The sequence below is a fragment of the Anomaloglossus baeobatrachus genome, chromosome 9 (assembly GCF_048569485.1).
Source record: "Anomaloglossus baeobatrachus isolate aAnoBae1 chromosome 9, aAnoBae1.hap1, whole genome shotgun sequence".
Classification (NCBI taxonomy): domain Eukaryota; kingdom Metazoa; phylum Chordata; class Amphibia; order Anura; family Aromobatidae; genus Anomaloglossus; species Anomaloglossus baeobatrachus.
In genome coordinates, this window is record NC_134361.1 from 166,410,323 (window position 1) to 166,469,799 (window position 59,477).

Consider the following 59,477-nt stretch of genomic DNA (forward strand, 5'->3'; position numbering starts at 1 on the left):
AGTCTGTCAGGGTGGGGAGCAGTTTTTCTCCACCACAGGGCTCAAGGGACGTGGACTCAGCAGGAGTCCACCCTTCAGATCAATGTTCTGGAAATCAGGGCAGTGTATCTTGCCCTATTAGCCTTCCAGCAGTGGCTGGAAGGAAAGCAGATCCGAATTCAGTCGGACAACTCCACAGCGGTGGCATACATCAACCACCAAGGAGGGACACGCAGTCGGCAAGCCTTCCAGGAAGTCAGGCGGATTCTGATGTGGGTGGAGGAAAGAGCATCCACCATATCCGCAGTTCACATCCCGGGCGTAGAAAACTGGGAAGCAGACTTCCTCAGTCACCAGGGCATGGACGCAGGGGAATGGTCCCTTCACCCGGACGTGTTTCAGGAAATCTGCCGCCGCTGGGGGGTGCCGGACGTCGACCTAATGGCGTCTCGGCACAACAACAAGGTCCCGACCTTCATAGCGCGGTCTCGCGATCAAAGAGCTCTAGCGGCAGACGCCTTAGTGCAAGATTGGTCGCAGTTCCGGCTCCCTTATGTGTTTCCACCTCTGGCACTCTTGCCCAGAGTGTTACGCAAGATCAGATCCGATTGCGGCCGCGTCATACTCGTCGCCCCAGACTGGCCGAGGAGGTCGTGGTACCCGGATCTGTGGCATCTCACGGTCGGCCAACCGTGGGCACTACCAGACCGACCAGACTTACTGTCCCAAGGGCCGTTTTTCCATCGGAATTCTGCGGCCCTGAACCTGACTGTGTGGCCATTGAGTCCTGGATCCTAGCGTCTTCAGGATTATCCCAAGGGGTCGTTGCCACCATGAGACAGGCTAGGAAGCCCACGTCTGCTAAGATCTACCACAGAACGTGGAAGATATTCTTATCCTGGTGCTCTGCACAAGGAGTATCCCCCTGGCCATTCGCGTTGCCTGTCTTTCTTTCCTTCCTGCAATCTGGGTTGGAAAAGGGCTTGTCGCTCGGCTCCCTTAAAGGGCAAGTCTCGGCACTAGCCGTGTTTTTTCAGAAGCGTCTAGCGCGACTTTCTAAGGTGCGCACGTTCCTGCAGGGGGTGTGTCATATCGTACCTCCGTACAGGAGGCCGTTAGATCCGTGGGATCTAAACAAGGTCATTGTTGCTCTCCAGAAGCCGCCTTTCGAGCCCCTGAGGGATGTGTCACTTTCTCGACTCTCACAGAAAGTGGCATTTCTGGTAGCGGTCACGTCTCTTCGGAGAGTGTCTGAACTAGCAGCGCTGTCATCCAAGGCTCCTTTCCTGGTGTTCCACCAGGACAAGGTAGTGCTGCGCCCCATTCAGGAGTTTCTCCCTAAGGTGGTATCCTCTTTTCACCTTAATCAGGATATCTCCTTGCCTTCCTTTTATCCGCATGCAGTTCATCGGTATGAAAAGGATCTACATTTGTTGGATCTGGTGAGAGCACTCAGAATCTACATTTCCCGCACGGCGCCCCTGCGCCGCTCGGATGCACTCTTTGTCCTTGTCGCTGGTAAGCGCAAGGGGTCGCAGGCTTCAAAAGCCACCCTGGCTCGATGGATCAAAGAACCAATTCTTGAAGCCTACCGTTCTGCTGGGCTTCCGGTTCCATCAGGGCTGAAGGCCCATTCTGCCAGAGCCGTGGGTGCGTCCTGGGCATTATGACACCAGGCTACGGCTCAACAGGTGTGCCAGGCAGCTACCTGGTCGAGTCTGCACACTTTCACCAAACATTATCAGGTGCATACCTATGCTTCGGCGGACGCCAGCCTAGGTAGAAAAGTCCTGCAGGCGGCAGTTGCCTCCCCGTAGGGGAGGGCTGTCTTTGCAGCTCTAACATGAGGTATTTCTTTACCCACCCAGGGACAGCTTTTGGACGTCCCAATCGTCTGGGTCTCCCAATGGAGCGCCGAAGAAGAAGGGAATTTTGTTACTTACCGTAAATTCCTTTTCTTCTAGCTCCTATTGGGAGACCCAGCACCCGCCCTGTTGTCCTTCGGGATTTTTGGTTGTTTTTCGGGTACACATGTTGTTCATGTTGAACGGTTTTCAGTTCTCCGACGTTACTTCGGAGTGAATTTGTTTAAACCAGTTATTGGCTTTCCTCCTTCTTGCTTTTGCACTAAAACTGGTGAGCCAGTGATCCCACTGGGGGTGTATAGCCAGAAGGGGAGGGGCCTTACACTTTTTAGTGTAATGCTTTGTGTGGCCTCCGGAGGCAGTGCTATACACCCAATCGTCTGGGTCTCCCAATAGGAGCTAGAAGAAAAGGAATTTACGGTAAGTAACAAAATTCCCTTCTTTGTCATCTGGAATATTTTTTCTCGCTACACCTTGTACTAATCAGATTAATTGCTTTTATATTTTTATAGCCCAGGCATTTCTGAACTCAGTAATACCAAATATGTGTATTGTCGCACCCCGGGGCAGCCGAGCTGCTCGGATCCGGGCAATCCGTGGCTCGAGGGGTCCCAGATCCAGGGGCACGTCGATCAGTTTTTAAATAAAATGGGAAAAATAATAAAAATAGTCCGACTACGCCACACGCGGTGCGCGGCCAGGGATGTCATCTGCCGGTCTTCCCTGGGGGTGATGGATGGGGCAGCGTGGATGGTGAAGCCCTACGTGAGCAGGGCTTTTCCCCAGGGGTAGGTAGGGGTTAATGTGGAAGTGCAGTGAAATACCTCAGTCCAGACAGGGGAGTGCAGTTTGGTCGCTTTACTTACAGCTGGGTTCGGAATCTGGGGACGTGCTGGATCCCAGGTGCGCCCGAGTCCTGTGTCCCTGTGCCAGCTGACCTGGTGCCACTCGCCCACCGATGCACTTGTGTGTGTGTGTGTGGGTCCTCCCTGGCATGGAGCACTTGGAGGTCCTCCTGGTGTCTGGGTCCTGCCGCAGGCAGTTTGGACTATTTAAGGGAATATGTCCCGGTCCTCCCTTTGCTGCTTATGCCTCGGATGTTAATGGTGGCAGATGAGTCCTGGAAACCCACCCACCTGGCAGAGTTAATAGACGGCTTGAAGTCCCGGTCTGTTCTCGGATCTGCACCCCGTGCGTGCAAAGTACTAGGAGCCCTGGATTTCCACTCCCACAGCATTCCACTGTCCCTGGAGCTTGACCTCTCGTTCTCCAGATACTTTCTCCCCTGAGTGGCTGCTGTTTCTACTCAGGTCTTGGCGGGGTCTTTGCTACTTTCACTGTGTTTCAAGATTCCTTTGTCTGTCTTGACACCTTTACTGACAACTCATTCTCCTCCTTGCGACTGCTCACTTTCAGTCTCTCCAGCCCGCTAACTGACTTCTCCCACACTCCCCAGGCCATCCACTCCTCCCCCAGGTCTGATCTCTCCCTACCCAGTTGGCTGCCTGTTAGCTCACAGTGCCCAGCCCTGTCACCTGGTTCTATGGGAGTCTCCCGCCCTGGTTTTGGAGTGTATGTGTCCTGGTGTGCTGGTGTGTGTGTACTGACTGGCACAGTTATGTAGGACCCGAGCTGTTGCAGTGATGTTACCTTGTTTTGTGACACCTGGTTACCTCAGGGACGTCTCAATTTTTTGTTTTGTTTTTTAGTTTTTCAATTGTTTTGCTTTCAATGAGGCAAAAGGGGGGTGATTTGAGCTTTAGCTTTTATTTTTTCATATTTTACAAAATTATTTATTTCTTTAATTTTTTTTACTGATTTTATTAGTTGCCCTAGAGGACTTTATGACTGTACACTGCGATGGCTTTTCCTGTTCAGAGCGATGCTGCAGCATCGCTCTGATCAGGAGAAATGCTGGTCTCCTGAGAGTGCTGGCGCTCTGTTGACTCTCACAGGAAGTGATTCATGACAGCATCAGGAGTAATAATCTGACCTCGAGCTGTCATGGAAATACAACGGCGCCCCGTGATCGCATCACGGGGCCACCGACGGTGGCGGGAGCAGAGTTTGACAGTGTGATCTAAAGAGTTAACACACGCACGTCTGCTGATCAGATCCGCCGGAGCCCATGGTAACCGCAGGGACACGACCAATGGCGTACTAGTGACGGAGTTAAATAAATAAATAAATAAATAAATTACCGTCGTTAATTAAAAAACTTGCATGGGTTCCCTGCTATGTTTGGTAACCAGCCAAGGAAAAGCAGACAGATAGGGCCTGATAGGCTGGGAAGGTCCATGGTTATTGGCTCGTCCAAGCCTAAAACTAGCAGCCTGCAGCTGCGGGAGAAGTGGAGCATCACACTAGATGCTCTAATTCTGACGCTTTGTCTGCCTCTTCCTGATTGCCATGGTGCAGTGGCAATCGGAGTAATGGTAGCTGGGGTTGACGTCAGCTGTGTAATGTCAGCTGGCAGCAAGCCCTTGGGATAGTAATGGAGAGGCGTCTATCAGGTACCCCTATTAATAACCCAGTAAATAAAAAAGACAACATACACAATTTAACAAAATGATTTATTAAAATGAACACTTTCCATCATTCACTACTTTATTAAAACAAACAAAAAAAAAGCAGGACCGCCGTAGTCCAAGGAATCCGCCATAGTCCACAAATGGGAACCTGAGAAAGATAAACAGAGAGAAAATAAAAACAAGAGACTGTCCCCTGTGAGCCACTGTATAGTATTAGTAGCCCCATGTACAAAAGTAATGCTTATCAATGAGCCCCTCTACAGTAGTAATGACCTGATGTACAGTAGTAATGCCCCCTGTGTTCCCCAGTACATGAGTAATGCCTCCTGTACAGTAATAATGCCCTCTGTAAGCCCCTGTACAATTATAATGCCCCTGTACAGCAGTAATGTCCCATTGTACAGTAGTAATGCTCTCTGTGAGCTCCTGTACACTAGTAATGCCCCCATGTACAGCAGTAATGCCCTCATTCACAATAGTAATGCCCCCTGTACAATAGTAGTGCCCCCTTGTGCAGTAGTAATGCCCCATGATCAGTAGTAATGCCCACTTGTGACCCCATGTACAGTAGTAATGCCCCCTGTACAGTAGTAATGCCCCCTGCACAGTAGTAATGCCCCCTGTACAGTAGTTATGCCCCCTGCACAGTAGTAATGCCCCCTGTACAGTAGTAATGCCCCCTGTACAGTAGCAATGCCCCCTGTACAGTAGTAATGCCCCCTGTACTGTAGTTATGCCCCCTGGACAGTAGTAATGCCCCCTGTAGAATAGCAATGCCCCCAAGATCAGTAGTAATGCCCACCTTTGACCCCATGTACAGTAGTAATGCTCCGTTGTGCAGTAGTAATTTCCCCTGTGAGCCCCACTACAGTAATAATGCCCCCCTGTACAGTAGTATTGCCCAACTGTCACCCCCATGTACAAAAATAATGCCCCCTCGTACAGTAGTATTGCCCCCTGTGAGGAGCCTCTGTACAATACTAATACCTCCTTTACAGTAGTAATGCCTCTTGTGAGCCCCTGTAAAATTGGAATGCCCCCTGTGCGTGCAGTAGTAATGCCCCATGTACCTTAGTAATTCCCCCGTGTGGCCCTGTACAATAGTAATGCCCGTTGTACAGTAGGAAATAGGCCCCATGTTCTCCCAGGATCTTGTGCGGCGGCGCGGATCTCATTAGCATATTAATTAGTGACAAATTATTACCTATTTTTTCCCTGATTACATTTATTACACTTTAACTGAAACATTCATAGAGTGCTACCTAAAACCTTTCAGAATTAACTGATTTTAAAAATAATCTCCCTAAGTTAAAATATTTACTTTTATAGGACTATATATAGCAGGCACGTCGGATGGCAGTTTGTGCTAGCTTCGGCAGCACATATGCTGAAATTGGAACGATACAGAGAAGATTAGCATGGCCCCTGCGCAAGGATGACACGTATAATCGTGAAGCGTTCCACATTTTCACGCATTTCTCAACCCCAAGTTTTTGTTACCCTCATCTCCCAACATTTCTGGCCTTGTTAACCCCTTACGTTTTTTCGCTTTTCCTCTCCTTCTTATTCCAAAAGCCATAACGTTTTTTTATTTTTTCGACAATATAGCTATGTTTGGCCTTGTTTTTTGATAGAAAAGTTGACCTTAATACTATTAATTTATAATTTTATTCTTTATATAGCGCTATTAATTCCACAGTACTTCACATACACCAGGAACACTGTCCCCATTGGGGCTCACAATCTAGAGTCCCTATCTGTATGTCTTTGGAGTGTGGGAGGAAACTGGAGTACCCAGAGGAAACCCACGCAAACACAGGGAGAACATACAAACACCTTGCAGATAGAGTCCTTGGTGGGTTTTGAACCCAGGACCCCAGTGCTGCAAGACTGCAGTGCTAACCACTGAGCCACCGTGCTGCCCGTGACTGACATCTTTGATTTTATTTTTTTTTTTTATTTTATAAAGTAGTGGAAAATGGTAAAAAAAAATTCCAAGTTCGGTGAAATTGCTAACAAAGTGAAAGTCCGCATTGTTTTGGGGTTTTTTACTTTCCATGTTCACCATATGGTAAATCAGACTTCGCAGCATGATTGCCCAGGTCAGTACGAGTTCTTAGATACCAAATATGTATAATTTTTTTTTTTTTATTTAAATGGTCAAAAAAAATTCAGAAATATGTAAACAACAAATAAATTTACCTTTTCGCGATATTTTACAGGACCGTAATGTTTTTATTTTTTGGGGATCTGGGACTATGGGAAGGCTTATTTTTTGTGCCCTGAGCTGACTTTTTACTGATAAAACTGGGGGTAGATATGTGTTTTATTACAATTTAGGCTATGTGCACACGTAAAGTATTTTGTGCAGCTCCACTTCTGCATCTTTTTGCAGGAAAACACGTTTTTGTACAAGGTTGTGCACTTGCACTACATCGGATTCCCTGGACTATGTCAGATTCCCTGGACTACGTCAGACCTGCCTGGGTTTTTATTTTAAATATATTGGTCAACCAGGGAAAGAGTTGGAGAGTGGGGTTTTTTCAAATAAACTATTTGTGTGTGTTTTTTCTTTTTACTTATCGGGTTAATAATGGGGGTGATTGATTGACGTCTCTTCATTAATAACTCCTAGACTTGATGACAGCTGACATTACAAAGCTGACATCAACCCCAAAAATATATTACCCTGATAGCCACCGCACCAGGGCAATCGAGAAGAGTCAAGCAAAGCTCCAGAATTGGCGCATCTAATGTGGTGCAGAAATTCTGGAGTGGCTGCGGGCTGCTATTTTTAGGTTGGGAAGGGCCAAATAACTATGGGCCTTCGCAGCCTGATAATATCAGCCCCCTGCTTTCTGCTTTACCTTGACTGATTATCAAAAATAGGGGGAATCCCACGTAATATTTTAAAATTATTTATTTATTTATTAGGTTAAACAAGACTAAAAACATTGTTTAGTGCCACGTGAAAGGCTCTAAATGGTGCAAATGTATAATATGTAGGGGGGTTGTGACATTATATATCTGTAGGATAGCAATCTATTTTGTCTAAAATATTTCTATCATCTATCTAGCTTTATCTTTTATATTTTTATTTTATATTTGTACATGTGTTTTTGTGTATTTTTAGATGTTGAATTCTTTGCTTTTGACAAAATTCTGTTTTCTCTGCTGTCTTTATTTCAACAAACTGTATTATTAAGACAAAAACACGTCAAAACTGCATCAAAACACATGTAATAAAAATGCAAGGCAAAAGCGCAAATAAACTAAGGTACTGAATTGGTGCAGAAATTCTGCAGTGTCAAAAACTCAACAAACACTAGTCATGGGAACCCTGGGGTATGTGCACACATTAGTATTTGGTGCAGTCATTTCTGCACCATTTCTGCATCTCTTGGCAGGAAAAACGCAGCAGAAAAAACCCCGTTTCCGATACGTTTTTCTGGTGTTTTTGGACAGCAATTGCTATAGAGATAGATAATAGATATAGAAAAGACAGTACACGGACAAATAAACATATAATTGCACAACCTCCAGACATCTAATATATAAAGCTGAATGTGTGTATGTATGTGTGTGTGTATGTCCGTGATTGGCATCTGCACCGTCGCAGCTACAGTCATAAAATTTTGAACACTCACACGTCTGGACCCCGAGAGCGTCATAGGCTATGTTGTGAGGCGAAATTTTAACCCCGCGCGTTCCAATTTACCAATCAATTTTGCCCTTATCTACATAATGGGGAAAAAGTGAAACGAAAAGTGTATCCGCACCGTCGCATTTACAATCACAACATTTTGCACAGACACCTCATGTGACCCAGGGAACGTCGTAGACTATGTTTTGACAGGAAAATCTAACCCCGCGCTTTACAGTTACTCTCTGAAAAACATGCCTTCATTAAAGTAAATGGAGCCTGGAACTTCAGGTTATTAGTAGCAGGTTTGAGTGGTTGCTACAGGAACAAAAGACATTCATAGTATAAGAAGCGTATATGTGAGATAATAAGATGTCAGTGGGGAGATGGATAGAGAGAGACAGACAGAGAGAGAATCAGACAGATACAGACAGGGAAAGAGACAGAGAGATAGAGACAGACAGGGAAAGAGACAGACAGAGACAAACGGTGAAAGAGACAGACAGAGACAGACGGGGAAAAGGAGAGACAGACCTGGAAAGAGACAGACCTGGAAAGAGACAGACCTGGAAAGAGACAGGCAGATATGCAGACAGGTACAGAGACAGGAAGACAGGGAAGGAGAAGACAGCCAGAGAGACAGACAAAGATAGATGGAGAAAGACACAGACCTTGATAGAGACAGATGGGGAAAGAGACAGAGAAATAGAGACAGACAAAGACAGGCAGACAGGGAAAGAGACAGACAGGAAAAGACACAGACAAAGAGACGGGGAGACAGACGGGGTAAGAAACAGACCTGGAAAGAGACAGATGGGGAAAGAAGCAGAGAGATAGAGACAGACAAAGAAAGAGACAGAGACAGGCAGCGAGGAAAGAGGCAGACCTGGAAAGAGGCAGACCTGGAAAGAGACAGACCTGGAAAGAGACAGACCAGGAAAGAGACAGACCTGGAAAGAGACAGACCTGGAAAGAGACAGACAGAGACAGACGGGAAAGAGACAGACGGGGAAAGAGACAGATCTGGAAAGAGACAGACGGAGCACATTACTTAGCTAATTTAGTTAAATCTGTGTGGAATATCTGTGGTGTTGAAATATATGTTCTGAAATGCTTCTATTAGCTTAGTTTTTGCCTTTTAATAATTATATTTCTATCTATTTGTTTTGTTGTTTGTGTTTGCAGAATACATTTTTGTTAATGCATTCTATTTTGTTAACAGCAGTTATTAACACGGGCGAAGCCGGGTAGTACAGCTAGTATAATAATAAAATTGTAACCTGTGGAGCTTATTGGACAACTTTTTATGATTAAATAAATAAATGGGGGAAAAAAACAGCGTGGGGTGCCCCTTATTTTTGATAACCAGCAAGGGCAAAGCAGACAGCTGGAGGCTGTTATTATGAGGCTGGAAAGGCCCATGATTATTGGCTCCTTCTTAGACTAAAAGTAACAGCCCGCAGCCACCCCAGAAGCGGCACATCACATTAGATGCACTAGTTCTCACTCTTTGCCTCAGCTCTTCCTGATTACCCTGGTGCGGTACAGGCCAATAACCATGGGCCTTCCCAGACGAAAAATAGCAGCACTCAACCACCCCAGAAGAGGCGCATCACATTAGATGCGCCAATTCTAGCGCTTTGCATGGTTCTTCCCTGGTGTGGTGGCAATCAGGGTAATGGTAGTTAGGGTTAATGGCACCTGTGTAGTGTTAGCTGGCATCAAACCCAGGGATTCGTAATGGAAAAGTATCTATCAGACATCGCCATTACGAACCCAGTAATAAAAAATGATACACACGTAAAAAATACTTTATTAAAATAAACACTTTCCATCATTCAATACTTTACTAAAGAAAAAAAAACAGCAGGACCACCGTAGTCCAAGGAATCTGCAATATTCCACAAATGGAAGCCTGAAAACATAAACATAGAGAAATAAAAACAAGACACAGTCCTTTGTTCACCAATTTATTAAAATGCAAAGTTCCCACCAAAGTCTGACATAGTCCAGTGCTTCCCAGGACGTTTCTCCACAATAAAAGACTATGAAGGCTCAGAATAAGGCTCAGAATGAGGCTCAGAACGAGACTCCATAGAATTTGAGAAGCAGCCGCTCTCGCCTCTTGCCGCGCACAGCGAAACCCGGCAATTCTGATGAATGGTAATGTCAGGAACGTCACTTATATGCAGTTGTATACCTTCTATGTCCCCCAAAATGTACTCGTGCCCCTTTTCATGTTCCTACACAATAGCAATGTCCCTTTTTGAACACAGTCAACTTGGAATTGTTTCGCTTTTGTGTTCCTACACAGTAAAAATGCCCTGTGTGTGCCCTACACAATAATAGTTCTTCTCTTAGGGCTGTACAATTATACTACACCCTATGTGCCCCCTTTAGTCCCCAATACTGTTGTAATGTCCCCGAATGTTTACCCACACAATAATAATGGCCCTTTTTTCAGCCACATTAATTGGTATTGTTTGTCCTTTGTGCTCCTACAAAGTAAAAATTACCTCTCTGTGCCCCTATACAAATGTAATATCCCCTTCCATCCCCCAACACAGTAGTAATGTCCCTCTTTGTTTCCCACTTATACTACAACATCTATCACAGGCAAAAGCTGCCCCCTCACTTCCTCCCAGCATGCTCTGCAGTGTGGATCTAATTTGCATATTGAATTATTGCACCTTATCTCTTATTTTTTCCCTAATTAGCTTTTTTACAGTTTGATTTCTTCATTAATAGGATATTACCTAAAATCTTTCAGAATTTACTGTAAAAAAATAAATAAATTAAAAAAATAAATAAAATGATGTCCATAAGTTAAAATTTCCCATTTTTTAGGCCTATATATAGCGGTCAGGTCCAATATCAGTTTGAACTTGCTTTGGCAGCACATATACTTTGCTTTTGGCAGCACATTTACTAAACTTGGTACGATACAAAGAATATCAGCATGGCCCCTGCGCAAGGATGACACGCAAATTCGTGAAGCGTTCCATATTTTGACGCATTTATTAACCCAAATGTACTTTTTTTCGTCAGTTTTTGAGATAAGATCATTTCTGGCCTTGTTAACCCCTTCAAGCCATGGCCATTTTGCTTTATTTCCTTTTCGTTTTTCGTCCTCTTCTTCCAAAAGCCCTAACGTATTGATTTTTCCACGTGAGGGCCGTGTGTTGTACTTTTGAATGACATCACTCATTTTTTCCATATAATGTACTGGAAAATGGGGGAAAAAAATCCAAAAGTGGAGAAATTGTAATTTAAAAATGAAATTCCACAATGTAGGGTTTTTTTTTTCTTTTTTTCTGTCACCACGTTTACAATTTGGTAAAAGTGACCCGGCATTATGATGCCTCAGGCCGGTGCGAGTTCGTAGATACAAAACATGTATACTTTTACTTTTATCTAAAGGGTGAAGAAAAAGCAGAAGTTTGTCCAAAAAAAGAATAGCGCCTTGTCGCCATGTTCGGAGACCTGTAGCATTCTCATTGTTCGGGATCTGGGGCTCAGTGACGGCTTTTTTTTTTGCGTTTTGAGCTGATGTTTTTAATTATACCATATTTGTATATGATGATTTGATCGCCTGTTATTGCATTTTAGTGCCATGTTGCGATGACCAAAAACCATCATTTTGTCATCTGGAATATTTTTTCTCGCTACACCTTGTACTAATCAGATTAATTGCTTTTATATTTTTATAGCCCAGGCATTTCTGAACTCAGCAATACCAAATATGTGTATTGTCGCACCCCGGGGCATCCGAGCTGCTCGGATCCGGGCAATCCGTGGCTCGAGGGATCCCAGATCCAGGGGCACGTCGATCAGTTTTTAAATAAAATGGGAAAAATAATAAAAATAGTCCGACTACGCCACACGCGGTGCGCGGCCAGGGATGTCATCTGCCGGTCTTCCCTGGGGGTGATGGATGGGGCAGCGTAGATGGTGAAGCCCTACGTGAGCAGGGCTTTTCCCCAGGGGTAGGTAGGGGTTAATGTGGAGGTGCAGTGAAATACCTCAGTCCAGACAGGGGAGTGCAGTTTGGTCGCTTTACTTACAGCTGGGTTCGGAATCTGGGGAGGTGCTGGATCCCAGGTGCGTCCGAGTCCTGTGTCCCTGTGCCAGCTGACCTGGTGCCACTCGCCCACCGATGCACTTGTGTGTGTGTGTGTGTGGGTCCTCCCTGGCGTGGAGCACTTGGAGGTCCTCCTGGTGTCTGGGTCCTGCCGAAGGCAGTTTGGACTATTTAAGGGAATATGTCCCGGTCCTCCCTTTGCTGCTTATGCCTCGGATGTTAATGGTGGCAGATGAGTCCTGGAAACCCATCCACCTGGCAGAGAATAGATGGCTTGAAGTCCTGGTCTGTTCTCGGATCTGCACCCCGTGCGTGCAAAGTACTAGGAGCCCTGGATTTCCACTCCCGCAGCATTCCACTGTACCTGGAGCTTGACCTCTCGTTCTCCAGATACTTTCTCCCCTGAGTGGCCGCTGTTTCTACTCAGGTCTTGGCGGGGTCTTTGCTACTTTCACTGTGTCTCAAGATTCCTTTGTCTTGACACCTTTACTGACAACTCATTCTCCTCCTTGTGACTGCTCACTTTCAGTCTCTCCAGCCCGCTAACTGACTTCTCCCACTCTCCCCAGGCCATCCACTCCTCCCCCAGGTCTGATCTCTCCCTACCCAGTTGGCTGCCTGTTAGCTCACAGTGCCCAGCCCTGTCACCTGGTTCTATGGGAGTCTCCCGCCCTGGTTTTGGAGTGTATGTGTCCTGGGGTGCTGGTGTGTGTGTACTGACTGGCACAGTTATGTAGGACCCGAGCTGTTGCAGTGATGTTACCTTGTTTTGTGACACCTGGTTACCTCAGGGACGTCTCAATTTTTTGTTTTGTTTTTTAGTTTTTCAATTGTTTTGCTTTCAATGAGGCAAAAGGGGGGTGATTTGAGCTTTAGCTTTTATTTTTTCATATTTTACATAATTATTTATTTCTTTAATTTTTTTTTACTGATTTTACTAGTTGCCCTAGAGGACTTTATGACTGTACACTGCAATGGCTTTTCCTGTTCAGAGCGATGCTGCAGCATCGCTCTGATCAGGAGAAATCCTGGTCTCCTGAGAGTGCTGGCATTCTGTTGACTCTCACAGGAAGTGATTCATGACAGCATCAGGAGTAATAATCTGACCCCGAGCTGTCATGGAAATACAACGGCGCCCCGTGATCGCATCACGGGGCCACCGACGGTGGCGGGAGCAGAGTTTGACAGTGTGATCGAAAGAGTTAACACACGCACGTCTGCTGATCAGATCCGCCGGAGCCCATGGTAACCGCAGGGACACGACCAATGGCGTACTAGTGACGGGGTTAAATAAATAAATAAATAAATTACCGTCGTTAATTAAAAAACTTGCATGGGTTCCCTGCTATGTTTGGTAACCAGCCAAGGAAAAGCAGACAGATAGGGCCTGATAGGCTGGGAAGGTCCATGGTTATTGGCTCGTCCAAGCCTAAAACTAGCAGCCTGCAGCTGCGGGAGAAGTGGAGCATCACACTAGATGCTCTAATTCTGACGCTTTGTCCGCCTCTTCCTGATTGCCATGGTGCAGTGGCAATCGGAGTAATGGTAGCTGGGGTTGATGTCAGCTGTGTAATGTCAGCTGGCAGCAAGCCCATGGGATAGTAATGGAGAGGCGTCTATCAGGCACCCCTATTAATAACCCAGTAATAAAAAAAGACAACATACACAATTTAACAAAATGATTTATTAAAATAAACACTTTCCATCATTCACTACTTTATTAAAACAAACAAAAAAAAATAGCAGGACCACCGTAGTCCAAGGAATCCGCCATAGTCCACAAATGGGAACCTGAGAAAGATAAACAGAGAGAAATAAAAACAAGAGACTGTCCCCTGTGAGCCACTGTATAGTATTAGTAGCCCCATGTACAAAAGTAATGCTTATCAATGAGCCCCTCTACAGTAGTAATGACCTGTTGTACAGTAGTAATGCCCCCTGTGTTCCCCAGTACATGAGTAATGCCTACTGTGCAGTAATAATGCCCTCTGTGAGCCCCTGTACAATTATAATGCCCCTGTACAGCAGTAATGTCCCATTGTACAGTAGTAATGCTCTCTGTGAGCTCCTGTACACTAGTAATGCCCCCATGTACAGCAGTAATGCCCTCATTCACAATAGTAATGCCCCCTGTACAACAGTAGTGCCCCCTTGTGCAGTAGTAATGCCCCATGATCAGTAGTAATGCCCACTTGTGACCCCATGTACAGTAGTAATGCCCCCTGTACAGTAGTAATGCCCCCTGCACAGTAGTAATGCCCCCTGTACAGTAGTTATGCCCCCTGCACAGTAGTAATGCCCCCTGTACAGTAGTAATGCCCCCTGTACAGTAGCAATGCCCCCTGTACAGTAGTAATGCCCCCTGTACTGTAGTTATGCCCCCTGGACAGTAGTAATGCCCCCTGTAGAATAGCAATGCCCCCAAGATCAGTAGTAATGCCCACCTTTGACCCCATGTACAGTAGTAATGCTCCGTTGTGCAGTAGTAATTTCCCCTGTGAGCCCCACTACAGTAATAATGCCCCCCTGTACAGTAGTATTGCCCAACTGTCACCCCCATGTACAAAAATAATGCCCCCTCGTACAGTAGTATTGCCCCCTGTGAGGAGCCTCTGTACAATACTAATACCTCCTTTACAGTAGTAATGCCTCTTGTGAGCCCCTGTAAAATTGGAATGCCCCCTGTGCGTGCAGTAGTAATGCCCCATGTACCTTAGTAATTCCCCCGTGTGGCCCTGTACAATAGTAATGCCCGTTGTACAGTAGGAAATAGGCCCCATGTTCTCCCAGGATCTTGTGCGGCGGCGCGGATCTCATTAGCATATTAATTAGTGACAAATTATTACCTATTTTTTCCCTGATTACATTTATTACACTTTAACTGCAACATTCATAGAGTGCTACCTAAAACCTTTCAGAATTAACTGATTTTAAAAATAATCTCCCTAAGTTAAAATATTTACTTTTATAGGACTATATATAGCGGGCACGTCGGATGGCAGTTTGTGCTAGCTTCGGCAGCACATATGCTGAAATTGGAACGATACAGAGAAGATTAGCATGGCCCCTGCGCAAGGATGACACGTATAATCGTGAAGCGTTCCACATTTTCACGCATTTCTCAACCCCAAGTTTTTGTTACCCTCATCTCCCAACATTTCTGGCCTTGTTAACCCCTTACGTTTTTTCGCTTTTCCTCTCCTTCTTATTCCAAAAGCCATAACGTTTTTTTATTTTTTCGACAATATAGCTATGTTTGGCCTTGTTTTTTGATAGAAAAGTTGACCTTAATACTATTAATTTATAATTTTATTCTTTATATAGCGCTATTAATTCCACAGTACTTTACATACATCAGGAACACTGTCCCCATTGGGGCTCACAATCTAGAGTCCCTATCTGTATGTCTTTGGAGTGTGGGAGGAAACCGGAGTACCCAGAGGAAACCCACGCAAACACAGGGAGAACATACAAACTCATTGCAGATAGAGTCCTTGGTGGGTTTTGAACCCAGGACCCCAGTGCTGCAAGACTGCAGTGCTAACCACTGAGCCACCGTGCTGCCCGTGACTGACATCTTTGATTTTATTTTTTTTTTTTATTTTATAAAGTAGTGGAAAATGGTAAAAAAAAATTCCAAGTTCGGTGAAATTGCTAACAAAGTGAAAGTCCGCATTGTTTTGGGGTTTTTTACTTTCCATGTTCACCATATGGTAAATCAGACTTCGCAGCATGATTGCCCAGGTCAGTACGAGTTCTTAGATACCAAATATGTATAATTTTTTTTTTTTTATTTAAATGGTCAAAAAAAATTCAGAAATATGTAAACAACAAATAAATTTACCTTTTCGCGATATTTTACAGGACCGTAATGTTTTTATTTTTTGGGGATCTGGGACTATGGGAAGGCTTATTTTTTGTGCCCTGAGCTGACTTTTTACTGATAAAACTGGGGGTAGATATGTGTTTTATTACAATTTAGGCTATGTGCACACGTAAAGTATTTTGTGCAGCTCCACTTCTGCATCTTTTTGCAGGAAAACACGTTTTTGTACAAGGTTGTGCACTTGCACTACATCGGATTCCCTGGACTATGTCAGATTCCCTGGACTACGTCAGACCTGCCTGGGTTTTTATTTTAAATATATTGGTCAACCAGGGAAAGAGTTGGAGAGTGGGGTTTTTTCAAATAAACTATTTGTGTGTGTTTTTTCTTTTTACTTATCGGGTTAATAATGGGGGTGATTGATTGACGTCTCTTCATTAATAACTCCTAGACTTGATGACAGCTGACATTACAAAGCTGACATCAACCCCAAAAATATATTACCCTGATAGCCACCGCACCAGGGCAATCGAGAAGAGTCAAGCAAAGCTCCAGAATTGGCGCATCTAATGTGGTGCAGAAATTCTGGAGTGGCTGCGGGCTGCTATTTTTAGGTTGGGAAGGGCCAAATAACTATGGGCCTTCGCAGCCTGATAATATCAGCCCCCTGCTTTCTGCTTTACCTTGACTGATTATCAAAAATAGGGGGAATCCCACGTAATATTTTAAAATTATTTATTTATTTATTAGGTTAAACAAGACTAAAAACATTGTTTAGTGCCACGTGAAAGGCTCTAAATGGTGCAAATGTATAATATGTAGGGGGTTGTGACATTATATATCTGTAGGATAGCAATCTATTTTGTCTAAAATATTTCTATCATCTATCTAGCTTTATCTTTTATATTTTTATTTTATATTTGTACATGTGTTTTTGTGTATTTTTAGATGTTGAATTCTTTGCTTTTGACAAAATTCTGTTTTCTCTGCTGTCTTTATTTCAACAAACTGTATTATTAAGACAAAAACACGTCAAAACTGCATCAAAACACATGTAATAAAAATGCAAGGCAAAAGCGCAAATAAACTAAGGTACTGAATTGGTGCAGAAATTCTGCAGTGTCAAAAACTCAACAAACACTAGTCATGGGAACCCTGGGGTATGTGCACACATTAGTATTTGGTGCAGTCATTTCTGCACCATTTCTGCATCTCTTGGCAGGAAAAACGCAGCAGAAAAAACCCCGTTTCCGATACGTTTTTCTGGTGTTTTTGGACAGCAATTGCTATAGAGATAGATAATAGATATAGAAAAGACAGTACACGGACAAATAAACATATAATTGCACAACCTCCAGACATCTAATATATAAAGCTGAATGTGTGTATGTATGTGTGTGTGTGTGTGTGTATGTCCGTGATTGGCATCTGCACCGTCGCAGCTACAGTCAAAAAATTTTGAACACTCACACGTCTGGACCCCGAGAGCGTCATAGGCTATGTTGTGAGGCGAAATTTTAACCCCGCGCGTTCCAATTTACCAATCAATTTTGCCCTTATCTACATAATGGGGAAAAAGTGAAACGAAAAGTGTATCCGCACCGTCGCATTTACAATCACAACATTTTGCACAGACACCTCATGTGACCCAGGGAACGTCGTAGACTATGTTTTGACAGGAAAATCTAACCCCGCGCTTTACAGTTACTCTCTGAAAAACATGCCTTCATTAAAGTAAATGGAGCCTGGAACTTCAGGTTATTAGTAGCAGGTTTGAGTGGTTGCTACAGGAACAAAAGACATCCATAGTATAAGAAGCGTATATCTGAGATAATAAGATGTCAGGGGGGAGATGGATAGAGAGAGACAGACAGAGAGAGAATCAGACAGATACAGACAGGGAAAGAGACAGAGAGATAGAGACAGACAGGGAAAGAGACAGACAGAGACAAACGGTGAAAGAGACAGACAGAGACAGACGGGGAAAAGGAGAGACAGACCTGGAAAGAGACAGACCTGGAAAGAGACAGACCTGGAAAGAGACAGGCAGATATGCAGACAGGTACAGAGACAGGAAGACAGGGAAGGAGAAGACAGCCAGAGAGACAGACAAAGATAGATGGAGAAAGACACAGACCTTGATAGAGACAGATGGGGAAAGAGACAGAGAAATAGAGACAGACAAAGACAGGCAGACAGGGAAAGAGACAGACAGGAAAAGACACAGACAAAGAGACGGGGAGACAGACGGGGTAAGAAACAGACCTGGAAAGAGACAGATGGGGAAAGAAGCAGAGAGATAAAGACAGACAAAGAAAGAGACAGAGACAGGCAGCGAGGAAAGAGGCAGACCTGGAAAGAGGCAGACCTGGAAAGAGACAGACCTGGAAAGAGACAGACCAGGAAAGAGACAGACCTGGAAAGAGACAGACCTGGAAAGAGACAGACAGAGACAGACGGGAAAGAGACAGACGGGGAAAGAGACAGATCTGGAAAGAGACAGACGGAGCACATTACTTAGCTAATTTAGTTAAATCTGTGTGGAATATCTGTGGTGTTGAAATATATGTTCTGAAATGCTTCTATTAGCTTAGTTTTTGCCTTTTAATAATTATATTTCTATCTATTTGTTTTGTTGTTTGTGTTTGCAGAATACATTTTTGTTAATGCATTCTATTTTGTTAACAGCAGTTATTAACACGGGCGAAGCCGGGTAGTACAGCTAGTATAATAATAAAATTGTAACCTGTGGAGCTTATTGGACAACTTTTTATGATTAAATAAATAAATGGGGGAAAAAAACAGCGTGGGGTGCCCCTTATTTTTGATAACCAGCAAGGGCAAAGCAGACAGCTGGAGGCTGTTATTATGAGGCTGGAAAGGCCCATGATTATTGGCTCCTTCTTAGACTAAAAGTAACAGCCCGCAGCCACCCCAGAAGCGGCACATCACATTAGATGCACTAGTTCTCACTCTTTGCCTCAGCTTTTCCTGATTACCCTGGTGCGGTACAGGCCAATAACCATGGGCCTTCCCAGACGAAAAATAGCAGCACTCAACCACCCCAGAAGAGGCGCATCACATTAGATGCGCCAATTCTAGCGCTTTGCATGGTTCTTCCCTGGCGTGGTGGCAATCAGGGTAATGGTAGTTAGGGTTAATGGCACCTGTGTAGTGTTAGCTGGCATCAAACCCAGGGATTCGTAATGGAAAAGTATCTATCAGACATCGCCATTACGAACCCAGTAATAAAAAATGATACACACGTAAAAAATACTTTATTAAAATAAACACTTTCCATCATTCAATACTTTACTAAAGAAAAAAAAACAGCAGGACCACCGTAGTCCAAGGAATCTGCAATATTCCACAAATGGAAGCCTGAAAACATAAACATAGAGAAATAAAAACAAGACACAGTCCTTTGTTCACCAATTTATTAAAATGCAAAGTTCCCACCAAAGTCTGACATAGTCCAGTGCTTCCCAGGACGTTTCTCCACAATAAAAGACTATGGAGGCTCAGAATAAGGCTCAGAATGAGGCTCAGAACGAGACTCCATAGAATTTGAGAAGCAGCCGCTCCCGCCTCTTGCCGCGCACAGCGAAACCCGGCAATTCTGATGAATGGTAATATCAGGAACGTCACTTATATGCAGTTGTATACCTTCTATGTCCCCCAAAATGTACTCGTGCCCCTTTTCATGTTCCTACACAATAGCAATGTCCCTTTTTGAACACAGTCAACTTGGAATTGTTTCGCTTTTGTGTTCCTACACAGTAAAAATGCCCTGTGTGTGCCCTACACAATAATAGTTCTTCTCTTAGGGCTGTACAATTATACTACACCCTATGTGCCCCCTTTAGTCCCCAATACTGTTGTAATGTCCCCGAATGTTTACCCACACAATAATAATGGCCCTTTTTTCAGCCACATTAATTGGTATTGTTTGTCCTTTGTGCTCCTACAAAGTAAAAATTACCTCTCTGTGCCCCTATACAAATGTAATATCCCCTTCCATCCCCCAACACAGTAGTAATGTCCCTCTTTGTTTCCCACTTATACTACAACATCTATCACAGGCAAAAGCTGCCCCCTCACTTCCTCCCAGCATGCTCTGCAGTGTGGATCTAATTTGCATATTGAATTATTGCACCTTATCTCTTATTTTTTCCCTAATTAGCTTTTTTACAGTTTGATTTCTTCATTAATAGGATATTACCTAAAATCTTTCAGAATTTACTGTAAAAAAATAAATAAATTAAAAAAATAAATAAAATGATGTCCATAAGTTAAAATTTCCCATTTTTTTAGGCCTATATTTAGCGGTCAGGTCGGATATCAGTTTGAGCTTGCTTTGGCAGCACATATACTTTGCTTTTGGCAGCACATTTACTAAACTTGGTACGATACAAAGAATATCAGCATGGCCCCTGCGCAAGGATGACACGCAAATTCGTGAAGCGTTCCATATTTTGACGCATTTATTAACCCAAATGTACTTTTTTTCGTCAGTTTTTGAGATAAGATCATTTCTGGCCTTGTTAACCCCTTCAAGCCATGGCCATTTTGCTTTATTTCCTTTTCGTTTTTCGTCCTCTTCTTCCAAAAGCCCTAACGTATTGATTTTTCCACGTGAGGGCCGTGTGTTGTACTTTTGAATGACATCACTCATTTTTTCCATATAATGTACTGGAAAATGGGGGAAAAAAATCCAAAAGTGGAGAAATTGTAATTTAAAAATGAAATTCCACAATGTAGGGTTTTTTTTTTCTTTTTTTCTGTCACCACGTTTACAATTTGGTAAAAGTGACCCGGCATTATGATGCCTCAGGCCGGTGCGAGTTCGTAGATACAAAACATGTATACTTTTACTTTTATCTAAAGGGTGAAGAAAAAGCAGAAGTTTGTCCAAAAAAAGAATAGCGCCTTGTCGCCATGTTCGGAGACCTGTAGCATTCTCATTGTTCGGGATCTGGGGCTCAGTGACGGCTTTTTTTTTTGCGTTTTGAGCTGATGTTTTTAATTATACCATATTTGTATATGATGATTTGATCGCCTGTTATTGCATTTTAGTGCCATGTTGCGATGACCAAAAACCATCATTTTGTCATCTGGAATATTTTTTCTCGCTACACCTTGTACTAGTCATATTAATTGCTTTTATATTTTTATAGCCCAGGCATTTCTGAACTCAGCAATACCAAATATGTGTATTGTCGCACCCCGGGGCATCCGAGCTGCTCGGATCCGGGCAATCCGTGGCTCGAGGGATCCCAGATCCAGGGGCACGTCGATCAGTTTTTAAATAAAATGGGAAAAATAATAAAAATAGTCCGACTACGCCACACGCGGTGCGCGGCCAGGGATGTCATCTGCCGGTCTTCCCTGGGGGTGATGGATGGGGCAGCGTAGATGGTGAAGCCCTACGTGAGCAGGGCTTTTCCCCAGGGGTAGGTAGGGGTTAATGTGGAGGTGCAGTGAAATACCTCAGTCCAGACAGGGGAGTGCAGTTTGGTCGCTTTACTTACAGCTGGGTTCGGAATCTGGGGAGGTGCTGGATCCCAGGTGCGTCCGAGTCCTGTGTCCCTGTGCCAGCTGACCTGGTGCCACTCGCCCACCGATGCACTTGTGTGTGTGTGTGTGTGGGTCCTCCCTGGCGTGGAGCACTTGGAGGTCCTCCTGGTGTCTGGGTCCTGCCGAAGGCAGTTTGGACTATTTAAGGGAATATGTCCCGGTCCTCCCTTTGCTGCTTATGCCTCGGATGTTAATGGTGGCAGATGAGTCCTGGAAACCCATCCACCTGGCAGAGTTAATAGATGGCTTGAAGTCCTGGTCTGTTCTCGGATCTGCACCCCGTGCGTGCAAAGTACTAGGAGCCCTGGATTTCCACTCCCACAGCATTCCACTGTCCCTGGAGCTTGACCTCTCGTTCTCCAGATACTTTCTCCCCTGAGTGGCCGCTGTTTCTACTCAGGTCTTGGCGGGGTCTTTGCTACTTTCACTGTGTCTCAAGATTCCTTTGTCTTGACACCTTTACTGACAACTCATTCTCCTCCTTGTGACTGCTCACTTTCAGTCTCTCCAGCCCGCTAACTGACTTCTCCCACTCTCCCCAGGCCATCCACTCCTCCCCCAGGTCTGATCTCTCCCTACCCAGTTGGCTGCCTGTTAGCTCACAGTGCCCAGCCCTGTCACCTGGTTCTATGGGAGTCTCCCGCCCTGGTTTTGGAGTGTATGTGTCCTGGTGTGCTGGTGTGTGTGTACTGACTGGCACAGTTATGTAGGACCCGAGCTGTTGCAGTGATGTTACCTTGTTTTGTGACACCTGGTTACCTCAGGGACGTCTCAATTTTTTGTTTTGTTTTTTAGTTTTTCAATTGTTTTGCTTTCAATGAGGCAAAAGGGGGGTGATTTGAGCTTTAGCTTTTATTTTTTCATATTTTACATAATTATTTATTTCTTTAATTTTTTTTTACTGATTTTACTAGTTGCCCTAGAGGACTTTATGACTGTACACTGCAATGGCTTTTCCTGTTCAGAGCGATGCTGCAGCATCGCTCTGATCAGGAGAAATCCTGGTCTCCTGAGAGTGCTGGCATTCTGTTGACTCTCACAGGAAGTGATTCATGACAGCATCAGGAGTAATAATCTGACCCCGAGCTGTCATGGAAATACAACGGCGCCCCGTGATCGCATCACGGGGCCACCGACGGTGGCGGGAGCAAAGTTTGACAGTGTGATCGAAAGAGTTAACACACGCACGTCTGCTGATCAGATCCGCCGGAGCCCATGGTAACCGCAGGGACACGACCAATGGCGTACTAGTGACGGGGTTAAATAAATAAATAAATAAATTACCGTCGTTAATTAAAAAACTTGCATGGGTTCCCTGCTATGTTTGGTAACCAGCCAAGGAAAAGCAGACAGATAGGGCCTGATAGGCTGGGAAGGTCCATGGTTATTGGCTCGTCCAAGCCTAAAACTAGCAGCCTGCAGCTGCGGGAGAAGTGGAGCATCACACTAGATGCTCTAATTCTGACGCTTTGTCCGCCTCTTCCTGATTGCCATGGTGCAGTGGCAATCGGAGTAATGGTAGCTGGGGTTGATGTCAGCTGTGTAATGTCAGCTGGCAGCAAGCCCATGGGATAGTAATGGAGAGGCATCTATCAGGCACCCCTATTAATAACCCAGTAATAAAAAAAGACAACATACACAATTTAACAAAATGATTTATTAAAATAAACACTTTCCATCATTCACTACTTTATTAAAACAAACAAAAAAAAATAGCAGGACCACCGTAGTCCAAGGAATCCGCCATAGTCCACAAATGGGAACCTGAAAAAGATAAACAGAGAGAAAATAAAAACAAGAGACTGTCCCCTGTGAGCCACTGTATAGTATTAGTAGCCCCATGTACAAAAGTAATGCTTATCAATGAGCCCCTCTACAGTAGTAATGACCTGATGTACAGTAGTAAGGCCCCCTGTGTTCCCCAGTACATGAGTAATGCCTACTGTGCAGTAATAATGCCCTCTGTGAGCCCCTGTACAATTATAATGCCCCTGTACAGCAGTAATGTCCCATTGTACAGTAGTAATGCTCTCTGTGAGCTCCTGTACACTAGTAATGCCCCCATGTACAGCAGTAATGCCCTCATTCACAATAGTAATGCCCCCTGTACAATAGTAGTGCCCCCTTGTGCAGTAGTAATGCCCCATGATCAGTAGTAATGCCCACTTGTGACCCCATGTACAGTAGTAATGCCCCCTGCACAGTAGTAATGCCCCCTGTACAGTAGTAATGCCCCCTGTACAGTAGTTATGCCCCCTGCACAGTAGTAATGCCCCCTGTAGAATAGCAATGCCCCCAAGATCAGTAGTAATGCCCCCTGTACAGTAGTAATGCCCCCTGTACAGTAGTTATGCCCCCTGCACAGTAGCAATGCCCCCTGTTCAGTAGTAATGCCCCTGTACAGTAGTTATGCCCCCTGCACAGTAGTAATGCCCCCTGTACAGTAGTAATGCCCCCTGCACAGTAGTAATGCCCCCTGTAGAATAGCAATGCCCGCAAGATTAGTAGTAATGCCCACCTTTGACCCCATGTACAGTAGTAATGCTCCGTTGTTCAGTAGTAATTTCCCCTGTGAGCCCCAGTACAGTAATAATGCCCCCCTGTACAATAGTATTGCCCAACTGTGACCCCCATGTACAAAAATAATACCCCCTCGTACAGTAGTATTGCCCCCTGTGAGGAGCCTCTGTACAATACTAATACCTCCTGTACAGTAGTAATGCCTCTTGTGAGCCCCTGTAAAATTGGAATGCCCCCCTGTGCAGTAGTAATGCCCCATGTACCTTAGGAATTCCCCTGTGTGGCCCTGTACAATAGTAATGCCCGTTGTACAGTAGGAAATAGGCCCCATGTTCTCCCAGGATCTTGTGCGGCGGCGCGGATCTCATTAGCATATTAATTAGTGACAAATTATTACCTATTTTTTCCCTGATTACATTTATTACACTTTAACTGCAACATTCATAGAGTGCTACCTAAAACCTTTCAGAATTAACTGATTTTAAAAATAATCTCCCTAAGTTAAAATATTTATTTTTATAGGACTATATATAGCGGATACGTCGGATGGCAGTTTGTGCTAGCTTTGGCAGCACATATGCTGAAATTGGAACGATACAGAGAAGATTAGCATGGCCCCTGCGCAAGGATGACACGTATAATCGTGAAGCGTTCCACATTTTCACGCATTTCTCAACCCCAAGTTTTTGTTCCCCTCATCTCCCAACATTTCGGCCCTTGTTAACCCCTTACATTTTTTCGCTTTTCCTCTCCTACTTATTCCAAAAGCCAGAACGTTTTTTTATTTTTTCCGCAATATAGCTATGTTTGGGCTTGTTTTTTGAGGGAAAACTTGACCTTAATAATAATAATTTATAAATTTATTCATTTATATAGCGCTATTAATTCCTCAGCACTTTACATACATCAGGAACACTGTCCCCATTGGGGCTCACAATCTAGAGTCCCTATCTGTATGTCTTTGGAGTGTGGGAGGAAACCGGAGTACCCAGAGGAAACCCACGCAAACACGGGGAGAACATACAAACTCCTTGCAGATAGTGTCCTTGGTGGGTTTTGAACCCAGGACCCCAGTATTGCAAGACTGCAGTGCTAACCACTGAGCCACCGTGCTGCCCATGACTGACATCATTAATTTTACATTTTTTTTTTTTATAAAGTAGTGGAAAATGGTAAAAAAAAAATCCAAGTTCGGTGAAATTGCTAACAAAGTGCAAGTCCGCATTGTTTTGGGGTTTCTTACTTTCCATGTTCACCATATGGTAAATCAGACTTTGCAGCATGATTGCCCAGGTCAGTACGAGTTCTTAGATACCAAACATGTATCATTTTTTTTTTTATTTAAATGGTCAAAAAAAAATCAGAAATATGTAAAAAAAGAAATAAATTTACCTTTTCGCGATATTTTCCAGGACCGTAATGTTTTTATTTTTTGGGAATCTGGGACTATGGGAAGGCTTATTTTTTGGGCCCTGAGCTGACTTTTTACTGATAAAACCGGGGGTAGATATGTGTTTTATTACAATTTGGGCTATGTGCACACGTAAAGTATTTTGTGCAGCTCCACTTCTGCATCTTTTTGCAGGAAAACACGTTTTTGTACAAGGCTGTGCACTACATCGGATTCCCTGGACTATGTCAAATTCCCTGGACTACGTCAGACCTGCCTGGGTTTTTATTTTAAATATATTGGTGAACCAGGGAAAGAGTTGGAGAGTGGGGTTTTTTCAAATAAACTATTTGTGTGTGTTTTTTCTTTTTACTTATCGGGTTAATAATGGGGGTGATTGATTCACGCCTCTTCATTAATAACTCCTAGGCTTGATGACAGCTGACATTACAAAGCTGACATCAACCCCAAAAATATATTACCCTGATAGCCACCGCACCAGGGCAATCGAGAAGAGTCAAGCAAAGCTCCAGAATTGGCGCATCTAATGTGGTGCAGAAATTCTGAAGTGGCTGCGGGCTGCTATTTTTAGGTTGGGAAAGGCCAAATAACCATGGGCCTTCGCAGCCTGATAATTTCAGCCCCCTGCTTTCTGCTTTACCTTGACTGATTATCAAAAATAGGGGGAATCCCACGTAATATTTTAAAATTATTTATTTATTTATTAGGTTAAACAAGACTAAAAACATTGTTTAGTGCCACGTGAAAGGCTCTAAATGGTGCAAATGTACACCTCATGACATGTATGACATGTATGACACCTCATGTGACCCAGGGAAAGTCGTACACTATGTTTTGACAGGAAAATCTAACCCCGCGCTTTACAGTTACTCTCTGAAAAACATGCCTTCATTAAAGTAAATGGAGCCTGTAACTTCAGTTTATTAGTAGCAGCTGTGAGTGGTTGCTACAGGAACAAAAAACATTCATAGTATTAGAAGCGTATATGTGAGATAATAAGATGTCGGTGGGGAGATGGATAGAGAGAGACAGACAGAGAGAGAATCAGACAGAGACAGAAAGGGAAAGAGACAGAGAGAGACAAACGGTGAAAGAGACAGACGGGGAAAAGGATAGACAGACCTGGAAAGAGACAGACCTGGAAAGAGACAGACCTGGAAAGAGACAGGCAGATATGCAGACAGGTACAGAGACAGGAAGACAGGGAAGGAGGAGACAGCTAGAGAGACAGACAAAGATAGATGGGGAAAGACACAGACCTTGATAGAGATAGATGGGGAAAAAGACAGAGAAATAGAGACAGACAAAGACAGGCAGACAGGGAAAGAGACAGACAGGAAAAGACACAGACAAAGAGACGGGGAGACAGACGGGGTAAGAGACAGACCTGGGAAAGAGACAGACCTGGAAAGAGACAGATGGGGAAAGAAGCAGAGAGATAGAGACAGACAAAGAAAGAGACAGAGACAGGCATACGAGGAAAGAGGCAGACCTGGAAAGAGACAGACCTGGAAAGAGACAGACGAGGAAAGAGACAGACGGGGAAAGAGACAGATCTGGAAAGAGACAGACGGAGCACATTACTTGGCTAATTTAGTTAAATCTGTGGGAATATTTGTGGTGTTGAAATATATGTTGTGAAATACTTCTATTAGCTTAGTTTTTGCCTTTTAATAATTACATTTCTATCTATTTGTTTTGTTGTTTGTGTTTCCAGAATGCATTTTTGTTAATGCATTCTATTTTGTTAACAGCAGTTATTAACACGGGCGAAACCGGGTAGTACAGCTAGTATAATAATAACATTGTAACCTGTGGAGCTTGTTGGACAACTTTTTATGATTAAATAAATAAATGGGGGAAAAAAACAGCGTGGGGTGCCCCTTATTTTTGATAACCAGCAAGGGCAAAGCAGACAGCTGGAGGCTGTTATTATGAGGCTGGAGAGGCCCATGATTATTGGCTCCTTCTTAGACTAAAAATACCAGCCCGCAGCCACCTCAGAAACGGCACATCACATTAGATGCACCAGTTCTGGCTCTTTGCCTCAGCTCTTCCTGATTACCCTGGTGCGGTACAGGCCAATAACCATGGGCTTTCCCAGACTAAAAATACCAGCCCGCAGCCACCCCAGAAAAGGCGCATCACATTAGATGCGCCAATTCTAGCGCTTTGCATGGTTCTTCCCTGGCGTGGTGGCAATCAGGGTAATAGTAGTTGGGGTTAATGGCACCTGTGTGGTGTTAGCTGGCATCAAGCCCAGGGATTAGTAATGGAAAAGTATCTATCAGACATCGCCATTACGAACCCAGTAATAAAAAAAGATACACACGTAAAAAATACTTTATTAAAATAAACACTTTCCATCATTCAATACTTTACTAAAGAAAAAAAAAACAGCAGGACCACTGTAGTCCAAGGAATCTGCCATATTCCACAAATGGAAGCCTGAAAACATAAACATAGAGAAATAAAAACAAGACACAGTCCTTTGTTCACCAATTTATTAAAATGCAAAGTTCCCACCAAAGTCTGACATAGTCCAGTGCTTCCCAGGACGTTTATCCACAATAAAAGACTATGGAGGCTCAGAATGAGGCTCAGAACGAGACTCCATAGAATTTGAGAAGCAGCCGCTCCCGCCTCTTGCCGCGCACAGCGAAACCCGGCAATTCTGATGAATGGTAATGTCAGGAACGTCACTTATATGCAGTTGTATACCTTCTATGTCCCCCAAAATGTACTCATGCCCCTTTTCGTGTTCCTACACAATAGCAATGTCCCTTTTTGAACACAGTCAACTTGGAATTGTTTCGCCTTTGTGTTCTTACACAGTAAAAATGCCCTGTGTGTGCCCTACACAATAATAGTTCTTCTCTTAGGGCTGTACAATTATACTACACCCTATGTGCCCCCTTTAGTCCCCAATACTGTTGTAATGTCCCCGAATGTTTACCCACACAATAATAATGGCCCTTTGTTTCAGCCACATTAATTGGTATTGTTTGTCCTTTGTGCTCCTACAAAGTAAAAATTACCTCTCTGTGCCCCTATACAAATGTAATGTCCCCTTCCATCCCCCAACACAGTAGTAATGTCCCTCTTTGTTTCCCACTTATACTACAACATCTATCACAGGCAAAAGCTGCCCCCTCACTTCCTCCCAGCATGCTCTGCAGTGTGGATCTAATTTGCATATTGAATTATTGCACAATATCTCTTATTTTTTCCCTAATTAGCTTTTTTACAGTTTGATTTCTTCATTAATAGGATATTACCGAAAATCTTTCAGAATTTACTGTAAAAAAAAAAAAATAAATTAAAAAAATAAATAAAATGATGTCCTTAAGTTAAAATATCCCATTTTTTTAGGCCTATATATAGCGGTCAGGTAGGATATCAGTTTGAGCTTGCTTTGACAGCGTATATACTTCGCTTTTGGCAGCACATTTACTAAACTTGGTACGATACAGAGAAGATCAGCATAGCCCCTGCGCAAGGATGATACGCAAATTCGTGAACCTTCCATATTTTCACGCATTTATTAACCCAAATGTACTTTTTTTTCGTCAATTTTTGAGGTAAGAACATTTCTGGTCTTGTTAACCCCTTCAAGCCATGGCCATTTTGCTTTATTTCCTTTTCATTTTTCCATGTAGTGTACTGGAAAATGGGGGAAAAAAATCCAAAAGTGGAGAAATTGTAATTTAAAAGTGAAATTCCACAATTTAGGGTTTTTTTTTGCTTTTTTTCTATCACCATGTTTACAATTTGGTAAAAGTGACCCGGCATTATGATGCCTCAGGCCGGTGCGAGTTCGTAGATACAAAACATGTATACTTTTACTTTTATCTAAAAGGTGAAGAAACAGCAGAACTTTGTCCAAAAAAAGAATAGCGCCTTGTCGCCATGTTCGGAGACCTGTAGCATTCTCATTGTTCGGGATCTGGGGCTCAGTGACGGCTTTTTTTTTGCGTTGTGAGCTGATGTTTTTAATTATACCATATTTGTATATGATGTTTTGATCGCCTGTTATTGCATTTTAGTGCCATGTTGCGATGACCAAAAACCATCATTTTGTCATCTGGAATATTTTTTCTCGCTACACCTTGTACTAATCAGATTAATTGCTTTTATATTTTTATAGCCCAGGCATTTCTGAACTCAGCAATACCAAATATGTGTATTGTCGCACCCCGGGGCAGCTGAGCTGCTCGGATCCGGGCAATCCGTGGCTCGAGGGGTCCCGGATCCAGGGGCACGTCGATCAATTTTTAAATAAAATGGGAAAAATAATAAAAATAGTCCGACTACGCCACACGCGGTGCGCGGCCAGGGATGGCATGGCCACCGCTGCCGTACTTTCCTGGGGGTGATGGATGAGGCAGCGTGGATGGTGAAGCCCTACGCGAGCAGGGCTTTTCCCCAGGGGTAGGTAGGGGTTAATGTGGAGGTGCAGTGAAATACCTCAGTCCAGACAGGGGAGTGCAGTTTGGTCACTTTACTTACAGCTGGGTTCGCAACCTGGGGACGTGCTGGATCCCAGGTGTGCCCGAGTCCTGTGTCCCTGTGCCAGCTGACCTGGTGCCACTCGCCCACCGATGCACTTGTGTGTGTGTGTGTGTGAGTGAGTGTGTGAGTGTGTGTGTGTGTCCTCCCTGGCGTGGAGCACTTGGAGGTCCTCCTGGTGTCTGGGTCCTGCCGCAGACAGTTTGGACTATTTAAGGGAATATGTCCCAGTCCTCCCTTTGCTGCTTATGCCTCGGATGTTAATGGTGGCAGATGAGTCCTGGAAACCCACCCACCTGGCAGAGAATAGACGGCTTGAAGTCCCGGTCTGTTCTGGAATCTGCACCCCGTGCGTGCAAAGTACTAGGAGCCCTGGATTTCCACTCCCACAGCATTCCACTGTCCCTGGAGCTTGACCTCTCGTTCTCCAGATACTTTCTCCCCTGAGTGGCTGCTGTTTCTACTCAGGTCTTGGCGGGGTCTTTGCTACTTTCACTGTGTCTCAAGATTCCTTTGTCTTGACACCTTTACTGACAACTCATTCTCCTCCTTGCAACTGCTCACTTTCACTCTCTCCAGCCCGCTAACTGACTTCTCCCACTCTCCCCAGGCCATCCACTCCTCCCCCAGGTCTGATCTCTCCCTACCCAGTTGGCTGCCTGTTAGCTCACAGTGCCCAGCCCTGTCACCTGGTTCTATGGGAGTCTCCCGCCCTGGTTTTGGAGTGTACGTTTCCTGGTGTGCTGGTGTGTGTGTACTGACTGGCACAGTTATGTAGGACCCGAGCTGTTACAGTGATGTTACCTTGTTTTGTGACACCTGGTTACCTCAGGGGCGTCTCAATTTTGTTTTGTTTTTCAGTTTTTTAATTGTTTTGCTTTCAATGAGGCAAAAGGGGGGTGATTTGAGCTTTAGCTTTTATTTTTTCATATTTTACATAATTATTTATTTCTTTAATATTTTTTACTGATTTTACTAGTTGCCCTAGAGGACTTTATGACTGTACACTGCGATGGCTTTTCCTGTTTAGAGCGATTCTGCAGCATCGCTCTGATCAGGAGAAATGCTGGTCTCCTGAGAGTGCTGGCGCTCTGTTGACTCTTTACAGGAAGTGATTCATGACAGCATCAGGAGTAATAATCTGACCCCGAGCTGTCATGGAAATACAACGACGCCCCGTGATCGCATCACGGGGCCACTGACGGTGGCGGGAGCAGAGTTTGACAGTGTGATCTAAAGGGTTAACACACGCACGTCTGTTGATCAGATCCGCTGGAGCCCATGGTAACCGCAGGGACACGACCGATGGCGTACTAGTGACTGGGTTAATAAAAAAATTACCATAGTTAATTAAAAAACTGGCATGGGTTCCCTGCTATGTTTGGTAACCAGCCAAGGAAAAGCAGACAGCTAGGGGCTGATAGGCTGGGAAGGTCCATGGTTATTAGCTCGTCCAAGCCTAAAACTAGCAGCCTGCAGCTGCGGGAGAAGTGGAGCATCACACTGGATGCTCTAATTCTGACGCTTTGCCCGCCTATTCCTGATTGCCATGGTGCAGTGGCAATCAGAGTAATGGTAGCTGGGGTTGATGTCAGCTGTGTAATGTCAGCTGGCAGCAAGCCAAGGGGATAGTAATGGAGAGGCGTCTATCAGGCACCCCCTTTAATAACCCAGTAATAAAAAAAGACAACATACACAATTTAACAAAATGATTTATTAAAATAAACACTTTCCATCATTCACTACTTTATTAAAACAAACAAAAAAAAAATAGCAGGACCGCCGTAGTCCAAGGAATCCGCCATAGTCCACAAATGGGAATCTGAAAAAGATAAACAGAGAGAAAATAAAAACAAGAGACTGTCCCCTGTGAGCCACTGTATAGTATTAGTAGTCCCATGTACAAACGTAATGCTTATCAATGAGCCCCTCTACAGTAGTAATGACTAGTGATGAGCGAGCATGCTTGTTACTACTCGGTACTCGCACGAGTATCACTGTACTCGGTCTACTCGGCGGGGACCGAGTAATCTCGCGATACTCGTGCTGTACTCGTGGTCTTCATTTCTGCATGTTGGCGCTCTTTTGAGAGCCAGCCCTCATGCAGGGATTGGCTGGCAGACCACTGCAATGCCACAGCCCTGTTAGTTGTGGAATTGCAGTGATTGGCCGGCCTGGACAGCGTGACCGAGCCTTTATACCGGCGGGCGCGCTGTGCTCTGCTCACAGCTATCCAGACAGTCAGTGCAGGGAGAGTGTCGCTGCTTCAGGGAAAGGTTTGCGGCCCTTTATAGCTATTTCCGTAGCATGGCTGCAAACAGTGTGACCAGAAGTCCTTCTCAGGACTATTCTAGTTGTATACAGGCAGGCAGGGTATAGCCAGGTCGGAGTACAGTAGCAGAGTCCTTCTCAGGACTATTGTTGCTGTATACAGGCAGGGTGTAGCCAGGTTGGAATACAGGCTAGTGACCAAAAGAGTCCTTGTCAGGACTATTGTAGCAGTATACAGGCAGGCAGGCAGGCAGGGTATATAGCCATTCCTAGTGGTGACCGTATACCAGCCTTCATCATATCTGGGGCTGGTGTATACAGTCTAAAACAGTCCAGATAGTGTCAGACTTCTCAGTAATTGTCGCTCCTAAAAACCTGTTAGGTTCTTATTGCGTCCGTGCTTGCATTTAAAAACCGCACGTGTGTGCCTGTCGGTGGCAGCGTACAGGTGCACTTGTGTGCATTTTTCACAAACTATTATATAACGCACAAGTCTAGTGAATAATACACGTCAGTCAGCAGTGTCTGATAGTGTCAGACTTCTCAGTAATTGTCGCTCCTAAAAACCTGTTAGGTTCTTATTGCGTCCGTGCTTGCATTTAAAAACCGCACGTGTGTGCCTGTCGGTGGCAGCGTACAGGTGCACTTGTGTGCATTTTTCACAAACTATTATATAACGCACAAGTCTAGTGAATAATACACGTCAGCCAGCAGTGTCTGATAGTGTCAGACTTCTCAGTAATTGTCGCTCCTAAAAACCTGTTAGGTTCTTATTGCGTCCGTGCTTGCATTTAAAAACCGCACGTGTGTGCCTGTCGGTGGCAGCGTACAGGTGCACTTGTGTGCATTTTTCACAAACTATTATATAACGCACAAGTCTAGTGAATAATACACGTCAGTCAGCAGTGTCTGATAGTGTCAGACTTCTCAGTAATTGTCGCTCCTAAAAACCTGTTAGGTTCTTATTGCGTCCGTGCTTGCATTTAAAAACCGCATGTGTGTGCCTGTCGGTGGCAGCGTCAGGCTCCATATTGTCCCTGGATAGAGATGTGCATGAGGGCCTCAAAACATTGTTCCCATTGCAAAGGAGCGGGTCTCCTGTCGTTGTAATGCCCATTCTGAAAGAATGGGCGAAAAAATTTACCACTGGGGGTATACCTGAAACAAAGGCCTAACTCTTGTAACGGTCATCATGATGGCGCATGAGGAGAAGGAGGAGCAGTCCAGCGATTAGCCAAAGTCCAGAAGTGTGTTACCATGGGTGAGTGGAGGTACATGGCAAAATCCCGTTACAAACTTTAAATTCCGCTGTCATTTGCTGGTGGTGTGGTGAAGTCTGGCCCAATCCAACCCTTGTTCATCTTGATTAGAGTCAGCCTGTCAGTATTTACAGTTGACAGGCAGGTGCGTTTATCTGTAATGATTCCACCTGCGGCACTAAAAACACGCTCTGACAAAACGCTAGCTGCAGGGCAGGCCAGGACTTCCAAGGCGTAGAGAGCCAATTCATGCCACGTGTCCAGCTTGGATACCCATTAATTGTAAGGCACAGAGGAATGTCAGAGTACAGTTGTTTGATCTGCAAGGTACTCCTTGAGCATCTGGGCAAACTTAGGATTTCTTGTGGCACTACCCCGCACCTCAGGGGCTGTGGTATGTGAGGGGCTGAGAAAACTGTCCCACATCTTAAAGACTGTTCCCCTACCTCTGGCGGATTGGACTTGTGCCCCTCTCGGCTGTACGCCTTGGTTGTCCACTGATTCCTGACCTATGCCGCTATCGTTTTGTGAGGGGAATGCTTTGCCTACTTCCGTGACTATGGCCTTCTGGAACTGCTGCATTTTTCCTGACCTCTCCGCCTCGGGAATAAGAGACATAAAGTTCTCCTTGTAGCGTGGGTCTAACAGTGTTACCAACCAGTAATGATTGTCGGCCAAGATGTTCTTAACGCGAGGGTCACGAGACAGGCAGCTTACCATAAAGTCAGCCATGTGTGCCAGACTCTTAACAGCCATCACTTCAGTATCCTGACCAACACGATGACTGAACATGCTGTCCTCCTCCTCCTCCTCCTCCTCCTCCTCCTCCTCATCATCATCTACCCTGTCCTCTGGCCAGCCACGCTGAACCGAGGATATGACTGCATGTCATATCCTCAATTTGGCCAGAGAGTTGCTCCATGTCTTCATCCTCCTCCTCGTCATAGTCCTCCACTGCACGTTGTGATGAGACCAGGCTGGGCTGTGTGTTATCACCCACACCCACTACTGTTTCTTGCTCAAACTCATCGCGCTCCGCCTGCAATGCATCATGGTTGTTTTTTGAGCAGAGACCATTTTAGAAGGCAGAGAAGCGGTATGGTGACGCTAATAATGTCGTCATCGCCGCTCACCATCTTGGTGGAGTCCTCAAAGTTTTGGCGGATGGTACATAGGTCGGACATCCATCTCCACTCCTCAGGTGTTATGTGTGGAGTTTGACCCATTTCCCTACGGCTTAGGTGATGCAGGTACTCAACAACTGCCCTCTTCTGCTCACATATCCTGACCAACATGTGCAGAGTTGAATTCCAACGCGTGGGGACATCACACACCAGTCTGTGAGCCGGAAGATGCAAATGGCGCTGAAAGCCAGCAAGGCCGGCTGAAGCAGTAGGTGACTTTCGAAAATGTGCAGACAGGCGGCGAACTTTTACCAGCAGATCAGACAGCTCTGGGTATGACTTTAGAAACCGCTGAACCACGAGGTTGAGCACATGGGCCACGCATGGAACATGTGTCAGCTGGCCTCGCCTCAAAGCCGCCACCAGGTTCCGGCCATTGTCACACACGACCTTTCCTGGCTTTAGGTTCAGAGGTGTGAGCCAGTGATCTGCCTGCTGTTTCAGAGCTGTCCACACCTCTTCTGCATTGTGGGGTTTGTCACCTATGCAGATTAGCTTCAGCACAGCCTGTTGCCGCTTCGCCGAGGCAGTGCTGCAGTGCTTCTGTGTTGCCCTGGACAAGCTAGGGGCCACAGAGCACAACACTTACACACCCCACACTCCCTGCAGGCATATCATAGTCAAAACACAAAATCCTTGTTGCCTTCCCCAGGGGCTGTTGTCCACACCAGGGGGTGGAGCCAGGCGGTTGGTCTCCACCCACCAAGGAGGAGGGAAAACACAGGCAGTGAGAGTTAAGCTAAGGAAGTTGAAGGAGGAAAGTAGTAGAGAGGAGAAAAGTGACAGCAAAGAGCCTGAAGTTGGTCCGGGTGTGTGGCCCGGACAGGACAGCAAGGTTGGCAGGATGTGGTGACCGTCTGCAGTGGAGGCCGATTGGAGTCTGCCGTAAGGACCGTGGACGGGTGGTGACCCGGCCGTACCGGACCGGTATACAAAGAGAAGCCAGCACCATTGGCAGGGGCCTTTCGGATCCCGGCAAGGCTTGGTGTCGCCGTGAATTTGCCAAATCCGTTAGTGAAGGGGACCTCAGGGTTTCCAAACAGCCAAGTCACGATAGAAGGCAACCGTCCAACCGTGAAGGGGAGACACCGCCACCGCCAAGGGCAACCGTCTCCCAGGGCCAGCGCCTGTGGGCAAAAGGGGCTCCTCCGGCCCATACCCAGGTCGGGGAGCGGGTTACCGGTGGGAAACCATCACTACCAACACTGAACTTAGGTGCAGGGAGAGACAGTCATCACTAACCTGCAGGGAGGAACAACCGCAGCCGTCCGAGGGACCCGTCCATCCAGCCACTTGTTTTACCGTGAACTGTGTCATCATCATTGGGCTGAGTGAGTACCTCCGTGCCGTGCGGCACAGCGCTGCCCCTGCGACCTTGCACCTCATCAGGCCCCGCAACCCGCCTGTCATCCATCTCTACCCCATCACCGGGCCCTGGGACAACCAACCCCCCTACCCACGGCGTGGAGAAATAACAACAAAGCTGCTCCCTGTCACAGGCTCCCGGGATCCCCGTCCAGAGCAGCGGTGGTGTCCACACAATCACCACAACCGTGGATGGCGTCACGGACAATATCCCCAAAACCCAAACGACCCCTTTTCACTCACGGGCGATGAGCGCCGCTCGAGTCCCCGGGATCCGGCCATCGCTCGAGCCACCGAGCAGCAGCAGCCGTAGAGCAGCGGCAGCCGGACCCGAGCAGTGGGAGAGCGCAGCGTCCTCTCCTCCGCCCGCAACACTTCCAGCTTGGGACTGGTGTGTAGGGTAAAGTGGATGAGGATGCGCAGGAGGAGGAGGAGGCTGAGGAGCATGACATTCCGGAGCTGTAGAGTGTGGGTGAAACCCTGACTGAGGTAGGGCCTGCAAAACTTGGTGTGTGAAGGACGTGTTCCGTCCCTCGCTCAGACTGGGTCCCAGCTTCCACAATATTAACCCAGTGTGACGTCAACGAGATGTAGCGGCCTTGCCCACATGCACTTGTCCACGTGTCTGTGGTTAGGTGGACTTTGGCTGAAACAGCGTTGTTCAGGGCACGTGTGATGTTTTGTGACACGTGGTTATGCAATGCGGGGACGGCACACCGGGAGAAATAGTGGCGGCTGGGGACCGAGTAATGTGGGACAGCTGCCACCATCAGGTCGCGGAATGCTTCTGTCTCAACCAGCCTAAAAGGCAACATTTCCAGCGCAAGCAGTCGCGAAATGTTAGCATTTAGAAGTGTGGCATGTGGGTCGTTGGCAGTGTATTTGCGCCTGCGTTCAAAGGTTTGCTGAATGGATAACTGAACGCTGCGCTGGGACAAGGACGTGCTTGATGATGGTGTTATTTCTGCGTGGGCAACTGCAGGTGCAGGGCCGGAGGAGGCTTGTTCTTGGGCAGCATGGACAGGGGATTGGCTCGCATGCACAACAAGCGAAGACGAAGCAGTGACATCAGCAAGCACTGCTCCTTGACTCTTGTACATCCCACAAAGTCGGGTGCTTGGCTGACATGTGCCTGATCATGCTGGTGGTGGTCAGGCTGCTAGTTTTGGTACCCCTGCTGATGCTGGCACGGCAGGTGTTGCAAATGGCCTTTTTAGAATCATCTGGAGCCAACTTAAAAAACTGCCAGACTCGGGAAGACCTAACATTTGTACAGGCACCTTGTGTCGTGTTGTTCCGGGGAACAGTTGCCTGATGTCTGCCTGGGGCCACCACCCTGCTTCTTACTGCCTGATGGGATTCGACGCCTCCCTCCCCCTGTGCACTGCTGTCCTCGCTCTGCATATCCTCCTGCCAGGTTGGGTCAGTTACTGGATCATCCACCACGTCGTCTTCCTCTTCCGCACCCTGCTCCTCCTCCTGACTTCCTGACAATTGTGTCTCATCATCGTCCACCCCTTGTTGAGACACGTTGCCAACTTCGTGAGAACGTGGCTGCTCAAATATTTGGGCATCTGTACATACGATATCGTCATGGCCCACTTCAACAGGAGCTGGCGAGAGGCCAGAATGTGCGAATGGAAACGTGAACGAACAGCTCTTCCGAGTGTCCAAGTGTGGGATCAGTAATGTCCGTGGACGTGTACTCGGCCTGGTGGTAGGAAGGAGGATCAGGTTCTGAAATGTGCGGTACAGTATCACGGCTACTGACTCTTGACCGTGTGGAACACAGAGTGTTTGTGGTGGTGCCAATCTGACTGGAAGCATTATCCGCTATCCAACTAACAACCTGTTGACACTGGTCTTGGTTCAAGAGCGGTGTACTGCTGCGGTCCCCAAGAATTTGGGACAGGACGTGCGAGCGAGTAGATGTGGCCCTTTGTTGTGGCGAAATTAGAGCTTGCACACGACCTCGGTCTCTGCCTGCACCACCATCACGTCCACTTCCTTGTTCGTTGACAACGCCCTTGCGCATTTTGCAATGCTGTGCTGATGTGTATTCACTAGACTTGTGCATTATATCCAAGTTTTTGCAAAACGCACACAAGTGCAGCGGAAAGCTGCCACCAACAGGCACACACGTGCGGTTTTTAAATGCAAGCACGGAGGCACTAAGAACTTAACAGGTCTCTATCCAGGGACAACGTGGAGCCTCCCAATTTTTGGCTGCCCTGCCTAAGGGCTATACTACAATAGACCCACTTCCTTCCAATGGGCACTTCAGGTTTACAGGCCCTCATGCACGTCTCTATCCAGGGACAACGTGGAGCCTCCCAATTTTTGGCTGCCCTGCCTAAGGGCTATACTACAATAGACCCACTTCCTTCCAATGGGCACTTCAGGTTTACAGGCCCTCATGCACGTCTCTATCCAGGGACAACGTGGAGCCTCCCAATTTTTGGCTGCCCTGCCTAAGGGCTATACTACAATAGACCCACTTCCTTCCAATGGGCACTTCAGGTTTACAGGCCCTCATGCACGTCTCTATCCAGGGACAACGTGGAGCCTCCCAATTTTTGGCTGCCCTGCCTAAGGGCTATACTACAATAGACCCACTTCCTTCCAATGGGCACTTCAGGTTTACAGGCCCTCATGCACGTCTCTATCCAGGGACAACGTGGAGCCTCCCAATTTTTGGCTGCCCTGCCTAAGGGCTATACTACAATAGACCCACTTCCTTCCAATGGGCACTTCAGGTTTACAGGCCCTCATGCACGTCTCTATCCAGGGACAACGTGGAGCCTCCCAATTTTTGGCTGCCCTGCCTAAGGGCTATACTACAATAGACCCACTTCCTTCCAATGGGCACTTCAGGTTTACAGGCCCTCATGCACGTCTCTATCCAGGGACAACGTGGAGCCTCCCAATTTTTGGCTGCCCTGCCTAAGGGCTATACTACAATAGACCCACTTCCTTCCAATGGGCACTTCAGGTTTACAGGCCCTCATGCACGTCTGTATGCAGGGGTGTGAAGCCCCGCAGGTGTAGTGTCGGTGCATTACCTTCAGGGACTCCACTCGGCTGGATCTCCGTCACTGGTAGGAAATCTTCTGTTTTTGATCGTGACGCCACTCTCAGTATTGCGGCCAGTAGGGACCGCCACTGCAGGTTGAGGGTCGCCTGGGGCTGATGGTGTGTGCAGTTAGATGTAGTAGCCTCCTGAGAGTGAGGCAAGCCCCAGGGCCCTGTGTAGGTTTGTAGTACCACAAGTCGCAGAATGACCACACAGGCAGGATGTCTTTCAGGGTTTTTACTCACTTCAGGTGGCAGGGTGAGTAACCCGGGCGTAGCTGAGATGAACCAGGTAGGAACCAGGTATCCTTCAGGCTGACTTTATGAGGGTGACTACTGACTCGCCTTCCTTAGCCCTTGGTGGTTTGGGGTGACCCCGACTTTGAGTCCCTATGGGGGTCACCCAGGGAAGATGCTCCAAGCCTCTCTCCCCTTCTTGGTTGCCGTTTGCTTGTTCCCCGGACCAGGCCACTCCAGCCTCTTGCCTCCTATGACCTATGGGCCCTAACTTGCGGTTACGTGGCTGCGGCTTTTGTAGTGTTGTAGTGTGGGCTTTAAGAGCCCCACACCGGCAGGTTTAGCAGAAGAAAGTTGAATCTATCCCCGCTTCGGGATCTGCCGCCCGGTTGGGCCTGGTGCTCTCTAGCAGTCTCCTTACTTCCCACTCCGTGCACTCTCTAGCTGAAGCTGGCTTTCAGGCAGCACTCCTAGTTGACCGTTCTCCCCCGTCTGTAGCCACTGCGCGGGCGCTGTTAGACAGCAACAGCCCCACAGGTCTGCTCCTCACTGAGCCCTATGGAGTTCTGCCCTAACTGACTCACTGCCCCTCCTCTCCTGTTCTTGCCTACGCCTCCTAGCAACCAGACTCTCCACCACACCCCTTGAGAGGAGATGGAGGCTCTACCCCCTCCACTATTCCAGTGAAGGTGAAGGCTTGCCCCCTCCTGGGATCCCCAGGGGTCCTCTCATGGGTACATGTGTGAGACCTGATCACTATGCGCCTGTGTTCCACACCCCAGTCAGCCTTCTGGGTTACCTGTGTTGTACTGTCCCCAGCATGGGTGCAGTACTCAGTGGTGCCTGACCAGGTCAGGGGCGCTACATTCCCCCTTAGTTATCACCAGCACGTCCTCGGGCTGCAAGACAACATTTTAAAATGCATAAAACATTAAAACATGGTAAAACATTTTTAAAAGCACCAGGTACCATACATCACCACCCTCCACCCACAAGTCCGTTAACCCACCCAAAACCCTTTCACGTTTGCCGCGGCTTCAGCCACTTCTGGCAGGATGTAGAGGCGGCTTACATGGGCTGGTGGTTTCAGGGTATACCTGGCCTGGTGGATCCGCGCCTTCAGCCTCTTCTGGCAGGATGCAGAGGCGGCCTCCACAGTTGGTGCTGACCAGGTACCCTCTTTGTGGTGGAGAGCCAGGCCCCATAAACAGGCGTGCTCTCTGGTCGCAGGTGAGCCAAGGCCCTTTTCTACGGACGGGCCCCCCTGGTTGCAGACGAGCCAAGCCCCTAAACAGGCTGGCCCTGGTGGTGGTGCCACTGGTGTAACTATTTACACTGCGAGAGTTTGTGGCTATAGCAAGTTCATAGCCTTAAAGTTTATTTCTCACAATAGTTTTTGTGGGCGCATTTCTTAAACGTTGCAAACAAAACTTGTCAAAACTGGTCAAAACAGTAACTTCTTACTTTCCTTTGCTTTACTCCTCTTTTTCACCAGGGCGTGGGCATGTAGGGCACCGGCACCTGTGACTTTCTTGCTCTCCGTCGTCGTCCGTGGTGGTTTCATCTGTAGGATCTTTGTCTGTGGTTGTTTCATCTGTAGGTTCTTTATCTTTCCTTTCTTGGTCTTCGTCTGTTTCTACATCTGGGTCTTTATCTCTGTCTTTTCTTTCTTGTCTTTCTTGTCTTTCTTGTCTTTCTTGTCTTTCTTGTCTTTCTTGTCTTTCTTGTCTGGGACATGGTGCTACGTCTAAGGCATAGTAGCCCCTTTCTCCTTGATGCAAGGTGAACTGTACTAAGTCCCCAATTTTCAAATTTCTGCCTGAATGTCCTCTGGGCAGGTGGGCTTGAACATCTCTCCGATTTACAAATATGCCCTCTTTTATTCCTTTTACTACAATAAAGCCGTATCCGCTTTTCAAATTGAAGTCCTCTACTATTCCTCTGTAAAGGGGTCCTCTAGCCTGGGCTTGGGACCTTCTTAGGCACCTTTTCTCCTCCAGGTCTCTGGCTGTGACCTCCCTCTGCTCTGGAGACTGTGGTGTTGGAGGATACTTTGTTCTGCTGCGCCGTGTCTTGCGGGCTGGGTTCATGCTTGCAGGCTCCCAGGTGAGGTCTTTGGGCTGATCTTCGTCTGCTGACGGTGTCAAGTCTTCCTCCTCCCAGCGGGAATAGGGCAGCATCTCCGGCTCTGGGTAGGGGTCTGCTGCGGTTGGCGTCGGAGTCAGCCCTTCTGCTTCCTGATCTCCTCTCCCCCTTAGTTCTTCGCTGCCCTCTTTTGGTGGCAGTGCTGGGGATGGGCTTTCTTCAGCTGGTCTGGGCGGTGGACTCTCTGGCGCCGCTGCAGGGGTTGTCTGAATCTCCTTAGGGGTATACGGAGGGAGCAGGTACCGATCCACCATCTCTTGTGGGAACTGGGCCTCTAGGTCAGCCTTCAGCTTCCAGTATTCAGGATCCTCTCCTATCAGGGTCTTTCTAGCAGGGACCTCTGTGGACTGGGGAGCGGTGTCTGCTCTGGCCTTGCAGGCCGGGGAAAATGATGAGGTAGTCTTCTCTTCTTGGCGGGCCGCGCCCTGTATGGCGGCGGCCTGGTCTTGGCGGGCCGCGCCTGGCATGGCGGCGGCCTGGTCTTGGCGGGCCGCGCCTGGCATGGCGGCGGCCTGGTCTTGGCGGGCCGCGCCCGGCATGGCGGCGGCCTGGATCAGTGTCGCTGTTGCAGGGGGCTCTGTGCAGGCTGGGCTGGACGTCGCTGCATCGATCGGAGCTTGGCGGGCCGCACCCGGCGGGGCTGCGGCCTGGTTCAGCATATCACTTGCGGCGCGGACTAGCGTCGCTGCTGCGTTGGGGTCTTGGCGGACCGGGTTCAGTAGGGTGGCAGCCTGGGTCAGCGTCACACCTGCAGCACGGATGAGCACTGCCGTGGTGGTCGGGGCCCTGCGGGACAGGCGGGGCATCGCTGCAGCGGCCTGGACTTGGCGGGCCGCATCTAGCGTGGCTGCGGCCTCACTCAGCGTCGCCGCATCGGGCGCCTCCTCTGGGATCGCGGTCGCAGCAGCTAGGGTCGGGGCTCTTGTTCTAGCCGGGGCAACACCGGACTCACCCATCGGGGTCTGAATCGTCGTCGCCGCTCGATCCGGCAGGCTCCGCGCGGCTCCCTCCTCATAGGTCCGCACCGCCGCAGCCATTTCCAGGAGCTCCGTGCGTTCTTCTCTGAGCCGTCGCACGATCCCGGCCTCCAGCCGGTCGCAGAAGATGGCAAGCTCTCGGCACCACCAGGCAGCAGTGCCTGGTTCTGGGTATCCGCGTCTGGACTCCATTTCTGCTCTCCGCAGCAGCAGGTTTGTGGCTTCCTTTCTCTCTCGCCGTTTCTCGACGCTTCCGCTCTCACAGCCGGCAAGGTCAGAACTCTGCAGAGGATCTCTGGGTAGCCACACCTCTTCGTGGGCGGTAACTTCTCCCAGCGCGGGCTGCTGTTGTTTTTCAGCGCGCTTTTCATGGTGGCAATATGGCGGCGCTTCCAATTTTTCAAGCGGACCGCCCAGGCACATGGTCACCTGTCTGAACAGGTCTAGTCCTTATCCTGTTCGTGACGCCAGATGTGAAGCCCCGCAGGTGTAGTGTCGGTGCATTACCTTCAGGGACTCCACTCGGCTGGATCTCCGTCACTGGTAGGAAATCTTCTGTTTTTGATCGTGACGCCACTCTCAGTATTGCGGCCAGTAGGGACCGCCACTGCAGGTTGAGGGTCGCCTGGGGCTGATGGTGTGTGCAGTTAGATGTAGTAGCCTCCTGAGAGTGAGGCAAGCCCCAGGGCCCTGTGTAGGTTTGTAGTACCACAAGTCGCAGAATGACCACACAGGCAGGATGTCTTTCAGGGTTTTTACTCACTTCAGGTGGCAGGGTGAGTAACCCGGGCGTAGCTGAGATGAACCAGGTAGGAACCAGGTATCCTTCAGGCTGACTTTATGAGGGTGACTACTGACTCGCCTTCCTTAGCCCTTGGTGGTTTGGGGTGACCCCGACTTTGAGTCCCTATGGGGGTCACCCAGGGAAGATGCTCCAAGCCTCTCTCCCCTTCTTGGTTGCCGTTTGCTTGTTCCCCGGACCAGGCCACTCCAGCCTCTTGCCTCCTATGACCTATGGGCCCTAACTTGCGGTTACGTGGCTGCGGCTTTTGTAGTGTTGTGTTGTGGGCTTTAAGAGCCCCACACCGGCAGGTTTAGCAGAAGAAAGTTGAATCTATCCCCGCTTCGGGATCTGCCGCCCGGTTGGGCCTGGTGCTCTCTAGCAGTCTCCTTACTTCCCACTCCGTGCACTCTCTAGCTGAAGCTGGCTTTCAGGCAGCACTCCTAGTTGACCGTTCTCCCCCGTCTGTAGCCACTGCGCGGGCGCTGTTAGACAGCAACAGCCCCACAGGTCTGCTCCTCACTGAGCCCTATGGAGTTCTGCCCTAACTGACTCACTGCCCCTCCTCTCCTGTTCTTGCCTACGCCTCCTAGCAACCAGACTCTCCACCACACCCCTTGAGAGGAGATGGAGGCTCTACCCCCTCCACTATTCCAGTGAAGGTGAAGGCTTGCCCCCTCCTGGGATCCCCAGGGGTCCTCTCATGGGTACATGTGTGAGACCTGATCACTATGCGCCTGTGTTCCACACCCCAGTCAGCCTTCTGGGTTACCTGTGTTGTACTGTCCCCAGCATGGGTGCAGTACTCAGTGGTGCCTGACCAGGTCAGGGGCGCTACAGGGGCATTGGTGAACCTCACAATTTTGGACTGCCCTGGCAAAGGAAAATACTACAAAGACTCACTTCCTCAAAATGGGCACATTAGACTCAGAGGCCTTTATGTATGTCTCTTCTCAGGGACATCGGAGTGCCACACAATGTTTTACGTAAAATCTTTCATGTAGTAATCTCAAAAAGTAACATACATTAGCTCTATCTCACTATTGGTTATGTGCCCTTAACATTTCCGCCATGAAAATTCATTTTGGGGTCATTTTGGAAGGTTTTCTGGTGAGTCCGTAAAAATGGCGTAAAACACGGACTAAATTGTTCACAGCTGTGACTTTTGAGTGATAAATGCTTCAAGGGGTCTTCCCCATGCTGTTGCCATGTCATTTGAGCAGTCTTCGGAGACTTTTGTGCCATTTTTAGGGTTTCTACATGCTGCCGGTGGTCATTTCACAAAAATACTCGGGTCTCCCATAGGATAACATTGGGCTCGTTGCTCGGCCCGAGTACACGAGTATCTTGGGAGGCTCGGCCCGAGCTTCGAGCACCCGAGCTTTTTAGTACTCGCTCATCACTAGTAATGACCTGATGTACAGTAGTAAGGCCCCCTGTGTTCCCCAGTACATGAGTAATGCCTCCTGTGCAGTAATAATGCCCTCTGTGAGCCCCTGTACAATTATAACGCCCCTGTACAGCAGTAATGTCCCATTGTACAGTAGTAATGCTCTCTGTGAGCTCCTGTACACTAGTAATGCCCCCATGTACACCAGTAATGCCCTCATTCACAATAGTAATGCCCCCTGTACAATAGTAGTGCCCCCTTCTGCAGTAGTAATGCCCCATGATCAGTAGTAATGCCCACTTGTGACCCCATGTACAGTAGTAATGCCCCTTGTACAGTAGAAATGCCCCCTGCACAGTAGTAATGCCCCTTGTACAGTAGTAATGCCCCCTGTACAGTAGTTATGCCCCCTGCACAGTAGTAATGCCCCCTGTACAGTAGTAATGCCCCCTGTACAGTAGCAATGCCCCCTGTACAGTAGTAATGCCCCCTGTACAGTAGTTATGCCCCCTGTACAGTAGTAATGCCCCCTGTACAGTAGTAATGCCCCCTGTACAGTAGCAATGCCCCCTGTACAGTAGTAATGCCCCCTGTACAGTAGTTATGCCCCCTGTAGAATAGCAATGCCCCCAAGATCAGTAGTAATGCCCACCTTTGACCCCATGTACAGTAGTAATGCTCCGTTGTGCAGTAGTAATTTCCCCTGTGAGCCCCACTACAGTAATAATGCCCCCCTGTACAGTAGTATTGCCCACCTGTCACCCCCATGTACAAAAATAATGCCCCCTCGTACAGTAGTATTGCCCCCTGTGAGGAGCCTCTGTACAATACTAATACCTCCTGTACAGTAGTAATGCCTCTTGTGAGCCCCTGTAAAATTGGAATGCCCCCCTGTGCAGTAGTAATGCCCCATGTACCTTAGGAATTCCCCCGTGTGGCCCTGTACAATAGTAATGCCCGTTGTACAGTAGGAAATAGGCCCCATGTTCTCCCAGGATCCTGTTCGGCGGCGCGGATCTCATTTGCATATTAATTAGTGACAAATTATTACCTATTTTTTCCCTGATTACATTTATTACACTTTAACTGCAACATTCATAGAGTGCTACCTAAAACCTTTCGTTAGTTTTTGTTCCCCTCATCTCCCAACATTTCTGGCCTTGTTAACCCCTTACATTTTTTCGCTTTTCCTCTCCTTCTTATTCCAAAACCCAGAACGTTTTTTTATTTTTTCGACAATATAGCTATGTTTGGCCTTGTTTTTTGATAGAAAAGTTGACCTTAATACTATTAATTTATAATTTTATTCTTTAGATAGCGCTATTAATTCCACATTACTTTACATACATCAGGAACACTGTCCCCATTGGGGCTCACAATCTAGAGTCCCTATCTGTATGTCTTTGGAGTGTGGGAGGAAACCGGAGTACCCAGAGGAAACCCACGCAAACACGGGGAGAACATACAAACTCCTTGCAGATAGTGTCCTTGGTGGGTTTGAACCCAGGACCCCAGTATTGCAAGACTGCAGTGCTAACCACTGAGCCACCGTGCTGCCCGTGACTGACATCTTTGATTTTACTTTTTTTTTTTATTTTATAAAGTAGTGGAAAATGGTAAAAAAAAATTCCAAGTTCGGTGAAATTGCTAACAAAGTGCAAGTCCGCATTGTTTTGGGGTTTCTTACTTTCCATGTTCACCATATGGTAAATCAGACTTCGCAGCATGATTGCCCAGGTCAGTACGAGTTTTTAGATACCAAACATGTATAATTTTTTTTTTTATTTAAATGGTCAAAAAAAATTCAGAAATATGTAAAAAACAAACAAATTTACCTTTTCGCGATATTTTCCAGGACCGTAATGTTTTTATTTTTTGGGGATCTGGGACTATGGGAAGGCTTATTTTTTGTGCCCTGAGCTGACTTTTTACTGATAAAACCGGGGGTAGATATGTGTTTTATTACAATTTAGGCTATGTGCACACATAAAGTATTTTGTGCAGCTCCACTTCTGCATCTTTTTGCAGGAAAACACGTTTTTGTACAAGGTTGTGCACTACATCGGATTCCCTGGACTCTGTCAGATTCCCTGGACTACGTCAGACCTGCCTGGGTTTTTATTTTAAATATATTGGTGAACTAGGGAAAGAGTTGGAGAGTGGGGTTTTTTCAAATAAACTATGTGTGTGCTTTTTCTTTTTACTTATCGGGTTAATAATGGGGGTGATTGATTGACGCCTCTTCATTAATAACTCCTAGACTTGATGACAGCTGACATTACAAAGCTGACATCAACCCCAAAAATATATTACCCTGATAGCCACCGCACCAGGGCAATCGAGAAGAGTCAAGCAAAGCTCCAGAATTGGCGCATCTAATGTTGTGCAGAAATTCTGGAGTGGCTGCGGGCTGCTATTTTTAGGTTGGGAAGGGCCAAATAACCATGGGCCTTTGCAGCCTGATAATATCAGCCCCCTGCTTTCTGCTTTACCTTGACTGATGATCAAAAATAGGGGGAATCCCACGTAATATTTTAAAATTATTTATTTATTTATTAGGTTAAACAAGACTAAAAACATTGTTTAGTGCCACGTGAAAGGCTCTAAATGGTGCAAATGTATAATATGTAGGGGCGTTGTGACATTATATATCTGTAGGATAGCAATCTATTTTGTCTAAAATATTTCGATCATCTATCTAGCTTTATCTTTTATATTTTTATTTTATATTTGTACATGTGTTTTTTGTGTATTTTTAGATGTTGAATTCTTTGCTTTTGACAAAATTCTGTTTTCTCTGCTGTCTTTATTTCAACAAACTTTATTATTAAGACAAAAACACGTCAAAACTGCATCAAAACACATGTAACAAAAATGCAAGGCAAAAGCGCAAATAAACTAAGGTACTGAATTGGTGCAGAAATTCTGCAGTGTCAAAAACTCAACAAACACTAGTCATGGGAACCCTGGTGTATGTGCACACATTAGTATTTGGTGCAGTCATTTCTGCACCATTTCTGCATCTCTTGGCAGGAAAAACGCAGCAGAAAAAAAACCCGTTTCCGATATGTTTTTCTGGTGTTTTTGGACTGCAATTGCTATAGAGATAGATAATAGATATAGAAAAGACAGTACACGGACAAATAAACATATAATTGCACAACCTCCAGACATCTAATATATAAAGCTGAATGTGTGTATGTATGTGTGTTTGTGCAGTGGCGTAACTAGAGTTTGATGGGCCCTGGTGCAAAGTTCAGACCTGGGCCTCCCCTCCACGTACACCGACACTTAGGGTACGGGATAATGACACTGACACTCGGGGTACAGGATAATGATGCTGACACTTGGCTCTTACCCACAGCACCCACCTTTCCCATTATCTGAAATCCCTTTATCAGTACCCAGCTTTCCTATGTTCTGATATCCATCTTTTCCTCGGCACACTGCTTCCCCATGCTCTGCTATACATCTTTCCCTCAGCACCCAGCTTTCCCATATCAGAGCATGGGAAAGCTGGGTGCTGAGAAATGATGTATAGCAGAGCATGTGAAAGCTGGGTGCTGAGAGAAGATGTATAGCAGAGCATGGGAAAGCTGGGTGCTGAGGGAAAAGAGCCTTTCTCCCTGAGCACTAAACGTTCCCATCCCCTGCTTGTATCTTTGTCCCCCCTTGTATATAGTTCTCCAAATACAATAATGGCACCCACATAGCCTTCCATATAGTATAAAGGGTCCCACATAACCCTTCATATATTAGAATACCCTTCCATAGTCCTCCATGTATTATAATTCACCCCATAGTACTCAATATATAATACTGCACCACATAGTCCTCCATATATTATAATGCACCCCCATAATCCTCCATGTATAAAGTAGCCCTTTAATTATTATCATGAATTTCTCATAGTTCTCTACGTATTATAATTCACCCCATAGTTCTCCATATATTATACTGCACCACATAGTCCCCAATGTTTTATAATGCACCCCCATAGTCCATGTATAAGGTAGCCTCCATAGTCCTCCATATACAGTTAGGTCCAGAAATATTTGGACAGTGACACAAGTTTTGTTATTTTAGCTGTTTACAAAAACATGTTCAGAAATACAATTATATATATAATATGGGCTGAAAGTGCACACTCCCAGCTGCAATATGAGAGTTTTCACATCCAAATCGGAGAAAGGGTTTAGGAATCATAGCTCTATAATGCATAGCCTCTTCTTTTTCAAGGGACCAAAAGTAATTGGACAAGGGACTCTAAGGGCTGCAATTAACTCTGAAGGCGTCTCCCTCGTTAACCTGTAATCAATGAAGTAGTTAAAAGGTCTGGGGTTGATTACAGGTGTGTGGTTTTGCATTTGGAAGATGTTGCTGTGACCAGACAACATGCGGTCTAAGGAACTCTCAATTGAGGTGAAGCAGAACATCCTGAGGCTGAAAAAAAAGAAAAAATCCATTCAGAGAGATAGCAGACATGCTTGGAGTAGCAAAATCAACAGTCGGGTACATTCTGAGAAAAAAGGAATTGACTGGTGAGCTTGGGAACTCAAAAAGGCCTGGGCGTCCACGGATGACAACAGTGGTGGATGATCGCCGCATACTTTCTTTGGTGAAGAAGAACCCGTTCACAACATCAACTGAAGTCCAGAACACTCTCAGTGAAGTAGGTGTATCTGTCTCTAAGTCAACAGTAAAGAGAAGACTCCATGAAAGTAAATACAAAGGGTTCACATCTAGATGCAAACCATTCATCAATTCCAAAAATAGACAGGCCAGAGTTAAATTTGCTGAAAAACACCTCATGAAGCCAGCTCAGTTCTGGAAAAGTATTCTATGGACAGATGAGACCAAGATCAACCTGTACCAGAATGATGGGAAGAAAAAAGTTTGGAGAAGAAAGGGAACGACACATGATCCAAGGCACACCACATCCTCTGTAAAACATGGTGGAGGCAACGTGATGGCATGGGCATGCATGGCTTTCAATGGCACTGGGTCACTTGTGTTTATTGATGACATAACAGCAGACAAGAGTAGCCGGATGAATTCTGAAGTGTACCGGGATATACTTTCAGCCCAGATTCAGCCAAATGCCGCAAAGTTGATCGGACGGCGCTTCATAGTACAGATGGACAATGACCCCAAGCATACAGCCAAAGCTACCCAGGAGTTCATGAGTGCAAAAAAGTGGAACATTCTGCAATGGCCAAGTCAATCACCAGATCTTAACCCAATTGAGCATGCATTTCACTTGCTCAAATCCAGACTTAAGACGGAAAGACCCACAAACAAGCAAGACCTGAAGGCTGCAGCTGTAAAGGCCTGGCAAAGCATTAAGAAGGAGGAAACCCAGCGTTTGGTGATGTCCATGGGTTCCAGACTTAAGGCAGTGATTGCCTCCAAAGGATTCGCAGCAAAATATTGAAACTAAAAAATTTTTTTTGGGTTTGGTTTATTTGTCCAATTACTTTTGACCTCCTAAAATGTGGAGTGTTTGTAAAGAAATGTGTACAATTCCTACAATTTCTATCAGATATTTTTGTTCAAACCTTCAAATTAAACGTTACAATCTGCACTTGAATTCTGTTGTACAGGTTTAATTTCAAATCCAATGTGGTGGCATGCAGAGCCCAACTCACGAAAATTGTGTCACTGTCCAAATATTTCTGGACCTAACTGTATTATAATGTAGCCCCCATAATCCTATATGTATTATAACGCAACCCCATAAAACTTCATATTGCATTATGCAGCCCCATATTCCATTTATAAGGTGTCCTTCATTTTGTATTATGCAGCCCCCCAGACCTCCATATATAATAATGCAGCCAGACTCTCCATGCCTCCATGTATAATAATGCAGTCAGCCACCTCAGGCCTCTATGTATAATGTATCAGCCAGCCTCTCCAGGCCTCCATGTATAACAATGCACCCAGCCTCCTCTGGCCTCCATGTATAATGCAGTATCTCCAGTCCTCCACGTATGATGCAGTATCTCCAGGCCTCCATGTATAATGCAGTATCTCCAGGCCTCCATGTATAATGCAGCCTCTCCAGGCCTCCCTGTATAATGCAGCCTCTCCAGGCCTCCATGTATAATAATGCAGCCTCCCCAGACCTCCATGTATAATAATGCAGCCTCCCCAGACCTCCATGTATAATAATGCAGCCTCCCCAGACCTCCATGTATAAAGCAACCTCCTCAGACCTCCATGTAGAAAGCAGCCTCTCCAGGCCTCCATATATAATGCAGCCTCCTCAGACCTCCATGTATAAAGCAGCCTCTCCAGGCCTCCATGTATAATAATGCAGCTTCCCCAGAACTGCCTTCCCAAGCCTCTGGCCACCGTTTACTCACTTATATTAGAAAAAAAAAACAAAAACAACAAGTACTCACCTTCTCTCTTCCTTCCACCGCTGCTGTCCTCCCCGCTGCTCGTTCTCCCGGTGCTGCGGTCGGCGTCCTCCCATCCTGCACTCTGTGCACTCAGCACAGCAGTCGCTCGGGAGTGACGTCACCGCACAGGGGGAGAATGGTGATGCATAGCGCGGCACCGGCCGCGCTATGCTTCATCATTACTGTGCGCGGTGACGGGGGAGACGCCGCAGCCGCTGACACCAGGTAGGGGGCCCTGGTGCCACCGCTGACACCAGGCAGGGGGGCCCAGTGTCAGCGGCGGCAGCGGGTCAAATAGAGGCCGCGTGGTCTGTGACAGATCAGCGCGGCTCCTCTCACACTGACAGGAGCTGGCTGCTGATCTGCCTGGCGGCCGCCGGGCCCCTAGCCTCACGGGCCTGGTCGCGATCGCGACCGCTGCGACCGTGGTAGTTACGCCACTTTGTTTGTGTGTGTATGTCCGGGATTGGCATCTGCACCGTCACAGCTACAGTCACAAAATTTTGCACACTCACACGTCTGGACCCCGAGAGCGTCATAGGCTATGTTGTGAGGCGAAATTTTAACCCCGCGCGTTCCAATTTACCAATCAATTTTGCCCTTATCTACATAATGGGGAAAAAGTGAAACGAAAAGTGTATCCACACCGTCGCATTTACAATCACAAAATTTTGCACAGACACCTCATGTGACCCAGGGAACGTCGTAGACTATGTTTTGACAGGAAAATCTAACCCCGCGCTTTACAGTTACTCTCTGAAAAACATGCCTTCATTAAAGTAAATGGAGCCTGGAACTTCAGGTTATTAGTAGCAGCTGTGAGTGGTTGCTACAGGAACAAAAGACATTCATAGTATAAGAAGCGTATATGTGATGTATATGTGATGTATAATAAGATGTCAGTGGGGAGATGGATAGAGAGAGACAGAGAGAGAATCAGACAGAGACAGACAGGGAAAGAGACAGAGAGATAGAGACAGACAGGGAAAGAGACAGACAGAGACAAATGGTGAAAGAGACAGACAGAGACAGACGGGGAAAAGGAGAGACAGACCTGGAAAGAGACAGACCTGGAAAGAGACAGATATTAACAACACATATCTCAAACTTGGAGCAATAAATATAAACACCAAACCGGCCGGAATGAGGCGGGAAGGGTGTCAGCACTACTCAGAGTACTAATCAAACACAGGAGAAACAAGAGTAAAGTGCAATATCCATACTTTATTAAGACAAACACAACAAGGAGTGATTAAAAGAAGAGTATACTACCAAACCAATAGGGATGCAATGACAATAGTCCCTTTATCATAAAAAATTACAGTCCATGATATTACATAGGAGTCTAAGCTAGTGATGAGCGAGTATGCTTGTTACTACTCGGTACTCGCACGAGTATCACTGTACTCGGGCTACTCGGCAGGTACCGAGTAATCTCGCGATACTCGTGCTGTACTCGTGGTCTTCATCCCTGCATGTTGGCGCTATTTTGAGAGCCAGCCCTCATGCAGGGATTGGCTGGCAGACCACTGCAATGCCACAGCCCTGTTAGTTGTGGAATTGTAGTGATTGGCCGGCCCGCACAGCGTGACCGAGCCTTTATACCGGCGGGCGCGCTGTGCTCTGCACACAGCCATCTCATATTCCCTGCTTTCCCCGCCCACAGGCGCCTATGATTGGTTGCAGTGAGACACGCCCCCACGCTGAGTGACAGGTGTCTCACTGCAACCAATCACAGCAGCCAGTGGGCGTGACTATACTGTGCAGTAAAATAAATAAATAAATAATTAAAAAAAACGGCGTGCGGTCCCCCCAATTTTAATACCAGCCAGATAAAGCCATACAGCTGAAGGCTGGTATTCTCAGGATGGGGAGCTCCACGTTACTCACCTCAGTTGCTGTGTGAAGCTGACCGGAGCAGCGGTGTATTCTGCAGCTCCTGTCACCTTCATGCAGCACAGCTGGATGCGACGCTGGAGGACTGTGGAGTACGCCGGACATGGAGGGTTTGTCGGGGTTAATAAATTGGTTATGAGGGACTTTGTTAGTGTTTTTTATTTCTAATAAAGGATTTTTCGGGTGTGTGTGTTTTTTAACTGTAATTTACAGATTAATCATGGAAGGAATCTCGGGGAGACGCCTGACATGATTAATCTAGGATTTAGTGGCAGCTATGGGCTGCCATTAACTCCTTATTACCCCAATTTGCCAACGCACTAGGGTAAATCGGGAAGAGCCGGGTACAGTCCCAGAACTGTCGCATATAATGTATGCGGCAATTCTGGGCGGCTGCTGACTGATATTGTTAGGCTGGGGGGCTCCCCATAACGTGGAGCTCCCCATCCTGAGAATACCATCCTTCAGCTGTATGGCTTTATCTGGCTGGTATTAAAATTGGGGGGACCGCACGCCGTTTTTTTAAATTATTTAATTATTTATTTCACTGCACAGTATACACACACCCACCGGCTGCTGTGTTTGGGTGCAGTGAGACACCTGTCACTCAGCGTGGGGGCGTGTCTCACTGCAACCAATCATAGGCACCGAAAAGCAGGAAAGCAGGGAATACGAGATTGTTTAATGAGCGGCCGGCTTTTTCAAAAGAGGAAAAGCCGCCAGAGTTTAGTGAACAGCTGTGCAGCGCCGCGCCGGTGATCGGGGAACGGTAAGTAAGAGAGAGGGGGGAGACTGACCGACAGACTGTGAGAGGGGGACAGACAAGACAGAGAGAGACCGACAGAGCGAGACCGACCGACGGGAGATAGAATGAAAAAAGAATGACCGACATCACTAGTAAAAAGCACAAAACGTGCGTTTTGGACATCGGAGTGCCACACAATGTTTTACGTAAAATCTTTCATGTGTTAATCTCAAAAAGTAACATACACCAGCTCTTCGTCTTAGTAATGATCCTGCCAAGGTATAAGATCTAAATGACCCTCACTCTCTCTTTCCTCTACCTGCCAATGGAGATGCAACATAAAGTCACAATACACCCTAAAGGTAATGAGGTGCCCCCATTCCTCGGCGGCTTTCCCTTCTATGATGTCCCTAGTCTCCCTTGTATTATAATATAGTCTAGAGGTTATAACTTCAATTGTCAGGAGAGATAGGAAAATTAAACTTATCTGAGAGATACTTGAGTCAAAAATTAGTCCCTCAGCAGTCCTTTTTTCATAATGTAGAGGCGTCCGGGCTTTCCATGGTCCTCAACCCAATAACATAGATTCACACAGTCTCAACGCGTTTCTCCCCATAAAATTAGTTAGGGTTCATCAGGAGACAAATGAGAAATAACTGGCCCAATCGCCTGTGGAACAAACATATATCAGAACCCCAAATCCAAACCACAACACAGAGAGTCTTAAGAACACATGGAAGACATACCTGATACCTGTTAAGGGGGCTACTCATTCAGCAGCACACACCTCTCCATGTGGATATATATAATGGACGCCTTACCATGTGGCTGGCTCTCCTTAAATACCAACAAATAGGGGCTGTCCTACTAGGCAACCGCCTCCAGGAACGCCCCATTACCTGGGGAACCCTGAATGTATATTACATATGCAGTCAATTAGGTGCCGTCCTACTAGGCAACCGCCTCCAGGAACGCCCCGTTACCTGGGAAACTCCGGATGTATATTACACGTGCAGTCACCATTCTGACAAACCGGAAGTCATGCCGGAAGTCCGCGTTCCCATATGATCCATCCGGGTCACAGGGCTCCACTGGCTGCGTCACCGTCGCGTCACAGGGGTTGTCCTGCCAGGCAATTGCCTCCAGGACCGCCCCATTGCCCGGGAAACCCCGGAGGTATAATGCACGTAAACTCACCATATAGATGAAACCGGAACCCATACCGGAAGTAAACAAACCCACATGACCCGTCCGGGTCATGTGACTCCACACACTGCCTCATCGGATCATCACAGCTTCCTCCCGGTGAGCATGGGGGACCCGGAAGTGACGTACAGTCCGATTCGTCCCATATCCCAGCTCACGCTGCCCAAGCGTGACCTCCGTTTTCCCTGAAATGGCAATGTCTGTATTAGGGTAATTAAATTGTTATCTATATATGCCAGTTTTCCCCTGTACAGTACCAATAGGCTAAAGCTCGGTTTTGGCTTTGCAATTGACCAGCACTGTAATCAGGATTGGAAGGGGTGGAGATGTGTGGAGAGGGTGTGGGGGACGGCCGCGCTGTCAGTTGATATTGTGGCGACGCCCACTTGGGCAGCGTGAGCTGGGATATGGGACGAAACTGTACGTCACTTCCGGGTCCCACATGCTCACCGGGAGGAAGCTGTGATGATCCGATGACGCAGTGTGTGGAGTCACATGACCCGGACGGGTCATGTGGGTTTGTTTACTTCCGGTATGGGTTCCGGTTTCATCTATATGGTGAGTTTACGTGCATTATACCTCCGGGGTTTCCCGGGCAATGGGGCGGTCCTGGAGGCAATTGCCTGGCAGGACAACCCCTGTGACGCGACAGTGACGCAGCCAGTGGAGCCCTGTGACCCGGATGGATCATATGGGAACGCGGACTTCCGGCATGACTTCCGGTTTGTCAGAATGGTGACTGCACGTGTAATATACATCCGGGGTTTCCCAGGTAACGGGGCGTTCCTGGAGGCGGTTGCCTAGTAGGACGGCACCTAATTGACTGCATATGTAATATACATTCAGGGTTCCCCAGGTAATGGGGCGTTCCTGGAGGCGGTTGCCTAGTAGGACAGCCCCTATTTGTTGGTATTTAAGGAGAGCCAGCCACATGGTAAGGCGTCCATTATATATATCCACATGGAGAGGTGTGTGCTGCTGAATGAGTAGCCCCCTTAACAGGTATCAGGTATGTCTTCCATGTGTTCTTAAGACTCTCTGTGTTGTGGTTTGGATTTGGGGTTCTGATATATGTTTGTTCCACAGGCGATTGGGCCAGTTATTTCTCATTTGTCTCCTGATGAACCCTAACTAATTTTATGGGGAGAAACGCGTTGAGACTGTGTGAATCTATGTTATTGGGTTGAGGACCATGGAAAGCCCGGACGCCTCTACATTATGAAAAAAGGACTGCTGAGGGACTAATTTTTGACTCAAGTATCTCTCAGATAAGTTTAATTTTCCTATCTCTCCTGACAATTGAAGTTATAACCTCTAGACTATATTATAATACAAGGGAGACTAGGGACATCATAGAAGGTAAAGCCGCCGAGGAATGGGGGCACCTCATTACCTTTAGGGTGTATTGTGACTTTATGTTGCATCTCCATTGGCAGGTAGAGGAAAGAGAGAGTGAGGGTCATTTAGATCTTATACCTTGGCAGGATCATTACTAAGACGAATTATGGAATAATTGTTTTGTTCCTCTGGGCGGATATTTTGGAGCTGTCCCATGGTCCTGGGATTATGTTTTTTGTGTGTGTTATATCTTGTCACAGGTGGAACTTTTTGAATTTTAATGAATTTCAATAAATAGTGTTTTTATAAAATTTAAATTAAGGTAGCATTCTGGTTCTATATTGATTTTCTACCTACGCAATAGGTTTCTAAGTGTTCAAATACACCAGCTCTATCTCACTATTTGGTATGTGCCCTTAACATTTCCGCCATGAAAATTCATTTTGGTGTCATTTTGGAAGGTTTTCTGGTGAGTCCGTAAAAATGGCGTAAAACTCGGACAAAATTGTTCACAGCTGTGACTTTTGAGTGATAAATGCTTCAAGGGGTCTTCCCCATGCTGTTGCCATGTCATTTGAGCACTCTTCTGAGACTTTTGTGACATTTTTAGGGTTTCTACATGCTGCCGGGGGTCATTTCAGAAAAATACTCGGGTCTCCGATAGCATAACATTGGGCTCGGTGCTCGGGCCGAGTACACGAGTATCTTGGGATGCTCGGCCTGAGCTTTGAGCACCCGAGCTTTTTGGTACTCGCTCATCACTAAGTCTAACCAGTAAATATTGGAATATAGGGTAGGTAAGGACTAACCAGAAATACAATCAGGACTAAGGGAAGCAATAAAGATGAGAAATGGGGGCTGTGTGGGATATGCAGTGCAGGTGAGTCATCACGGAATCTCCGGCAGGAGGCAGGGAGAGACCGTGATGGCTACAGAGTCAGGCACCAACAAATGGTAAAATCACAATTAAAGTTTACATGGCAGTAAAAAGCCATGTAAAAGGGCACAGAATGAGATTTGCTTCTCTTACCTAAAGTGCAAGTGCAGTATAGCGAGAGTCTCAGTGTGCCTGAGGTGCCAGTCAGCCCACGTACAGTCCCTTTAGCAAGTGGATTCCCTAAAGTGCGCCCAGGATCTCCATCCTGTGTTTGATTAGTACTCTGAGTAGTGCTGACAACCTTCCCGCCTAAATCCGGCCGGTTTGGTGTTTATATTTATGGCTACAAGTTTGAGATATGTGTTGTTAATATGTGTTTCTGTGCTTCTCACAGATTGTTCTCAATTGAGCATGGATTTCCGCGCCCGAGACCGAGCATGGTCTCTACATTTTGACACCGTTTTGACACCAGTGATGCTAATTCTTCTAATTGTGATACATTAATTTTTAAATATAAGGAGTTATTGAAGAGGAGACTGAGGATCTGTTGGAATCGTGCCCTACTTTGATTTGTAGTCAGAAACTGAAGAAATTTAATAGGGACCTGGGAGACTATACCAGCTCCACAACATATAGGTGGCAGATTAGATCTAGGACGGGACCTCGTGGGAGGACCTTATCTCGTGGACAGTCCGCCTCCCTAACATCATTATCCTCGTTCGGAGATTCATCTGAGACCTCAGGGGGCGGCAACGAGGCAGAATCGAGCATCGGTGCTCGAGTTAAATCATCTCGTAACAGGCAGACCACCAAGCAAGGGGGAAAAATAGGCTTCAGGTGATTCTTCTGCCCACACACCATCCACAATACGCGCCATCCCGACCGGCCAATTCTTGAGGACGAGGCGGATTTGTTCCTCCGACACTGTCTTTGAGTCACAATCGGCCGATCTCGGATGCCGCTTCAGAGACCGAGGCTACAGCAATCGCTGTATCAGGAGGGGTTATTTACGGGCAAAGCGGACTTCACGTCAACAGCTGCTTAATTATGTGCCTAAACACCAACAATCTGACCCTCCTGTTTTATAGGCACCCACAATAGCCATTGGCAAACCATGCGAGAGATCCTTAAGAAGTATTGGCCTGTTCTACGATCGGATCCCATTTTGGCGGACCTGCTCCCTCCTGGTCCACTGATGACGGCCCGTCAATCCAAAAACCTCCGCAACATCATGGTGAGAAGCCATTATGTCCCTCCAATTGTCAATCCCTTTAGTACTCGTGGCCCCCTGATGGGCTGTTACCCATGTGGCCGCTGCCTAGCCTGCCCGAACATCCTCCGTGCCACTTCGTTCACTTCTTCCGATGGAACGAGAACTTTGAATATTCGGTGCCATATCACGTGTGCTACAACACACGTGATTTATTACACCACCTGTCCGTGCTCCCTCGTGTACATCAGCCTCACCTCGCGTGAGTTGCGGGTGCGCACGAAGGAGCACGTAAGGGATATAAGTGCGGCTAGGGATGCAATTGACATCACTTTGCTTAAAACGCTCCCTCGACACTTTCGGAAATTTCATAACAGTAATCCATCTGGCCTAAAGGTACGGGGGATCGATGTTGTTCGTGGCGGGTCTCGCGGTGGTGACCTGAAGAAGCGGCTTGCTCAGGTTGAGGCCAGGTGGATTACTATCTTGGTGTAATACTATTGTATGTTTTGAGGATTTCGATAGCGTTAGGGCAATGACAGCCAGAGACGAGTTTGTGGTACAAGATGTTTATGATATGTAACCACGGTAGATACACAACGGAAATACACAGTATAACAAACACATGAAAATACCTTTCCGAAACGGAGCGAAGGGGATTCCCGGGGCCACGCACCGGACTCCCCCAGGGAGACCACCAGAGCGAACCCCTATACAGGGACTGTCCGGCAATCAACCCCGGAAGGCCTAAATGCGCCGCAGCCGGGACACAAGGGGCAAGCGGTAAAGTCCAGAAGTGTCCGTACGGGATGAAAGTCCAGAATGGTTATGAACCGGAAGAAACCGGGCAGACGTGCTGACCAAAGACGGCAGACGGAGTTCGGGCACAGTTTGAAGAAACCGGGTGTGGTCCAGAGTCGGTCGGTAGATTTTCAGGAGGATCCAAAGGTAATCAAGTAGCAGCAGCAATAAAGCAGGAGCACACAGCAAGCAGTATACTCAGGCACTGGACTAGGCTTAGAGGCGGCCTTTTAAGCAGCTGGACAGGAAGTAGGGCAACAGAACATAAAACTCCATGTTAACCGAGGGCAAGCTCTTTCAAAAGAGGACTGGAAAACCCGGAAACCTGACACTTGGACACCTTAGTCCCTAAGGGACTTAACGAAAACATCAGT

The 59,477-nt window shown here is 46.7% G+C and overlaps 6 non-coding genes across 6 annotated transcripts; all 6 read left to right on the forward strand.

Moving 5' to 3' along the window:
• Positions 1-5,738: 5,738 nt before the first annotated feature.
• Positions 5,739-5,845, forward strand: LOC142253795 (U6 spliceosomal RNA). Its single transcript, XR_012726830.1, has one exon. It is a non-coding gene; the product is annotated as a U6 spliceosomal RNA (small nuclear RNA).
• Positions 5,846-10,925: 5,080 nt separating this feature from the next.
• LOC142253815 (U6 spliceosomal RNA) lies at positions 10,926-11,029 on the forward strand. Its single transcript, XR_012726847.1, has one exon. It is a non-coding gene; the product is annotated as a U6 spliceosomal RNA (small nuclear RNA).
• Positions 11,030-15,104: 4,075 nt separating this feature from the next.
• On the forward strand, positions 15,105-15,211 carry LOC142253797 (U6 spliceosomal RNA). The gene has a single exon (XR_012726831.1). It is a non-coding gene; the product is annotated as a U6 spliceosomal RNA (small nuclear RNA).
• A 5,088-nt stretch (positions 15,212-20,299) lies between these two features.
• LOC142253816 (U6 spliceosomal RNA) lies at positions 20,300-20,403 on the forward strand. The gene has a single exon (XR_012726848.1). It is a non-coding gene; the product is annotated as a U6 spliceosomal RNA (small nuclear RNA).
• Positions 20,404-24,578: 4,175 nt separating this feature from the next.
• Positions 24,579-24,685, forward strand: LOC142253798 (U6 spliceosomal RNA). Its single transcript, XR_012726832.1, has one exon. It is a non-coding gene; the product is annotated as a U6 spliceosomal RNA (small nuclear RNA).
• A 4,180-nt stretch (positions 24,686-28,865) lies between these two features.
• Positions 28,866-28,968, forward strand: LOC142253825 (U6 spliceosomal RNA). Its single transcript, XR_012726857.1, has one exon. It is a non-coding gene; the product is annotated as a U6 spliceosomal RNA (small nuclear RNA).
• Positions 28,969-59,477: the final 30,509 nt, after the last annotated feature.